The 72,089-nt window shown below is 36.2% G+C and overlaps 6 protein-coding genes and 1 long non-coding RNA gene across 7 annotated transcripts; 2 read left to right on the forward strand and 5 right to left on the reverse strand.

The window, feature by feature from the left end:
* The first annotated feature begins 19,682 nt into the window (after positions 1-19,682).
* On the forward strand, positions 19,683-22,155 carry LOC137713931 (alpha/beta-Hydrolases superfamily protein). Its single transcript, XM_068453292.2, has 6 exons — positions 19,683-19,970; positions 20,071-20,132; positions 20,254-20,389; positions 20,906-20,978; positions 21,269-21,334; positions 21,697-22,155. The coding sequence occupies exons 1-6, from the start codon at positions 19,810-19,812 to the stop codon at positions 21,910-21,912; spliced, it is 714 nt and encodes a 237-aa protein (XP_068309393.2). The 5' UTR covers positions 19,683-19,809; the 3' UTR covers positions 21,913-22,155.
* A 238-nt stretch (positions 22,156-22,393) lies between these two features.
* LOC148691193 (uncharacterized) lies at positions 22,394-22,859 on the reverse strand. The gene is made up of 2 exons (XR_015955423.1): positions 22,719-22,859; positions 22,394-22,564 (listed from the first exon to the last, which is right to left on the reverse strand). It is a non-coding gene; the product is annotated as an uncharacterized LOC148691193 (long non-coding RNA).
* A 4,595-nt stretch (positions 22,860-27,454) lies between these two features.
* On the reverse strand, positions 27,455-28,252 carry LOC137713884 (uncharacterized). Its single transcript, XM_068453236.2, has 2 exons — positions 27,786-28,252; positions 27,455-27,650 (listed from the first exon to the last, which is right to left on the reverse strand). The coding sequence occupies exons 1-2, from the start codon at positions 28,140-28,142 to the stop codon at positions 27,645-27,647; spliced, it is 363 nt and encodes a 120-aa protein (XP_068309337.1). The 5' UTR covers positions 28,143-28,252; the 3' UTR covers positions 27,455-27,644.
* Positions 28,253-41,537: 13,285 nt separating this feature from the next.
* LOC137711955 (putative WRKY transcription factor 53) lies at positions 41,538-44,234 on the forward strand. Its single transcript, XM_068451105.2, has 3 exons — positions 41,538-42,795; positions 43,100-43,231; positions 43,489-44,234. Exons 1-3 carry the CDS (start codon positions 42,479-42,481, stop codon positions 44,105-44,107), a joined length of 1,068 nt encoding a protein of 355 aa, XP_068307206.2. The 5' UTR covers positions 41,538-42,478; the 3' UTR covers positions 44,108-44,234.
* Positions 44,235-44,332: 98 nt separating this feature from the next.
* LOC137711956 (uncharacterized) lies at positions 44,333-45,973 on the reverse strand. The gene is made up of 3 exons (XM_068451106.2): positions 45,501-45,973; positions 44,909-44,926; positions 44,333-44,810 (listed from the first exon to the last, which is right to left on the reverse strand). The coding sequence occupies exons 1-3, from the start codon at positions 45,874-45,876 to the stop codon at positions 44,620-44,622; spliced, it is 585 nt and encodes a 194-aa protein (XP_068307207.2). The 5' UTR covers positions 45,877-45,973; the 3' UTR covers positions 44,333-44,619.
* Positions 45,974-46,732: 759 nt separating this feature from the next.
* LOC137713578 (protein SEH1) lies at positions 46,733-49,474 on the reverse strand. The gene is made up of 8 exons (XM_068452892.2): positions 49,123-49,474; positions 48,866-48,980; positions 48,555-48,655; positions 48,251-48,328; positions 47,670-47,825; positions 47,428-47,540; positions 47,155-47,281; positions 46,733-46,977 (listed from the first exon to the last, which is right to left on the reverse strand). Exons 1-8 carry the CDS (start codon positions 49,279-49,281, stop codon positions 46,846-46,848), a joined length of 981 nt encoding a protein of 326 aa, XP_068308993.2. The 5' UTR covers positions 49,282-49,474; the 3' UTR covers positions 46,733-46,845.
* Positions 49,475-54,846: 5,372 nt separating this feature from the next.
* On the reverse strand, positions 54,847-55,548 carry LOC148691194 (uncharacterized). Its single transcript, XM_088683937.1, has 4 exons — positions 55,486-55,548; positions 55,177-55,353; positions 55,009-55,102; positions 54,847-54,914 (listed from the first exon to the last, which is right to left on the reverse strand). Exons 1-4 carry the CDS (start codon positions 55,546-55,548, stop codon positions 54,847-54,849), a joined length of 402 nt encoding a protein of 133 aa, XP_088540063.1.
* Positions 55,549-72,089: the final 16,541 nt, after the last annotated feature.

Raw genomic sequence — 72,089 nt, forward strand, 5'->3', positions numbered from 1 at the left:
CTTTTCGGCTCGTCTATGGTAAGCCATGTCATTTGCCCGTAGAGTTAGAGCACAAGGCACATTGGGCCGTGAAGATTTTCAACATGGACATAGATGCAGCGGGAGTTCATAGGAAGCTCCAATTGAATGAACTTGAGGAGATTCGGAATGAAGCCTATGAGAATGCCCGGATGTACAAAACCAAGACCAAAGCATTCCATGATAAAATGATTCGAACCAAGACCTTCACAGTTGGGCAGAAAGTGTTACTTTTCAACTCTCGCCTACGGTTGTTTCCTGGTAAGTTGCGTTCTAAATGGATTGGCCCGTTTGTTGTTACTAATGTTTTCCCTCATGGTGCAGTGCAAATCAAAAGTTCAAGGACGCAGCAAGAATTCAAAGTGAATGGGCATCGATTGAAGCCCTATTACGAGATGTTTGAGGAGCATGTCGTGGAGGAGGTACCCCTCCATGCCGTGGAACCTAGTCAAGCTTAAACGGAGGTACCGTCCGGCTGCAAGACGTAAAAGAAAGCGCTACTTGGGAGGCAACCCATGCATCCGAATAGAGAAGAACTTGGAAAACCCCTTTAAGAGACTTATTTTTATTCCTTTCTTTTTCTTTACTGCCTTACTTTGCTTTCTTTCTCGTATTTGTTTATTTGCTTGCTCTGTTGTGACTTTCTGCTTAAAACATTGAGGACAAGGTTTGATTTAAGTGTGGGGGGGTAAACAATTTGTATTTGCATGAATTTCGTGGGATTTATTCACCTATCACTTAGAATGTTGTTTCTTGCTGTTTTAAGCGTTTTTAGAGTGTTTTATAGTGTCTTGGTATAAAACTTCGAAAATTTGATAAAAAATTAAAAAATAAAAAAAAAAAAAAAAAAAAAAAAAAAAAGATCTTTTGAAAAACCCAAAAATATGTGTTTTTAGAGTCATTTGAGTCATTTTGGTGTTTGTTTGTGTCTTAGCGCTACTTAGGTTGTTTAGTTGTTATTGTTTGTTTGTTTATTAATTATGTGAGTCTATGATTGTAACATTGAGAAAATGTTTGATTTATTGATAGGCACTGCTAAACAAAGAAAGATGGTGCTTCACAAAGGGTGTTTGCTTGAGGCCCCACTACGTGGCTTTACTCTTGAAGCGGAAGGCGTAGGAGCAGAAGGCATCGGAGCGGAAGGCGTAGGAACAGAAGGCGTTGGAACAGAAGGCATAGGAGCAGAAGGCATCGAAGATAGAGCATTCCAGGCCTCAATACTTGGCCAAGCGCTGGATGAGCCAGGAAAAAGTTGCCTCTGGAGGAAAGACGAGAACCTTTGACGGTCACTGTGAATCCGACCTTCAGACTCTTGCAGCTCATCAAGCTTCCTCTTCATGCCCGTCGAATAGTTGTTTGCAAGCACGTGCAAACTTCTATTCTCATACTTCAGCTGCTGGATCTCCTGCTTGAGACTTTCCACCTCTGCCATCAATGATTCCACCTGACGGGAGCGGGCAAGCAGGCGTTGGCCCATGTTGGACACAGAACTCGCACACTGAACACTAAGTGCGAGGGACTCTTGAACGGCCAGCTCATCGGACCGTCCTGACAGCAGCCTACTATCTTTCGGAGTGAGGAGGTTCCTAGCTACTATTGTAGCTGTTGTGGCGTCCTGCATCACGGAGTCTTCACCTGTGAGAGGACCGTTAGAAGAAAAGAAAGAAGGGCGCCATACGTTACCTTGACGCGGCGCGCCCGTATCACTGCTAAGGCTCAATTCCAAGCTAAGGTTCGATGAGTTTGCCATTTTTCAAAAGTGTTCAGAAAGAAGGGGTGGTTGGAGTTAATTCTCAAAGGGCCGGAGTCGATTTTTCAAGAATGGGATTTCTTCAGAGTGTATTTGTTGGGGTGATCGAGAGCTCCATAAAAAGCCATGGCGACGCGTCCACCGATTCAGAGATCCGGATTTTCCTCCGCAAATTTCGACGACGCTTTCGCGGTTTTTCAGAAAACGCGTTCAGCTTTGTCAAAAGATATCTGACAAAGCTGATAACACGTGGAGGCCATCATCTCAATTACACGTCTTTAGCCGACAAGCGCAAAGTTCGGCGACACTTTCTCAGCTTTTCAGAAGACGCGTGCAGCTTTGTCAAAAGGAGCCGCATCTGCACTACCACGTGTCGTTCAGCACTCGAAGGGGCGCCTGCTCAGAAATCGAAGAGGCGTGTTCAGAGATCGAAGAGGCGCCATTATTTCAAAAAGCCGGATTTGCGGGATCAAAACGTTTGTCGACGAAGGTAAAAAGTACCACCACTTGATATTATCTCTATATATGTCGACCTTCGTCTTTTATGGCAGGGTAAACCTGAAGAAAAATGCCCAACTCTCTCTCACCTCTGAGGGCGCACTCCCAGCAAAGCCTTTTGAATTACTCAAAATTTTCTTCTTCCCCAAAGATGATACCAGATACCTGGAGTACATATGACCCAGGAGGAAATACATGCGCTGATTCCTTCACCGCTTCTTCAAAAGCAAAGGTATCTCATATCATCAAGGTCAAAAGCAAAAGTATCTCATATCATGCTCTCTCCCTGTCTTTTTCTTTGTCCTTGTTCTTACTCGCATGGCAAAGTGAAAGAAGCAATCAGCCGGCACTTGGAGTCAGTCTTCCGATCTGGAGCCAACTGCCTGGAACCTATTCCTGATTGCTTACCTAGCGTTGCTCTCGAGTAGTCATCTTCAACGGTTGATACACTTCCAGAGAAGGGACCACTCCTGCACAGATTGAACAAAGAAACAGACAAAAGGGATAAGCTCAGACCTTCGGGGAAGACCAAAAGAATCCTCCAGCCCAGTAGCACAAAGGAAAATCAATGATGGGCGGAAACCAGTTCGAGAGTAAGCCTGTGGATCATCAAGATCAAGCCTCATTGCAATCAACAAAGAGAAGATGGAATTTACACTCCATAACCAGATTTGCGTCCCTAAACTCTTCTCTTTGTTAATTACATTTTGCCATGTTTAGTATGTTTAAGTGCTTTTTGTGTATTTACTTATGCTTTGTGTGAATCTATGCTTAAAACATTGAGGACAATGTTTGATTTAAGTGTGGGGGGGTAACTAAGTATATTTGATGCAAATTCGTTGGATTTTATCACCTATCACTTCACATGTTGTTTCTCACTGTTTTAAAACTATTTTAGTGTGTGTTGTTTTATAACTCCGAAAAGCACATAAAAATTTGAAAAATTGTTTTGAAAAGCCTAAAAAGAGTGTTTTGAGTCGTTTTTGTGAGTTTGTGTCTTAGGATACCTTCCAACACAATGTTAAGGATTTGGTTTATAATTGCATGACGGTTAGAAAGAGTTATAAACATAGAGAAAAGTTTGATTTACTCTTGGTTTATGCTTAGTTATGGTTATAATATATGACTTCACATGCAATCATAAAAGAAAAATTCGTTTTTGTAACATGCTTGAAGGAAGGAACTCAAACAAACGCTACAACCCTGTGAGACTCGAGCCATTACCTTCTTTGGAGAGTTATTTTCTGTGATTCTTTGTTTTCTAAAGTTGTTGCATGATCTCATTATTCCTTGCTTGGTTACTACTTAGAATGCAATTGTATCATGATAGAACTAAATGCTAGAACTTATATCCGTTTCATTCAAAGCATGACATTGAATTGCATAACATATATCAAGATGAAGTTGTGTAGTTGCCACCATAACCAAATAGCCTTACTTCCCATATTTCGTATTTATTGTAAGTTTTAACCCCGTTGAGCCTCGTTTAGCCTTTATTCTTTGTTAACCCACATCACCCCTTACCTAGCCTAGAGTAGGACTTTCCTATACCCTTGTTCTTAAAGGATAGTGAGCATGACTTAATTGAATTCCTTTTTATTAATATGTTGCAGAAAATAAGTGTGGGGGAAGGGATTTTTGTGTGTATGTATGTGCCTAAGTCTTAAAGGAGGCACGGGAAAAAGAAAAAAAAAAAAAAAAAAAAAAAAAAAAAAAAAAAAAAAAAGAAAAGAAAAGAAAAGAAAAAGAGTGAAAATAAGTGAGAATGGACTCACAAGTGTGATTGTTGATGAAAGGGCCCAAAAAGTTTGAATATGGCCCTAAGTGTTGTGACTTCCCCTTGGGTGTTCAAAGTTAACTTCTGCGTTCTAAAGGGAATTCTAAGTGCCTAATTCAATACTTTGCTCACTATTGCTTTAAGAACGTTTGTGTACTCTACCTTTCTTTGTTAAACCATTACCCTTAGCCCCGTTACCTCCCTCAACTTCTATCTTGAGTGTTATGTGTTTCAATTTGCGGAGTTTGAAATTGATATGAGCTTATGGAATCACTGGTTCTCATTCTAAGTAGTAGCATTCCATTCATGAGATCATACCTAAACATGCTTATTAACTCCAGAAATTGCTCTCTTTATGATACATATATGTGAGTGTTCGTTTTCATGTTTACATCAATCTTCTCACATATGACTAGATTAGGGTGTGTAGTTAGAAATTCTGAGTGAAAATCGAGTGCATATCTTGTAAGGAATTGAGCAAATTCTCTAAGGCATGTTACTACATTCAAAACATGGTTTTAAATGCTTAATTGTGAACTAGTATATGGTGACTATGATTAAGAATGTACTTAAGTGTGAAGATGACTAAAAATCTGTGAGAATGATGATTTTTAACATGTCATGTGCATTGGAAATCCCTAAGACGGTTGTTGGAAGGTTTAGGTTGTGTTTTACGTGTTTAGTGTCGTTTTGTTTATTTGTTTTTATTCTGTTTTGCTCGAGGACTAGCAAAAGCTAAGTGTGGGGGTATTTGATAGGAGCATATTCATGCGACTTAAATGGCTTGTTCTCGTACATTTACGTTATGTTTCTTTAGTTATTTTAGTTCTTTATGCTTCTTTTGTGTGTTTTCAGGTTCTAAGGGCTTAGGGAGCAAGAAAGTGCATTTTGAGGCCATTTGGAGCATTTTTGGGCATGGATTGGATAGCTTATCCATGGAGCCAAAGTTTGGACGAATTTGAAGGCCTTATTTTCACTTTGGACATAAAACAAAGGGCCTAGCCCATTCTCTCTTATTCTATCCCTTATAGCCATGCAAAGAACCATCCATTCCATCAAAAACAATCCATCAATTCACATGCAAAACCACCATTAACATACATGCACCCAAACAAAGCCAACCTAGCTAACCCTACATGCATTATTTATTAGCATCTTTACAAGACATTATCATTGCATAACATTCCACTTCCACCTCTTTCCAACCTAATTCACATGCATATCAACCCTACATACATTAATTAGTCATTCTTTTCATATTACACTCAAATGCATTCACATGCAGTTCAAGAAGCAAAACAACATTGTGCCGTGAGCTTCCCTTGCATTTTCAGCTTTCCTCCTTGCATTCACATGCATAACCAACCTAGTGTCACTCCCATTCATTCCCTTTAATTATTTAGCCATTATCATACATTTATTCTCCCATAAACAACCCAACAATGCCGTGAGTTCCCACTCCCATTTCCAACTTTCCATAACTTTTCCTAGTTGTTTTATTACATACATTCCCCCTTCATTATTCCAAACACATGCACCCATAATCATTCATCCCCTCCTAGCTGCAATATTCCCTCTTTTGTTCCCCCATTTCACCTATAAATAAGCATCCAACACTCCTCAAAATTCATTCACTCTTCCATACACATTTTCAGTTACAAACACTTCCATTTTCTGTGCAGTTTTTCTCCTTCATTGCAGCCACTATCCAACCACTTCCCATCCCTCCAAAACACTTCACATAATCCCCAAAGCTCACCTTAGACCTTGTGCTACAACAACGAGGAAGAAAAGAGTGCTTAAACGTTCATACAATTCAAGTTTGAGTTGTTGGAATGTTTAGGTGTTTCTTTGATTTCAAAGTTTAAATTTAATTCTCTTTGTTTTGTACGTATGAGAAGGGAAGAGAAGAGTGCCTAAACGTTCATACAATTCACGTTTGAGTTGTTGGAATGTTTAGGTGTTTCTTTGATTTCAAAGTTATGAGGAACTAAACCCCCTTTAGCTAGGGGGTGATTCGAAACTATGTTTATATTTGCATTTTGAATTGATTACGTTTGGTTGGAATTTCATAAGTTGTGGATTCAATTCGTTTAACTGTTTGATTGATAACTTATTTATGTATGTTCATTGAGATTGCAAGCTTAATTTTCATGCATAAATATGACGCTAGAATATAAGTGAATTTCACCTAATCGTTATGAACTTATATTCACAAGTAGTAGAGGTTGCTTATAAACAATCGCGTTAAACGAATTCTTGGCATAAGTTTCATGCGTATTCCATAGTAACGAATGCCTCGTCGATGTTTATGATTTCCGTTGAACTTAATGATCTTGGTTAAATGTCTCTATCATGCGTATTCCATAGTTAGGGACTTTGATTAAGAATAATTTGGTTGTAATGCGTATTCCATTCAATCCAACGAATTTAGGGAAATCTGAAAGTTAATCTAAGCGGATCTAATTAACTTGGAGCATTGAGTTTCACAACTTATCGAAAGACCAACTGAGAATCAATTTTGTTTGCAAGTGTAACATGTGTGGAGAAGAACCCCTTGGCTATTCCATCATCCATATTTTTATCACATTCATATTTACATTTTGCCTTTAATTATATTCTGTCTTTTTAATTTAATATCGTCCAACCACAATTCCCCCCCTATTTTGTTAAGTCTTAATCATTCGTATTTGTTTTATTTTTGTATCTTTAAGCTTTTGGAGTCATAAACAATTGCAAATTCGTCTAAATCAGGTTCTAGCTTCTATTTGAGTCAATTTGATTGTTTTAGACAATTTGAGTTTTTCAAAGCCATTCTGAGTCATAGTAGTCTTGTTAAGAGTATTTTAATTTAGTTTTTATGTTTTTAAGTCAATTTAGAAGGTTTTAGCAAGCCCTCCTAATCCCCGGTCTAGAACGATCCCTCACTTATCCATTCTACTACAATTGTCAAACGAGGGTTTAATTTGAGTGTCAAGTAATTCTCGCATCACTTCAGCAGAGGCCTACCAAACAGACCCCTCCAGCTTTGGCTGAAGCCTACCTAATCCAAGTCTTGGTCCATCTCTCTCGAAATCCAATTTCGAGTTTGCTTTTACAATATATGAAAGAATCAGGGTCTGCCAAGGTATGGCAACATGCCTAAAGCATGATCCTTGGCACCTAAGACCTAAAACTTCAAGAATAGGGGATAATATTCCAAAACCTTAACCCTGCAGAATCTACTTTCGTCTCAATAGAATAGATCATTGGTTATGCACTTGTTCGTGCCTTTACCAATTTCATCGAGGAGTACCATTCTCGTAGTCAATATGTGAGACTAATTTTGCTCCACCAAACATCATTGGAAGAGCAGAATTTTGACATGGATGGCCTTGTTGGCGGAATCCCTTTAGTAAACCATTTACTTTGTGAACATTTCTTTACGTTCTTGGATTCACATTTGGTGTTTGTTTTAGTTATGGATAATCTTATTGATATTGTCCTCGAATATGAATTAATTGAATCATGTTTCTTAAAACATGTGACCAGATTCAATTAAATACGTGATTAGGTGCGAATGTGGGAAAGTTAGTTGTCTGGATAAATGCAATACTACGTATACTAACTTTATACCTAAATCACATCTCTAGCAACGACTTCAAGTCTATCCAACCTGATTAAGAGTATTGGCACGCTTCTCATTGTATGAATGGTACTACATTACCATTTAAGAGACCTTATATTCTCCTCATTTCGAAAAAAAACGTCGTTGAGTCTTAAGGATATTCGAGAGAACAATGATCATGAATGAAACCACTGATGGAAAATAGAGTGAAATATCTTGCACCTCCTCCAAAAATGAGCCTAAAACTTTGTTTTGGGGCCAATAGGTTGTGTCCCAACTGGGAACAGGCCACATGTGGCCAGCCTAGAGCCTGGTGATTGAGTAGTTTACTTGCCTTGGCATAACCATTTGGGACACTTAGGTCGAACAATTATGCCATGACGTATCTCCTTACCCCAAGTAAGGATCATGTGCTTACAAACACACTTTGCCAAGCCCGCTTATTTGAGAAATTGATTTTCTAAATCATCCCTCATAAAGATATGAAATCATGTTTTTTTCATAGTGGATTCAAGGGAATATATTTGGACTAATCCAATCAAAATGTGGACCGTATAAATACTTATGATTTTGGTTGATGAATCGACAAACTAGTCACATGTTTGTCCCTACACATTGCTATTAAACCTCCTGGCCGATTTTAAGGGTTCACCACCCTACTTATCCCATAAAGTCTGGAAGACTGGATAATGCCTAAGCGTTTATATCGACGATTTTCAATAAGTATTGCATGTCTTTTGGGTTTATAATTGAACATCGAATTCCCATATTCACTCCAAATAGCCTCGCAAAGTGATCATAAAGTGCAATTTCAATGATCACTCGGACCTTGGTTAATGTACCAAGCTTTCAATTTCTACCTAAGGCTATACAATCTTGTACGTAGTTATGTTGGTCTACCTTGAAGCCTATTGACACCCAACCTATTCGACATTACAGTTGGTTACTGGGTATGAACCTGACGTTTCATACTTACACATTCAGGTGTGCATTCCATATGCTAAGTTGTGTTGCCGCAACGTACCAATATGGGTCATCAAAAGAAGGATGTGAATCTTTGTCGAACATGATTCTCCTTCATACTAGCTCCCTTAGAACCCATTGCATGCGATCTCTTTACTGCTCATTTTGCGAATTGTCACTTCAATGAGACAGTCTTCCTGCTGTTGAGGGGAGATAAGAATGCCAACGTTCCTGTAGAACAGCGTGAATTTGCGTGGATGTTGCCCACTATGTCTCATCCCAATCCCCATACCGCACAAGCGTGATAAGCAAGTGCGATGAATTCTAGTTTTCAAAATGTTGCTCCAAGTGTATTCCTCTTATCTAACTAAAGTGACGAGATCATATACCAATTGCAAACATGCATGCAAGGATAGATGTACTTAAAGGATGTCAAGTCAACATCCCCGAAAGGTGTGCCGCCCTTGTTGGACATTTTGGCCACTCCTGTTGGACAGTCTGGTACACCGACGGATAGCTAATCAATCTGTCTCAACCCGAAGCATGACAGATCACTCGATTCATGGGATTCACTTCCCTCGAAAAGGAAGGTCACGACACAAAATGAATCCATACTCGATCGTTGTCTTAAGTCATTTCCATCTCATAAGATTAATCTGGATTACTCCCAAAACTTGAAGTTCTTGGTCCAGTATACTAGCTTGGATGAGATAATGGAATTGGAATGAGATTATCATCGATGATGTTTTCATTTATATGGTATATACTGACATAAATGAAAAGTGACAATATCGAACTGTGTTATGTTGATTAGTGACAATTTAGAACTGATTGGACAATCAAAATTACAATCCAAGTTAAATTCCTTACCAATGTGTGTTTAAACCCGTAGTTTCTACACTGCCCAAGGTAACCCTGTTGTATTACTAGTGGGAAAGAAAGTATAATGAGATGAATGAAATAGTGCGATATAATGGACGTTTTATGGTGCAAGGTTTCTCTCAAACGCCCTGTGATTGATTACAACATTATGAAATGTTGTCAATGTTTCTCCATGGGATATTGATACAAAGATTTACATGTAAGTTCCCAAAGAATTACATGGACTGATTCAACTAATTCCAAACCACGGAACACATTCTCAACTCGTTTGAGGCGTTCACTTATGGATTAAAGCAATCTGGCGGATATGGTATACTCATCTAAGTGATTATTTGATCAGTCAGGGATATGAATGAATGCCCTTGCATGTTAAACTATGAAGTCTTATTCCAAATTACTAGAGTTACAGTTTATGTCGATGACATGAATCTCACTGAGACTTTAAAAGAGCTTGAGAAAACTGCCTCGCACTTGAAGACGGAATTTGAGATGATGGATCTTGGGAAAATTCATCTTGACTTGAAGTTTAAGCATTGTTTTAACAGTATTTTGGTCTACCAGTCAAACTATACCCTGAAAGTGTTACATTTTAAGTATACCTATGATTTTTCATACACTATATGCAAAGAAGACCCTTGAAGAGGTTATGGAATCCGAAATTCCATATCTAAGTTCAACTTTGCACTTTGTTGTACTTAGCTTATTGCATTAGATAGGACATCTCCCTCCCTGTTGATCTATTGGTAAAGATGCAGCACTGCGCCTACACGCAACCATTGAATTGGTATTAAAGACGTTTTTCCGCTACCCTGAAAGGTATTATGGATTTGGGCTAATCCCAACGCATCTCAAGTGGATCCGACCCCCCTGATTCTCAGAATGATGTTTTCCTTGTTGTTATGCTGACACTAGTTACTTATCAAACCCACACAAGGCAAATCCCCGAATGGTTATGTCTTTATTTGTTAGGGATATCGCAATATCTTGAAGGTCCATGATATGACCTTAGTTAAGAAATCTTCAAAACATTCCAAGACTCAACTCATTTCACTACGCTACACGTGAGACATGGTTGAGAGCTCTTGTTGAGCATATTCGAAATACTTGTTGTTTTCATCCATCGTTGAGTCCCGATGATGATCCATGAAGACTATGTCACATGTATCAACCCAATTAAGACATGATACATTAGCGAAGTCAACGCCAAGACATATTATGTCTACATCACATCAGCAAAACATCAGGAGATTGAAGTCATGCAAGCCGATCCCAAACAACCTTGCCAACCTTTACATGACGTCACTGCTGAAGTCAACCTTCCAGAAGCTTGTCCGAGGAATTGGTATGTCTAACTATTCATATGCAATGCTTGTAGTTCTCATTTGGAAGTTCTGTCAAATTTAGGGGGAGTATCCAAAAGTATACTCACTTGATCTTAATGTACTTTTTTTCCTTACGATTAGGAGCATTTTTCCCACTGGGTTGGTCATCCTAACTAGGTTTTGCTACCTAACTAGGTTTTGACAAGGTACCCATCCTGGGCTGGTCATACCCTTGAGAGCTTCTACTTGAGTCCAGTAGACGTATAGTTTTGACTTTATGCGACTTCTCACTTTTTTCCTTACTCTATGGGTTTTTATCCCACCTTGGGTTTTACCATAGCAATGTTTTGTGAGTTTTACCTTTTATGCATCCTTCCATTGTTTTGAGACTCGCATTCACTCATTATGCCGATGACTTCATCAATTTTACTTACTTCACAACTGAAGACCTGGTGCGCCATTTGTTTGAGTATTCACACACTCAATGGGGAGTGTTGCAATCCTATTAGATTGAAAATGTGATTGCGTAAATCCTAGTGTATCTAGGGATATCTTGGAATATTCTCTAGGGTTAGATATTATCCTATTAGAGTTATAGTCCTATTAGGGTAAGGAATTAACCTTCCCTACTACTATAAATAAAGGCATAATGGGATGGAATAGAACACACCTCATAATTACACATCTCTCTTTCTCTCGACTATTACCGTACCCCCTCTCTCTCTATCCTTTATATATCCAGTAAATTAGGCCTACAACACCATATATATTAATGGTCAATTTTTATTTTAGATCTGATCAATGAAATAGTTTTGTTAATTAGGCATAGGTCAATGAGGAATGTTACATGGGTTTCAAGCCCATATAAAAAGTTATAAAAAAACAATTTCCCCAAATTAAATCATAAAAAGGTTCATGATTATTTCTCCCACAAATCCCTTCTCTTTTCTGCATGTGAAGATAACCAATTGCCTCTCTCTCTCTCCTTCTCTCTCATTGATTAATCAATACAAGCCATGAATCCATACTTTGAAAGCCCAGCAATAAAAATCTCTTGGGTTGTAGCAGTGGGCACGAAAATCTCATCACTGTTACATCTCAACAATCCACCACTAAATATCAATTATCCATGGCTAATCTCATCGATTCTTGGCTGGACAAGTAGTTGTTAATCAATTTCATAATAGCAATGAGAGATCAAGATGGGAAGGTGTTGTTGATTGAGTTCATACACATAGAAGTGATGAAGGAAGAAGAAAGAATGGAAAATTTGAAATCAGTTTATTTTCCATTTGGGTCTTCTTGTTGGAACGTGCAAGGTGATTTTTGGGTTTTTTTGTTGGGTTAGAGGTTTGGGATGGAGGAGGAAAGACAAATTGGATTTCGACATATTTTAAATCAAGCCCAAATCAGATACTGCATAAAAAAAAATAAAAAAAAAATAAAAACAAAAACAAAACCAGGGAACGGACACTGCATTCATTGTCTGAATAAAAAAAATTAAAAAAAAAAAAAAAAAAAAAAAAAGGACATTGCATTGCAGTGTTTGAATACAAATGTAAAAATAATGTAAAAACAAAACCAGGAAACAACACTACATTCTAGTGCCTCGATTCAAATGTAAAAATCAAGAGTCGCATGATGAGTAATGGAAAAAACAGAACCAGGAAACGGACAGTGCAAGCAATATTTGAATCCAAATGTAAAAAACATAATTCGAAAACAGACACTGCGTTGCAATGTTTGAATCCGTATTGACCTATTCCAAAATATAAAAATATGAGAAAAGATGTGTTGATTAGGGTGGGTGACAGCTATAGTGGCAGATTTTGTAAATTTTGTTTATTTTAAATGCATTTACATATCATAATATATGATTGTCGCATCCCCGCCCGGGCCCGGTAATTTCACCGTAGCACGATATTGTCTTCTTTGGGCCCCTACCACACCCTCACGATTTTTTTTCTGGGAAATCACATAAGAGCTTCCCAGTGGGTCACCCATCATGGGATTGTTCTCGTGCACTACTTGCTTAACTTCAAAGTTCTGATGGAACCCGAAGCCAGTGAGCTCCTAAAATGCCTCATGCTAGGTAGAGATAGGAATATACATATAAGGCTTGCAGGATCCACTCCTCTGGGCAATGTCGGATATAACAATGCACCCCCCTCAGGAGCCCGACGCCCTTGTCGACACACATTCAGCCAGGGATTGACTCTGATACCAAATTGTCACATCTCGGCCCAGGCCCCCACCAGATTCCGGGCTCAACTCCACCGTAACACGATATTGTCCGCTTTGGGCCCCAGCCACGCCCTCATGGGTTTGTTTCTGGGAACTCACAAGAGAACTCCCTAGTGGGTCACCCATCATGGGATTGCTCTTGCGTGAACTCGCTTATCTTCGGAGTTCCATTGGAACCCGAAGCCAATAAGCTCCCAAAAGGCCTCGTACTAGGTAGAGATAGGAATATACATATAAGGCTTACAGGATCCACTCCCTGACTGTCACGCCTTGATTTTAGTCGAGGTGTGTCAATGATTGACCTATTTATAATTAACATAAATATTATTTATATATTGTCAATATTATTTTTCATTGATTTTGTAAAAAATCACCCTTTAATTAAGTAAGCAAATACAAGTATTTTTGGAATTCGTTTTTCGTGTTTGCGTCTATCTTTTCTTAATTGGATATTCATCAAATTTGTTATCTTAATTAGAATTTTTTTCCTCAAAAAATCTTCCTTCTTTTTATTTTATGTATTCCTCACATACACTTACTAGCAATTGTATACATATTATGCATGTGTCAAAAGACAGAAATATTAAGGGTTTTAGTCAATAAAACTTTTTGGTGGCGACTTTCACACGGTTTTGATCACTAAAGAAGTTGTTCATATTAGTGACTGTTTCTGGGTAACTATTTCATTGAAAATTAATTTTATTTGGAAGAAAAAATAACGTGGATGAGGGAGGAAGGTGGAGAAAAAATAATGACAAATGATATGATTACCTGGCTATGAGGGAGAAATAAAAAATAGTAAAACTATTTTGTATGTAATTTAATATATTGCCCATAAGTTTTATTTTGGTTATTTTTGTTTAGTTTTGTTAATAGGGTTAGCATGGTACTTTAACCTTCTTTGGTCGACAAATATGGCCAAAAAGGGTTCTAGTAAATAGTAGAGACAATACATTTTTTTTTTTTTTTTTTTATCTATCTCTACCAATATCATAGATTAAGGATTTAAATGAGCTAGGTCAGAAAAAGGTGTCTGGTCCAACACAATTCTAGATTTAAACATTTTATCTAAAAACAAAAAATTGGTATAAGAACATGTACAAATATTTCATAATAAGTCAACTCAATTATTTCAAACTAATGTGGTTACCCATGCACAAATATTTCATAATAAGTCAACTCAATTATTTATCTTCAGACTATGCATTGCAATTTTTACTACAAATTATGTGAACTCAGACTATTGTAATTTTCATTTTATTAGTTACATATATTATTAGAATTTAGAATGATTATTAGCTTATGAGTCCACTTTATTTTACTTCTTTGTTTTCTCCTTATTTCCAACTCAATCATATAAGGTTAATTGTTTATCACCCTAAACCCAAACAACCGTGAACGCGTTGGTTGAATAGCCAAGTTCCAATTGAAATGGAATACCTAGGATAAAGCAATGCAATTCAGGAGGACTCACAAAAATTATTCTATTTTTTAAATGGGTAAATTACACAGAACTACCTCAACTATTGGTTATGAACAATTTCATACCTCGTCTTTAAAAAGTTTCAATGTCATACCTCATCTACGAATTTATTACAATTTCATACATTCTGTCAGTTGTCTGTTAATTCTTCCGTTAAATACTGACATGGCTTGTGATGTGGCACACTTTCTATTAAAAAACTAATAAAATATTATTAAAACTAAAAAAAAAATCATTTAATACTTTTTAAATATTAAAATAATAATAATAATAATAATAAATTAAAAAAAAAAAAAAAAAAAAAAAACCCACCCATGTTCGTCTTCACCCCCCCTTCCACCCCCTTCTCCCCCACCCCCTACACCCATTCCCCCCATTTTCTCCGTGCCCAATTTCTCCACCCGCGGAATCGAAGGAAGATGGGATCTGGGTTGCAGGAAAAGGGGGATCGGGGAAGATGAAGATGGTTTTTTTTTTTTTTTGGGTTGCAGGTAGTGGGTGCAAGGGTGGGTGTAGAGGAGGAGGGAAGGGGAAGACGGGAGGAGGAAGAAATGGGTGGGTTGTAGGGAAAAGGGGTTCAGGGAAAATGAAGATGGGTTTTTTTTTGTTCTTCTTCTTCTTCTTCTTCTTCTTCTTTCTTTCTGGGTTGTAGGGAAAGGGGTCGGGGAAGATGAAAATGGGTTTTTTTTTTTTTTCCTCTTCTTCTTCTTCTTCTTCTTCTTCTTTCTTTCTTTCTTTCTGGGTTGCAGGGAAGAGGGGGTCAAGGAAAATGAAGATGGGTTTTTTTTTTTTTTTTTTTTTTAATTCTTCTTCTTTTTCTTCTTCTTTCTTTCTTTCTTTCTTTCTTTCTTTCTGGGTTGCAGGGGATAGGAGGGGGGAAAACAAACATGGGGTGGGTTTTTTTTTTTTTTTTTTTTCCTCCTCCTCCTTCTTCTTCTTCTTCTTCTTCTTCTTCTTCTTCTTCTTCTTCTTCTTCTTTCTTTTTGGGTTGCAAGGGGGGGGGGGGGGAGGAATAAATATGACAAGACGAATTCAACGAACATGGGGTGGGTTTTTTTTTTTTTTTTTTTTTTTTGTTTCTTCTTCTTCTTCTTCTTCTTCTTCTTCTTCTTCTTCTTCTTCTTCTTCTTCTTCTTCTTCTTCTTCTTTCTTTCTTTCTTTCTTTCTTTCTGGGTTGCAAGGGGTGGGGGGAAAAGGGGATTGGGCCCACGGGTAAGGCGAGGAAGATGAACATGGGGTGGGTTTTTTTTTTTTTTTTTTTTCTTCTTCTTCTTCTTTCTTTCTTTCTAGGTTGCAGAGGGTGAGGGGAGAAGGGGGTTGGGCGGGGGGCAGGGGGCAGGGGGTAGGGGGAAGACGAACATGGGGTGGGTTTTTAACTTTTTAAAGACGAGGTATGAAACTGTTAATGACTCAATAGTTGAGATAGTTCTGTGTAATTTACCCTTTTTAAATTTGTGGACCAAATTCAAATTAGTGGGATTGTTTATTCACATTCTTTTCCCATGAAGAATGTTTTATAAACCTCTTGGACTCCCGAATTTGGAGTATCCTACATTCACACAATCTCATTTATAGAGTTTAGCTCATTCAAAATCCTCATTTCACATACTAACCTCACAACCTAAAACCATAAACAGTATTAAAATTCCATTCATCTTTCATGTTTAGTGCACCCAGTTTTGAAGTCAATTTATTCCTAAAACCAATATTCTACAACAATCATACATAGATCAAATATTAGATGCAACTGGTTTGACTCTACGGCCATCTCCAACCGAAGGGTCCAAAGGGCTAAAAATAGCCTGAAAACCGTCTTTAATCGAGGGCTTGCCATAGGGCTCGTGGGCCCCACGGGACAAAAACAAACCAAAAGGCCAAAGAGTCAACCGGCTAACCCAACCCAGCCATCCAACTAGCCAGCCTCGAGCCAAGCCACAATTTGAATGCAACAACTAGTTGCTGACGTCAGCTAGTCGTTATATTTGAATTTTTTCTTTTTCTTTTTTTACAATTTTTTTTTTAATTTTAAAATTCTATTTTTTTTCCAATAACTTGCTAAGCCATTAAACAACATTAAATTAAATTAGGTAACATGAAACAACATTAAACAATATTAAACAACATTAAATAACATTAAACAACATAAAAATTATACAACATAAAAAAAACATTTAACAACATGAAACTTAAACAACATAAAACTTAAACGCCTACTCCATGCTTCTTTTGGCCAAAGATGTGCAACGAGATCCTATTGTAAGTACTTGCTTGTGGCATGGGAGCGTATCATCCTATAACGCCTCATGTACTCATTTAAAGAGATATTACCAGTTCTTGGATTCAAAGGCAAATTAGGCCTATCATATATTTTTGCACAAGCCCTTTTTGACTTATTTGGATCCTCTTGGTCGTCATCAGACTCTTCATCAATATATCCATCTCGCTCATTCTCCACAATCATGTTTTGTAATATGATGCAAGACATCATGATGGAGTCCAAATTTTCTCGACTTCACCCTATTGTCGGTTCGTTGATGATATTTCACCATGCTTGCAGAATATCGAAAGCTCTCTCAACATCTTTCTGGTATGCCTCTTATTGTAAGGTAAACCACTTTTCGACGTCATTCACAGGGTTTGGAATTGCTTGGACAAGTGTCATCGACTTTGGGTAGATTTCATCTGCCAAGTAATACCCCATATTGTACTAACACCAGTTGATGTAGTAGTCAAGTTGAGGTGATTTACCTTTCATCAGGTTATTGAAGAGGGGTGAACACCCAAGAACTGTAATGTCATTTTGGGATCCAGGGACTCCAAAGCAAGCATGTCAGATCCATGTGTTTTATGAGGCAACCGCCTCTAACATAACAATTGGCTTTCTCAACCTTCCGCTAAAGCCTCCTTGTTATCTGGTGGGACAGTTCTTCCAATTCCAATGCATGTAGTCTAATGACCCTATCATATTTGAAAACCCATGATCTTCAGCTTTGCAAATAAGCCGGTCTAGATCTTCTTGATTTGGCTTGTGGAGGTACTCCTTTTTGTAAAGCTGAACAAATGTGTTACAGAATTCAAAAAGAGAATCAAGGCATGTAGACTTAGACATACCATATGTTTCATCCATCGAATCAGCTGGGGAGCCATAAGCCATCATTCGTAGTGCAATAGTAACCTTCTGATGAGGTGAGAAACCAAGGCGACCTGTTCTGTCCAGCTTTTGTTGAAAGTATGGATTGACCTACTAGACATCATAAAGTAAATGCTCGAATACATGACTCCTAATCCAGAAGCGACATCTGAAATCATCTTCTATGTACACCGAGTTGGGGTTGAAGTAGTTGTTCATCAGATTGGCATGCGTCATCACTCTGTTTTGTGGTTTGTAAGAGTGACCAGCAACAGAGCCACCCCATTGAGGTTGTTCTTCAGTTGAACGACACACCATGGCTGTAGCCATGGTTGCCACATATTGTGTGTTGCGCCATGCTTCATCTTCTTCACCAGACTCCTCATCTTCTCATCTTATATGCGCCCATTTTTCTTCCAATTTGGAATTGGATAAGATCTAAAGTTGGAATTCATTACAAACTTGAATTGAAAGATATTGAATTCAAAGGTGTGTGAATTATAGCCCATAATCCACCTTATTTATAGGCCAAAAAAATTCAAATCCAACAACTAGCTAACATCAGCGTGGCGCCAACTAGCAATGAATAGCTGATGTCAATTACTGTTGGATTTTTTTTTTTCAACCAAATTTTTTTTAAATTTTATTTTTTAAAATTCTCATTTTTTCATATAAATCAAAGTTGTTGTAGTTTTTAAATATAAGTTGTAGTTTTTAAAATTTAAGTTGTGGTAGTTTTCAAATTTAAATTGTTGTAGTTTTTAATTTAAATAATAAATTATGTTTGGCTCTATGGCCTTTTGACCCTCGATTGGAGATGGTTTTTTTTTCACAGGCCTATATTTGGCCCTATGGCCCTTTGGGTCTCAGTTGGAGATGATAAGAAATATGATCATGCATTGTTCATTAAAATATTAATTTCCTGAATGACCAGAGGACTAAAACGAGCCATCTGACCTTCATTCGGTTGGAGATGGCCTAATAAAATAGAAATTGGAATACGAAGTCCCGCCACAAAACTTTAGAATAGAAACTACAATGCTTTTGATAAAAAGAATTAAAAAAATACACTAGGATGCAGAGTCTGAAACCAAATAAATGGGTTGATCTGTTCTGAAATATTCAAAACTTGAGAATGGGGATGGTTGTACATGTAATGGCACAAGTGTAATTTTGTCGCTCAATTAAAAGATTTGAAAACAATGGACTTGCCTCATTAACCTAAGCTAACAAATAAATAAACCTTATTGACGGGTCCATAATCAAAATTAACCATTAACTATATCCTAATTATTAAAGTTAAAATTGAGTTTAACCATATGGATAGTTTTGAAACCATATTACCATCAAATTCAATACTCTTGTTAGGCTTGTGTTTAAGGGGTTTTCTAAATTCATCAAGGTACAGTTTAGGATTGAATAATACTAGGGAGACTAGAATTTTAAATCAAATGATGTGTCATCAATGCTAAATAAGTACGTTAATCGACACTTCATAATCATTCAATCATTAACAAACACATCATTTTGTTTACAAAATTTAGTTTAAAATTTTGGTCTCCCTATATTACTCTTTGGATAATGCTAGAGAGACCAAATTTGCAAACTAAATGATATAGAATTTTAAATCAAATGATGTGTCATCAATATGAAATAAGCACGTTAATCGACACTTAATAATTATTCAATCATAAACAAACACATCATTTGGTTTACAAAATTTAGTTTAAAATTTTGGTCTTCGTATATTACTCTTTGGATAATGCTATATTACTCGATAATGGTAGAGAGACCAAATTTGCAAACTAAATGATATGTTACCAATAAGAAATAAAGACGTTAATCAACACTTAAATAACAATTAAAAAAAAATAATTCAATTATCAATTACTAGATCATTTGACCAAACAGAAATCCAAATTGGGCTTTCCTTGGACTAACCCTATTTACCGAATGAGAAAAACCCAACCCAATTTTAATCATTACTCACTTGCCAAATGGCGCGCGGCACATTCTTCTAGTTGGGTGTTTCCCACCATTTGGCGCGAAAATCAGTTCAGTGCTGAAATAGATTCTAGGGTTTCAATCAGATTGAAAATTGAGAATCATTTCAAAGTGCTTTCCTTCGATTACGAATGGCTTCACCACCACCGTCAAAACGCAGGCGTAAGAACCAGAGCAAAGACGAAGCAGATGACCCGTCAGCGTCACCTTCATCCACACCAGAGAAATTATCCCCTGTGGTGGTCTTTGCTCATGGTGCTGGTGCTTCTTCTTCTTCCGACTGGATGATCAGGTCCCTTTTCAATTTCTTTGCTTCTTTTGGAAACATTAGAAAAATATTTCGTTGAGTAAAGCTTGAAGCTTTTAGCTTAGTTTTGTGGGTTTTTGTTTAGGTGGAAGGATATGTTGGGAAAAGCACTAAACGCTGTAGAAGTTGTTACCTTCGATTACCCATGTAAGTATATGTGAATTTTGATAAATTTTCAGTTCTTTTGGGTATATAGTGATCTGGGTTATTCATGGAATTGGGTTATCTCTATTGTATTTGTATAATCTAGAAGTTGTGTTCTTGGCAGATATTTCTGGTGGGAAAAAGAGGGCTCCTCCAAAGGCTGAAAAGTTGGTCGGTTTTCATGCCGATGTTGTCAAAAAGGCAGTTGCTAAGTACCCGGGTCATCCGTTGATTTTAGCCGGGAAATCTATGGGTTCAAGGTTATAATTCTCTTCCTTTGTGGTGACGTTTATTTGCTCTAGCCTAAAATTTTACTACTAGAAGGTAGTGTCTGTTAAAGTCAAGTAATGCTGGAGAACCGCTTTGGAAGTTAAAATGTTGGATTAACGATATGAATTTTCAATGCATCTTCTACGGGCAGCAGTGCTCAACTCTAGAAAATTAGAAATGTAGACAATTTATGAAGCTCTGCTTTGTTTCTGTTGTATAAGTTTGAAGTTATATTAAGTCCTTTACCAAGGTAATGATATTAGGGGTGTATTGCTTACATATGAATTTTTTGGATTAGGACTTGTTTTCCTCTGTAGAGGAACTTGTGTACAAATAAACCCATAATTTTACATTCATATACTATTGTTGTTACATGCATTGGATCCCTTAAGTAATGAGCATGTCAATAAGATAGAGAAGTAATGAGTGCATGCCGTATTTGGTATTCCTTTTCTACAACATATTCTGCCTTGTTTTTTATGAAATTGGATTTCATTTGTATGTAGAGTCAGCTGCATGGTAGCTTGCAAGGAAGATATACATGCCTCAACAATAGTTTGCTTAGGATACCCGCTAAAGGTTTGCTGTTCTGATGTTATCCCTGCATCTCATTTCTGCCAAGTGATTGTCTCTTTTTCTTATATGTTTTTCCTTCTTCCTTTCTGTTTATTGGCATAAAATCACTGGGCAGTAAATCTTCTATAACACATATGGATGTTGCAACTAACTGAGATTAGATCATATGATATTTTGAAGAAGAAAATCTGCATTCATTGGACCCTTCAAAGTTGATGTTTTAACCTAATGGACTTCTACCCAACTTTGTAAATATGCGAACTGTGTGCCTGCTATGGGTGCCTTAATTTCAGGGCATGAATGGAGCAGTACGAGATGAAACAATATTGGAACTTTCTATTCCCATAATGTTTGTACAGGTATTTGAAAAGTTTACTTTTTTCTTTCATTTTCTGTGATCATACAAATTTCGAACTGCTGCACCGTATACGTTCAAAATTTCAAATTAGCATTATATATTTTTTCACTTTATGTTATTCCTTTATAAAGTTGTTATACAATTAATCATTATGTTATCGCTTTATAAAGTTGTTATTAGGTCTTTTGTGTCACTTTATTCAGTTGTCTTTTGTCTCTTTTTATGACCAGATTGAGAACTTCCTTTTCTTTCTATATATTATCACTTTATAAATTTGTTATTACCATTATATATATGCTGCTTTCTTATGTTTTGTATCTCATACATTTTCGGGTTTGTATGTTACTATTATGCTTTATGAAGGGTAGTAAAGATGGGCTTTGTCCATTGGGAAAGCTAGAAACTACTCGCAAGAAGATGAAATGCCTTAATGATTTGCATGTCATTGATGGTGGCGACCACTCCTTCAAGATTGGAAAGAAGCATATGCAAAGCACTGGGTTATCCCAAGACAAAGCTGAAGATCTTGCTTTTCAGGCCATTGCAGCTTTTTGGTTGAGGTCTCTTGAAGGAAGGTGACACTTTATATTGCATAGAAAAGTTTCCATGTAATATCAAGGGTTGTATCATGTTGTCCAAACACTGTTATCATGCTGTTTTTGTGCCATCAATTCCTTGCTTCCTCTTGTGATGTAAACTTCTCATGCTCTCTTTGTACTGTCAATCCGTAACTTTATTTAGAGGTGTGTTTTGATAGACGTTGACACTTAAAACATTACTATGGTATTGCTAGCATATGGTGGAGTACTTATTTTTATTGTATCGTACTATTGGTTTGCATGTCTATATTTTGCTGAAAACTTATTAATGCGCTGCTTCTGCACCATCTTTGATTTATGGTTCTCGATGTATACTGTGTATAAAGATTCTCTCTCACAGATGCATTATTTACGTGAGGTTTTGACGGTTTACACTATAACTCATTTCATTTACCCCAATATCTATTGATTGAAGTAAATTATTGTGTATATAGATTAGTTGGTGAACAATTGCACCAATGTGTTGTGGAGGACTTATTCATTAAACACACTGTTACACGCAAACCATTTATTTCTTATATAGGATACAGTACCACACTTGTGAAGCATGTCATGCAGTCTTCATCTTATATATGTATTTAATACACTGTGAGGCAGTTTCTCTAGTTTCTTCTCCATAAATGTTATTGCCTCTGCAAAAGAATTGGCCAAGATAGTTAGAAACTTAGATTAGAGCATATAACATTGAATTTTCTGGGCGTTATAACTTCTTTTTTCATCATGAAACGATATGAATTGTTTGCGTACAGAGTCGTTATAAATGGTGGCGTATATATAACATTTAACCTTATTTTGCATGCATCTTCAGTCACTGTCACAGTCGCTGCCGCTGTCACTACCACTTCGGTAGCCATTCTTGCATTTTGTCTTGCATACATTCGCCTTCTTCTTGTGCTTTTCAGCCCTTCCATGGCAAGCCATACCATGAGATGCTTGGTGGTGACTGCCACTGTGAGCGTGGCCACTGTGATTGCCATGGGTTTGAGCCACAGAGCAAGGATTCTGGCCGTTGGCTAGGCCGTGGTCAAATTGTTGGCCTTGGCCGTATGCTTGACCATACGATTGACCAGGTCTGGCCGGACTGGTATCAAGGTAGTATGACTGCTGCATTTGGCTATAGCACTGAGCCTGTGGCTTAGGCACGGTGTGGTTTGGATTGTATGCATGGGTTTGGGCATACTAATGAGTCTGGCCACCGCTCATTGCATGGCCACCGTATTGGTGACCATGGTGACTCTCTTTGTGCCCAAAACCACGAGTTTTCGGAACACTTTTGCTGGCACAATTCATTAGCAGGTAGTAGCACTGCATTGAAGCCATGGCAAGTGAGATAAAAGGAGGTTTCTTACTTCTTGCTAGCTCTGTGGATTGGATGGTGCTGCAAACCATTGTGATCTTGCTCTTTATATAGCCAACAACCAGGGGGTTTTCGGCTTTGTCTATTGGTAGATAGGATTCCTTTACTTTTTCTCATATCCTTTATCACCCTTTGAATCTGCTGCTTTTTGAAATAAGGGCTGGAATTAGGTCAGGAATGCTTCTTTGCTCCCTTTCCCTTCGCAAGAATTTGTCCTCCACTTACTGAATACGATGTGGAGGGCATCAAACCCACTACAGACAATTTACTCCAGTTGTGTGTAAACACTGGCCATCTCGATGTCTTGTGAGTCTCACATCCGTCCATGATTAGAATTGCCGATGCGTCCGCTTGTAAGTCTTACATCCATTCATGATGAGAACTGTTGACGCATAACATACCATATCTCTAACTCATAATAAGGATGCTTAAATATGAAAATTTTAGGGAGTTAAATTTACGTCATGACAAAATATGAAGAACTTGGATTTATAACTCTCCATTAATTTGCCCATATTACTGCCTCTTTTTTTTTCTTTTTTTTCTTTTTTCTTTCTTTCTTGCTACTATGACAGATGTTATTGTTGATGCATGTCAATCTTTACTTCCCATCATTATTCTATCAACTTTTCTTTGGCTTTTAACTTATATTTTAAAAAATTTCTTGCTTACTCATTACCTCATATTGGGGTTCCTGGATTATGCAATGTTTTTAATTGTCTCTATTTCATATAGGGTCATTCAATTTTTATGCAAATTACTTTAATCTCTCATGTTCTGAGTTCAAATTACCTATATATGTGAGAGGCTCTCCTACATATAAAATTCTGACTCCACCACTGAATTTGCCCTTGGCATATTGGAGAGAATTGATGCATGAACAAAAGAAGAAGGAAACGGAGTTTGGAATCAGATTGACTTCCAATCCTTTTGTTGATGGATCACAAAGGGAATGTAACGCGTAACTAGGGATGGGCAAAATACCCACGGTTATGGGTAACTGCGGTTACTCGCCTATGTAAACTTCACGGTTGAGGTTATGGGTAACCGTTTAGATAAATAAACGGTTATGGGTATAACCATTTACCCGTGAAATTTAAATGGATGGTTATGGGTATTAATCGTGATTATAAACGGGTAACCGTTTACCCATTTATTTTATATATGTAAAATTAACACAAACCGTGTTCTCTATCGGACAAAACTTAGATCAATGCTACTGACTATAGTGCATGCCTTATATAACTAATTATAATATAATGTAGCTCATTATCTCTACTAATTAAAACACTCAATGTCCACCAAAATCCTATGAAATTACCAATTTAACCATCTAATTAAAACAGAACATGAATAAAAAATATGGGGCAGAAATGTAATTTCACACAATCAAATTTTGCTTTCTTTTTTTTTAAAGCCTCACATATAATCCTAACATATCTCTAATTAAAAATAAATAAATAAAATAAAATAAAAAACTTCCCGCTCCCACATTCTCTATTACTCTCTTCCACTCTCCTTCTATTTCAAAAACAAAAATAAAAAAATTTAACACACACTTTGTGTGTGCCCATATGCTAGTATATATTATGTTAATACTTTACATTATGGGTTAAATAACCCAAGAATACTGTCTTCTAAACAGTTTTCATAACCTAAGAATACTCAGCAAATATTTTATTACCTTCATTGGTAACAGTTAAAAATATCGTCCGTAAACTATTATTTCAATTATTGGAATGATATAAAGACTTAAAAAATTAAAATATGGAAATGTATGATGAATGTATCTATAACGGTGTTTAATTGTCAAAAAAAAAAAAAAAAATTATGACAATTGTTTTTTTTTTTTTTTTTTTATAAATTTTAAAATTGTTAAGAAAACATGTATACGGGTGAAAAAGAGGTAATGGTAAAAAAAATGATAAACGGGTTAAAAAGGGTAAATGAGTAAATGGGTATTAAACTATTACGGTTAAATGAGTATGCGGTTATGGGTATGGTTAACCGTTTATAAACAATTATGGGTATGGGTATAACCGTTTAGACAATTACCAAACGGATAAATGATTATGCGAGTATAAGCATAAACGATTATGGGTAAATAACCGCGGTTATATACCCGCCATAACTGTTGCCCATCCCCACGCGTACCAATGGTTCCGCACTCTCTTGTCAATCCAGACAGGCAGCAACCAGATGAAGATTGAAGTCCTTCAATAATTCAATATAATTAAAATGGTATATGACTAGTTGGTGTATAAAGGCATCTCATGTTCGACTTATTTGGATACGAGAATGATATATGATTATAATGAGTTTGATATTAATGTCTTGTTATGGGTGAGTTAATGACTTTTTGTCAAAATAACTTTGTAAATATCATAAATAATTTAACAAAAAATGACACCACAACCTTCACTTGTATTGAACTTTTTTCTTGTTTTCCTTTTTCAACAAAGGAGATCTTTTATTTTTTATACTCATTTATTTTTTTTGTTAATGTTATTAGTACTCTAGAAAAAGGCATCTCACACTTGCAAACTCTCTCTTATAAGAGTATAAGAAGCGCGCAATGATTTTATGTGCGTACCAATAACAACTCCTTCATTCCTTTCTTTTTTTTCTTTTTTTTTTGTCATTTTTTTTTTAGATGATTGTATATGAAAGAGATTTGAGAGGCTTGGTTCAATTTTTTTTTGTTTAGAGATATTTTCACTTCTCGGTGATACATCTTAGGTTTGAATTTCAAAAATAACAAGTTCACAACCAATTTATTTCTCCACCGTCTTAATATAAATATATTGATGTATCAAAAAGAAAGGCCAAAGGAACACGTCTTGAATTCAACATCAGAAAAATTAAGGGCTAAATATATATTACCTCTATCAAATTTGAGGTGATCATCCCTTTTAAACATCAAAATTACAGCAGAAGCAAAACATGCCACACCGGTGAAGCAAATGTATACACTACATTGAGTATTTCACTTATTTTTTTTTTTTTTACATATTTTAACACTGAAAAACAGATATTACTAAATTAAGAGTTAGTTGATAATTCCCTTTCCTCCTAAGAGAATTTTAAGGACCTAATTTTTAATTAAGCATGTCTCATCATGGACATAATTCGTGGGGAAACATTTTGGTCGGATGAGTATTAATTAACTAGTTTTGACCCAACTCATTATCATTATGGATGGTCTAGTCTATGTTTAACCATCTAAATGCTTAGATAAACGAATAAATACTTACCTACAACTGAATTATAAAATAAATGTAACATTTTGAATAAATATTTCATCACTCCAGAGCATGTAAGTTTCTCTCATGATATACATTGTTATTGTTTTTTTCTTCACTTGGCTTGACCCTGATTAGTGCGGAAAGGAATTAATATTAAGAGTTGTTATTGTCATGGTTCTCCATTTTTTAAGTCCAATCTCAAACTTGGTTATCAAGTTGAGATTATGTTGGGGGTATTAAGTGATGTGTCACTATCTAATGCGTTGGTTTTATATGGCAAAGATTAATAAATGGCATCATCTGGTGTAATAAGCTATTCTATTTTCGCTAAGAGTTGTTAATAGTTTGTTACATGTTGTTAAGTGCGATATAACTAGCAGAAGGAAGAACTGTTGTATAAATTAATCATCAATAATCATAATACAAAGATCTTTTATTTTCTTCTTAAATTTCTCTCTTATTTCTCTTTCTAGTTCTTCATTGTTCTTTAATTATTCTCAATGTAGTTAATATTAATACCAATCAACGGCCGCCATGTACCCCCTAACGGTAACTTTTAATTGGTACAACCATGTCCATTTTATGTAATTAATGGCGAAAATTTACCACATGCCATGCATACATAGTTGCAAGGATATAAAAACACGTGGTGTATCACCTATGTTCCGGTTACGATGAAATATTTCTCCTCATGTTACTTTTCATTGAGCAACGTCAAATTCAGTACTGTTTGCATTGTATAAAATATGGTCTTTTGATGGGTAGGGCTATTCACACATGCAATTCTTCTTCTCACACACCCTCTCAATTTTTGACCATCAAATCGAATAAATTGAAGAAGATTAATGACAAAAAATTAATATGAATGTGTAGAAGATAAAAATGGGTGTGTGGCTTTGTTAATTATAGAGTGAAGCAAATGCACCAAACTCACGATGTAACTTTATTTTGAAAGAGGGACATTTATTTCACACAGGACACAAGCCAAGATATCAAGAGGCCATTTATTTTACATTAACTTAGTACTTATTTATCATAACTTAAAGGCCTCTTTCATTCTGCTGATCATAGTGATCGATGGGAATCGATGATCACCCACAACTGCTCAATTTAGTTCTGCAAAATGGTCACACACAAATATTATAAGTAATATGCATCAAGAACATCAACTCTAATTAATTGACGAAAATTAACAGTATGACAAGAGAACTTTCCCTTAGTGTAAGGGTTAGTGTAATTCTAATCACTTGCCTTCTTTCTGCAGCTGCCTTCCTGGTCGCTCTCGCTGTCGCTGCTGCTGCTGCTATGGCCGGAAATACCATCCTTGATCTTCTGAAGAAGATTTCTGCCTCCTCCTGTCTTCTTGTTTCTGTGCTCACCCTTCTTCTTGGTTCTTCCATGGCACGCCGTGCTGTTAGTTGCATGGTGCCCCTGACCGTTAGTTGCGGTGGCTGAGCACTGAGTGTGGCTGCTGCTGTGAGAGCCATGGTGACCTTTCAGAAAGCCAGACACCTTTTGCCCTAATGAGCTCTCACTGGCAGGCTTGTTTTGGCAAGTTTTGGGGCATGCCTCATCAGTGGCAGGCTTGTGGCATTGCATTGAGGCCATGGTACGTAATTAGCGGGGAAAGAAAAAGGCTAGGGTTTCTTAATTTCTAGATAGTATTTTCGAGATCTGTTGGTTCTGGACAGCTCTAGGGTTAGGTCTCTTATATAGGCAATGGAGTGGTGAGTGGGATTCCTTCTTTCCTTTGAGTTACATATCACCTATGGAATCTGCTTTTGCATTATGGGCTGCACAATTCAAAATGCCCAGTCTTTATTCCTTGAGTTAGAAGAAACAAATCAATGCATGTCATGGCTTTTCTTATCACGTCAAGCCACCGAATCAATTCCAAATTTTAATTTAATCGTTAATGTCTGCTATGCGTGTAACTTTCAGAAAGGATCCTGCCGGATCTCTTCCACCTAATCATTCTCATCAAACAATCTGGATCCTTGAAATTTGATCCAACGACTTATATTAAATATACAAAAAATGGTTTAAAGGCCTATATATATATATAGAGAGAGAGAGAGAGAGAAGAGAGAGAGAGAGAGAGAGAGAGAGAGAGAATGGTATAGAAGTAGCAATTGGTATTTTACAAAATTACTTATCATGTATTAATTAAGCAAAAATTCAACTATTAATAGTATCTCATGGATGCAAGTGGGCATTTACCACAGTATTGGAAAGGTGTTCAGCCCTTGCATGACGGTTTGAGTTCAAACCCCGTAGGTGGCTAATTTAATATCTAATATAACAAAATCTATCGTTTGACCAAAAAAAAAAAAAAAGTATCACTAAGATCGTCTAATAATTTTTATATAGTACTATTTAGTTATTAATTACATTGAAGGAATTGAGAATGAATGCGATGAATGTCTCATAGAGTTACAAATGTAAGATAGAGAGAAAATGTGTTGGTGTCAAAATTTGGACAGAATCTGGACTGCGTTCAACACGTAGGTGCCCTAAGTGTTGTTTTCAATCTCAGTGCCACGAAATGGCTTGAGAGATAGAGACAATAGGCGTGTGACTATGGGAGGTTTCCAACAGATAGTGTTTGTGTTTGAGTGTGTGTGAAAGTTGCACATTAGTCTGACTTCTTAACCAAATGATTGTGCACTGAGTTGGAGTTAGTTTGGTTTAATTCTTTTATATGTTTCTCGAGCAAAAGAGGACTTAAAATTCTTTCAGAAAAGTAAAATCTAGGTTGATGGGCTGAGCTACATGACTTGAAATGTAAATTGACTAGAAATTAATGTAAAGAAAGCAGTCAAACTCTGGTAAGATTTAGGCCATGAAGGACATGAAAATGCTAGAGAAGTCCACCAAGATCACTGGTCTCGGATTGGACTTAGTTTAAAACATACGCATCAGAGATGAAAGCAAGGTGGTTGAAATTGCACATCAACCGAATCATACCACAAGGTGGCAGAGCTGTAATAGCTTGAGATCTAGAGATCACATGCACTGTTTGTTTTGAAAGAAGGCTTTGAGATTGTAGGTGAAGAGCTAAAAAAAAGTTTTTATTGAAGAGAAATTGGATTTGTGCTGAAAAAGCAAATGGGTTGATTGAAGAATCACTCAAGGTTTTTGTCTAATTGTAGAGATAAAATTTGACGAAGGTCTTGAGCTTGAAGGCATCTGACTTTATAAGGCAGTGAATGTAATTTAGTTGTGTCTTGAAGCGGTTTGCACGGCCGCGGTAGTGACACCAACAAATCAGATGATGCGTGCGTAGGCATGGGTGATATATTCCAAACTTTGATCGCCTATGTGGCAGCCGCGTCTTGGAGAGGAACCTATCGATTCAGAGCCCTCAGATAGGTTAGAGTGAAATGAGATGAATATCCGAGCCCCAATTTTAGCTTCAAAGTTTATGGGTCGGAGTCGTGCAACTTTTGCATAAATAAAAATGAATAAGCCTTATAGAAGGCTTATTTTTATTTATTTCTGAAACAAAGTGAAAAAAAAAAAAAATCACACTTACATCTCAAATCTTATCAACTGACATGTGACAATATAACAACATTTAGTGAGCTATAACTACTATAATGTGGACTTCATTTTTTGGACTTAATTTTTTGACATATGTACATTAATAATTAAGTACATGGAATATTCTACACTTAGAACATAATATATGTTTAGAATTGTATTTATCTCGTTACTACCATATGTACATGGGATCATTCTACATGCAACGCATCTTGGTCCCATCGAACCATATAGTACTAGTGCATTCTGGAAAAGGCTATCCCTTCAGTCTCATGGAACATTCTTTTTCTTTCTTTTCTTTAAAAATTCGATCAATTGGTAGGTGGAATTTCATGTAGTGACAAATGATAACAGATTGAAAAAAGAAAAGAGAGACAATCAATACAAATTTCCATTTCATTTTCTTACAAGCACTCAGTGAACTCTCATAACATCTTTTACACCAGGTTTGAAATTTTTTTCGTTTTGCAGTTTAATTAAAGAGATACTTCGGATGCGGTCCCTAATCTTTAACATTTTTTTACTAAAGCTTTAATGGTTTTCAAACTTTGATCAAGGTTCCTTGACTTTGTACACCTCATTATATTACTATTAATATTTTTATTTTTATAGTTTTGGCATTAATTGTTTGATATTTTATGAAGTCCCTCATTATAGAAACGGTTGCAATAAAAAAATTCAAACATTTTGATTGAATAAATGGATAACAACTATGTAACAATAAGAAATAATAAATGGCAAAAGAATGTATCCATAGTGTTAAAAAAAATTGGTACATTTTGCAAAAAAAAAAAAAAATGATACATTTCACATATAACAAAGTGGTACATTAATAAAGAAGAATGGGTACATTATAAATAAATTAGGGTACAAATAAAAAATTAAAAAAATATGAATACAAATGAATTTTTTAAAAGAAATTAATATATGGGTACAAATTAAAACTAAAAAGAAAATACTACAAATTTCAAAAAAATGTTGCAAATTAAAAGTGGGTACAAACTAAAAATATAAATATATGATACAAAGTTTAGCCATAAAACATAAATATACCATATGTAATTTTTCTATCATTGACTAAATATACAATATCACGTGATAGTAAACACATGGGTACAAATACAAATAAAACTTAAAAAAAATATGGGCACAAAAAGAAACTAATATATAGGTACAAATTAAAAATGAAAAGAAAATTGGTACAAATATAAAAAGGTTTGCAAATTAAAAATAGGTACAAACTAAAAATAAAAATATATGATAAAAAATTTAGCCATAAATATAGGTATACTAATTGTAACATTTTTAACACTAAAGGAATATATTTTAAAATAAAAATATTTTATTATTCAAATAATTAATGATGTTATTAATACCCAAGGATCTTGATCAAAACTTGAAAATGAATAGGATTTTAATTAATATAGTAGTAAAATGAAGGATGTGAACCTAATTTCTCCATTAATGATGAAATGATAAAACTTGACTGTTTGATGTACTATGACTTCAACTTTTGATACTACTATATATATATATATATGTATGTATGTATGTATGTATGTATGTATGTATATTGTTGGACTTAATATCCCACAAAAGTGCAGGAAACAAGTTTTTCACAAGTATCCCGTTTATGTAACGATGTTGCACACCGCTTAACTGGGCTTGATATTTCGGTTGGTATTCAAATAATTTAGTTCGAGAATCCACCTAATACCATCCTGGACATCCTCCTTCAAAACATGTTCGTGTGATTGAGTTTGATCAATGATATCGTTTCTATTAAAAATAAATAAATCAACAGCACATATAAATCTAATCACTACTTGTTCAATGATATCGTATCAGGGTTCAATAATTTTAAATTTAAGGGGGAGTTTTTAGAAGCAAAAAGACAAAAAAAAAATAAAAATAAAAATAAAAAAAGCAGATGATTTAAAAAGACCAAAAAAGAGAAGGTGCAAAAATGAATTAGTCCGTGCCCTTCTTTACGAAAAAACTTGCATGCTTTTTCGACTGTCAATTTATCCATTTGTATAATCTTTTTTGCCCACAAATTTATTGTCGGCACAAATTCAACAACTATGAGCCAACAAAGCAAAAAATTCGTCTGGTGAAAGCTGCTTTGCCGACAAAATATATTTGTTGGCTCAAAATTCGTCGGAAGAGTGATTTTCTAGTAGTGAATATATTGCATACAAGTAAGAAATGAAATATAAACATTATAAAAATCTCATTCTACACTCTTCGTTATTATATTTTTCTTTCTAATTATAAAAAATTTGGAATGCAAAATTAGATTTTTGGAGTACCAATGGCAATGCCCTCAAAAATGTGTTTTAACAGCATGATTATTGCGCAAATCTACCAGTCTACTTCAAAATGCACTCTGTCATGAATGGTTAACTAATTTTGACAGAAGTTAATGAGAAAAAAAGGTTGGCACTATACGAACTTTGCGGGAGAGAGAATGTTTGAGGAAAATGTATGAGAAAAATCAAAACATAGGTAGCTGTCATTGGTCCAGGTGGAACGTATCCCATGTGGCCACCTGTGGTTGGGACTTGGGAATCAGTCCCTGGGAGGTTGGCCACTTGGGTTATGTATATATCGACTACGAGGAGCAAGAGTATAGTTATGTGTTTAGTTGCGAATTAGGATTATAATATTGAGTGGTCTCAATATTAAAGCTTCAAAATTAAATTAGATGAAAATAATATTAAAATTAAACGATAAACTACCCAATTATTCATTCATAATTTTACAAACAACATTTACAATCTACAAAGACTAAATTGTTCACCATGAAGTTTTATACTCTGAAAATGTGTCGTGGTAGTTTCATTGTCAATATAAGAAAAAACAAATCGAGAATGATATGGGTATCCAATATTGGAGTTCAACTGTCGCAAAAAGGATTGGAACTATCCAAAATTGGCATTGAAATTGCTGGAATAGGACTGTCAGAACTAATTGATGATGATTTTTGCTGGTGCTGGCCGAGGGATCGGTTGGGTGTGGTTAAAGGAAAAAAGGAATTGAATTGGAAATTACCCAATTGGAGAATGTGAATGCAAAATGAGATTGGGTGGAGATCTCTCGTAGGAGGAAAGAGAATAGACTCTCTTTTTTTTTTTTTTTAAATGTCTCCTTCACGTGGTTAATAAGAAGACTTGATTTCGATCATTTGTTTTAAATGGCTTGACTCAAAACAATGTTGTTTCGGTCGAGTCTTTTACAAAACAGAATAGCTTCTCCATCATTAATAATTTGCAAAACCTCACCCACTAGTCTGCCGCTACACTGTTCTCCTCCACCACATGCCTTGGGTAGTCCTCAGGAGTCCTCACAACCCACGTATCAGGGTTGCTGAGTGGTCCTGGAACCCCTAAGTTCCTTAATGTATATGCCATGTATATGCCCTATATATATATATATATATATATATATATATATATATATATATATCGTTGTTTGGACGTCAATTTCAAGTGTTCAACTACTTACTTACACACGATTAACGGTTATTACAAGCATTTCTACACTATTCTATGCTGAGGAGAAAAACCATGATTTGAATTCAAGAAGTAGTGGGCTGAAGATGAAGACATTAACCATCAAATAATTTACCTGATAGCGATTCAGCACACATATGTTCTCAAGAATATGGTTGAAGCAGCCTAACTCGGTGCAAAAGACCCTGAAATTCCCAGTGATTAAGCAACCTTGTCTTCAGTTCCTAGAGCCCTAGGCCGAGAGGTATTCCTTCCTCGGCCGTAGTCCCTCAGGTACAAAAGTTAGCATAACATTCGACACCACTATCACCAAATCTATTCTACTCGCTCGATCGAGCTAGATCGTGAGTTGGCACGACCGCATTCGTCAGAAGAACGTAGTTAGCTCATAGTTACTTAGCTTGTGTGTCACATCATTTTTAGAGTCAACATATTAGCATTCTGAAAACATAAATATTACGTACTCATCGTTAATGATATTCAAAAGAGAAAGAACTACTACAAATAGTACTATATATATATACACAAAAATTAATGCCATCGTTTGTAATCATAAATAGTTTAGCTAGCTAGCTAAACCTTGAACAATGCGGATTGGATTCCAGGTAGAAAAGCAAAACAAAGAGAGAGGTTCTAGATATGGCACATTGTGAGACGGTCACTCAGAAAAGAAATAAGCTTGTAGTTCTAACAAAAGACTAAATCATGACGTCCCGTTTATTTTGATCTCCAAAAGTAAGAATTTAGTGCTTTTTTCTCATTTGTGTTTCTAAATATATATACTAAAATTATAACTTTAGCCTTTGAAATTCAATTTTCTCCACATAAAAATCGAATCCACCCAAAGCCAACACTCCAACCACCATGAAATGCAAAATATCCGATCTCTCTCACCCCCACAACCTCCCGCCTGCCATTGATTTCCACGTCATTCTACTCCCATTCACCAGCGTTGACCCCATACCTCCCCAATCTGAGCTATATCTTCCATTCACCACCTTCGTAGCATCGATCTGCACCCCTTCTCCTCCTTTGTGGATCTCCGTTCTTTACTACACGTTTGTAGTTGGAGATCTTGCCTTGAGTTTTAAATTATCTGAAAGTTAATTTTAATTTTATTTAAATCTTTTTTTTAATTTACATTAAGCTTTTCATATTTCTTAAATATATATATTTAACAGTAAATTAATGGAATTGACCAAATTAGCTAACGGTTTAAAATACAAATACAAAATCAGCCAAACTGAAAACATGGAGACTAAATTGACCGAACATTTAAAACACACGGACAATTTTGACATTTAAGCTCAAATAAAACTCAGTGACTAGACTCCACATCATTAAATTCATTAATTACGTTTGACTTTACATATTTTACATTTTCTGGATGCCTAAAAACCCATATTTGTGTTGTATGTATACCATTAATTTCATACGAATTGTTTTTTTGTTTGATATATACCATTAATGTTATAAATTTGTTATCCACTATATAATAGCAATAAATGACACACCCCGACCCGGAATGTCCACTAGGATCCCAAATCGAGCTGTGTTGGCCGACACCTGGAAGGTGACGAAGCCATAAAGTGCGATAGTGTATAAAAAGTGAATAAATTTGAATCTAAAAGTGTCTAAATACCAGAGTGCGCTACGAGTGGGAGCGAACCCATTTCACACGCGATGTCAGAGTATAAGTAAGGTACAGTAGTGTGGGTAAGAATCATACCCTTAAAAGTAGCCACCAATACTAAGATTAGCTATATATCCTCGTCGATACGAACTCAGCAGTTAAAACCTGAAGGGGTACAAAACAGAAAGTGTGAGTAAGCAGTAAAACCAAGCTTCCCAAAACTATTACCCTTCTAACAGTAATAACCCCTCACTGTAATTCCCTTATTGTTTTCTATAGGACAGTACAACATATATACATATATCCAAACCATACTCAGAAATGACCAAAACCACGGTTTGCCATCAACTCCATCATACATTAATAAGTAGGCCAAATGAACTTAATCAATACAAAATGATATATCAGTCAGAGTCATCTAAAATGACATGTACAACTTATCCATATCTCATCAATCATGGCTAGCATATAAGTCGGAGTCACTTATAGTGACCTGTACGACTTATCCATATCTCATCAATCATGGCTAGCATATAAGTCGGAGTCACCTATAGTGACCTGTACGACTTATCCATATCTCATCAATCATGGCTAGCCAATAGCTCAATAAGTATACCTGCACACAAGTCGAAACCACCTAAAGTGGTCTGTACGACAGGACTGGGTGTAAATAAATACGCTCAAGTGCTACGATCACGTGAAGACTGTGCGAATAATCGTGGATCACCTACGAGTCAGAACCACCTAAAGTGGTCTGTACGACAAGACTGTGCACCTACCTTGGATCCAAGGTGAGCGTAAGGTGCGGGAGGTGAACATCACGTGAAGGACTGTGCCTTGGCCACGGGCGGGAGCACTAACACCGAGATGCAGGTTTATAAGCTCTCAATGCATCTCAATATAACATGTGCAACTCATGGCAACCAGTACGACAGTATCAAAGTTGCCTAACACATAATTGTAGTCATGCTATAACGCAATCGATTCAACTAATACCATAAACTCACCTGAACTTACCTGGGTGTCCTGCGTTCACCTTTACACTTGAAAGCATTCCCAATAATTATATGCAAGTAATATACAAATGGATATACCATGATGCAATCTAATACTCAACCATGTCGTAGCATTTTCAATTATAAACAATACGATGTGAAGTGTACAATCAATAACGCCCAACTCCCGAACTACTTATTTTCAGGGATAATTATCCATGACAACCCAATTAACACTAATTTAACTAACCAATTCACAAAACTAAACCAATTTCCTTCGCATTACTCAATTCCCCAAATAAGGCTTTTGTCGCAAATATATTATGGCTGCATCTAATGTCTCGTTAGACTGCCTACGTACCCTAAACAGGGATCAAGCCATTCATAGTTCATATAGTACTTCAAGTATTCACAATAATTATATATGAAGGTAATATACCTAATCAATTTAAAAGTGTCGATAGAACTCTCAATAATATGTACGATAAAAAGGAAAAGATCCACTCACCTGGAGTCCATGCTATGATTCTCTAGCGCACGCATCGAGGCGTCCTGAATGATTGGTCCCTGTGACCAATTATCAAATCACATCTCAGAACTCTTATCCGTAGAATACGTAATTCACATAAAACACAACCTCAACGGCATTCTAAAATAGTTTGAGACCCATTGACCACAAGTCAACAGTCGATCAAAGATCGACGGTAGCGTCTACAACCCTGTATAACTTGACCTGGAAGATCCGCATATCAGATTTTCAATTCGCAACTCCCAACGATCCACAATATTTTTCTAGAATAATATATTAAAATTTCATTACGATCCAACGGTCAGATCTCCGCCAATTGCCTAAAACAAGTGGTCGTGAACATGTATTTTACTAACTTACAAATCCAATTCAGGAAGATCCGTAAGTCAGATTCCCGATCCATAAATTCCTATAATTTTTAAATATTACGTATTATAATGTATCCAATTTTGGTGACGATCCAACGGTCGGATCGTCCATTCACATTTTTATCAAGTAATGTACCGTAACGAATTTAGGTTCCAACGATCAACCTACGTCATTCAAAAAAAAAAAACTGAATTCAAGACATTCGACATAGCATAAAAATAGCATTGGCGGCCCACTGGCCACGCGCCGCCGCGGGTGGCAGTTGGCCGCCCCGACCCGCCGGAAAATTCAACTATTTCCAAAAATTCTCAAACTTCACAGAAATGAATATCTCAGTGAGTGGAGCAACCTTCATACCTGCCACGAAGTCCAAAAATGGACGGAAGATGGTCAATTTTTCCCACAAAGCCGGCGGGTGCCTAAAACTTCCCGACGTCGATTCGTCGTCTACGGTGGTCCAACGGGGTCAAGGTTGGTTGGGTTTTGCTCCTGGTATGATGGGCTACAAAGCCCAAGTGGTGGCATCGGCCATCGCTTTGCCGATTTGCCGGAAAATAAAAAAGAGTGGCCGAAGCACCGTTGATTTTCGTCGACTTTCGTGGCCTCAAACCGCCACATACCATGGTTAATCAAGGTGGTTCTTGGGTGGGTTTTGTAGAGGGGAATGAGAGGTTTAAGATGGTGGTGGTGGCGTCGAAAAATTCCATTGAAGTTGGCCGGAATCGGCCTTGGAAAATGGGTGGTCACACAAGTCGGGCACGGGTGCGCGGAAAGCTTTCCCCTTTTTTTTTTTTTTTTTTTTTTTTTTTTTTTTTTTTGTTCTTCTTCTTTCTTTCTGATTGGCTGAAGGCTTTCCTCCTCCCTTCTAATTTAATTGGTTGCTTCCTATTTGTGCCTAACATCATATTGGCCACTTTCCCACAAGGTGGGAATTCAAATAATTTATAACTAAACTTTAAATAGCCATTTTCAAACGTCCATAACTATACCGTTATAATCCGGACTCACAAACGGCTTTTGCCTATGCGTTCACATCCACGAGTACTAGGAGAATATGTTAAAAGAATAAGTCATACATCTCTCTAGACGATGTTCAACATAAGTCAAAATCTTTGTCTCTATGGCATTTTCGTAAATTCACTATTTTAAAATAAAATAAAAACGTAAAATTTGGAACGGGTTGTCACAATAAAACATGCCTAATATATATGCAACATAGTTTATCTACAAATTAAAACATTGTTGAAAAAATTACTAGTAATACATGAAGACTTAATGTCACGAAAATTATATTTTACATATAATTATAGGTAAATTATTTTACACACATATATATAATAATAAATGCCCTAAAATACGTAAAAGTGAAAGTAAAATAATTTATCGTAAAAAATGCAGATACAGATTCAAAATTAATTTACCTTTATTCTAAATAAAAATGTAGGTAAATTGATTAGTACAAAAATATGGGTATACTGTTGGATACCCAATTATTATTGAGAGTTTTAACGAAAAACCCGTTGTACTGTTCATTTTAACAAAAAATCACATTTTTACACTAAAAAGTCAAACCTGGTACTATTCACTTTACCATTTATTTTGTCATTATCGTTAAAACTTTAAGTTTTCAAGTCATTTTCATTAATTTTCCTATTATTTTACCTATATTTTACATAAAAATGTAGGTAAATTATATACATACCATAAATTATTGTCTTAGTCAACTTTTGAAAGAAGCTACAATTTTTCACTCCCACAAATAGTTTACCTACCATTTAAATTTTAAAATGTTAGATTATATATGTAAAATATGTGATTTGTCACCAATAGAAAATAAGCACGTTAATTTTTTTTTTAATTTTTTGGACAAACGATATTATTTACACTAAGGGTGGGTGTAACATCCCACATCGCCCAGGGGAGTGGATCATGTAAACCTTATATGTATATTCTCATCTCTACCTAGCACAAGGCCTTTTGGGAGCTCACTGGCTTCGGGTTCTATCAGAACTCCGAAGTTAAGCGAGTTCGGGCGAGAGCATTCCCAGGATGGGTGACCCACTGGGAAGTTCTCGTGTGAGTTCCCAGAAACAAAACCGTGAGGGTGTGGTCGGGGCCCAAAGTTGACAATATCGTGCTACGGTGAAGTCAAGCCCAGAATGTGGTGGAGGCCCAGGCCGGGATGTGACAATTTGGTATCAGAGCCATTCCCTAGCGCAAAGTGTGTCGACGAGGACGTCGGGCCCCTAAAGGGGGTGGATTGTGACATCCCACATCGGCCAGAGGAGTTGATCCTGTAAACCCTATATGTATATTTCCATCTCTACCTAGCACGAGGCCTTTTGGGAGCTCACTGGCTTCAGGTTCCATCAAAACTCCGAAGTTAAGCGAGTTCGGGCGAGAGCATTCCCAAGATGGGTGATCCACTGGGAAGTTCTCATGTGAGTTCCCAGAAACAAAACCGTGAGGGCGTGGTCGGGGCCCAAAGAGGACAATATCATGCTACGGTGGAGTCGAGCCCGAGATGTGGTGGGGGCCCAGGCCAGGATGTGACAGTGAGGGGGTAGGCTTAGCCTCATAATGGGGTAGTAATAATGTGGTTCAAATTCATCTTTGGCAATAATCGAACCTAAGACTTCTCACTTACAAGTGAAGAGGAATACCACTAAACCGTAGTGGGAAGTTCGGGTAAGAGCATTCCCAAGATGGGTGACCCACTGGAAAGTTCTCTTGTGAGTTCCCAGAAACAAAACCGTGAGGGTGTGGTCGGGGCCCAAAGGGACAATATCATGCTACGGTAGAGTCGAGCCCGAGATGTGGTGGGGGCCCGGGCTGAGATGTGACAGTGAGGGGGTAGGCTTAGCCTCACAATGGGGTAGTAATAATGTGGTTCAAATTCGCCTTTGGCAATAATCGAACCTAAGACTTCTCACTTACAAGTGAAGAAGAATACCACTAAACCGTAGTACTAAGTTGCAAGCACGTTAATACTTAAGTAATAATTCATTTATCAACAACCACGTCATATGGTTTACAAAATACGGTTTGAAATTGATGGTATCCCTAGCAATACCCGAAAGATTCATTGACATAACTAGGGTATTGTGGCATAAGCTGTACATAACTTCTAATAATAGGTTATTTCTTTTTCCGTTTGTAAACCATCTAACGTGGTTGTTAATGATTGGATTATTACTTAAGTGTTGATTAACATGTTTTTTTTAGATGAGTTTATGTTTAAGAGCTAAGAGTTACAAGGGTCTGCCACTTAGTGTTACAGTCTAGTGGTATTCCTATTCACTTATAAGTGAGATATCTTAAGTTCGATTCTCACCAAATATAAAGTTGAATCACATTATTATGACAAGCTCATTATAAGGCGAAAAAAAAAAAAAAAAAAGTTAGAAGAGTCTTTCTCTAATGAACCCATAAATATATTACCAAAAGAAGGAGATCCAAATTTTGGGCATATTTTAATATTTGGTAGCGATATGTTACTTGACTAAAAGTTTAGTTGTTTTTTTTTTTTTTTTTTTATCATTTGATATAGAGGTTATTCTTTTGTGTTTGTACAAGCTCTATAAATTTGGGGTCTCTATTTTCCTCTAGTATGAACGCTTTTTCGATTAATTACATCATCTTTTGTTTATGTGAGTCTCTTATCAAATTCCGGGTGGCATTTGATTGCGGGTCAGATTCTTTGTGGCCTAATCTCTTTTATCGAAATTAATCAAAATTGATGTGAGAAATGATATACACACAATTTTTTTTTTTATTGTTTTCGATCACCAAAATACGTTTCAATGGCTTAAATGAAATATTTCCCTTTATACATATGCTAAAAATTGAGATTTCATCCCAAAACTAATTTAAATGGAAAGTTCAATTTAGAATGAGATTTGTAACACACTTAGACAACAAAGTTGTCATCAAGATTTTTTTCATCACAAAAGTAGGATTGACATACGATATCACATAGATATTTTTGCAACTTGAGAGATCACATAACAAATAGAAGATTACATTAGAATTTAAATATGGTCCTAAATCCTGCCTAACTATGTTATTCTTATTCCTTGATAATCAAAATTCAATACCTCAGCTGGCTTTATTTTGGTTACAAAGTTTATGTAATCCTGTCCTTTGGTGGTCGGTACCATCAAGACGAATGGTACGGATTTTATTTTTGTACGGTGGATATTGTGACACGTGACAATTAAGACTTTTCGTTCTATTTCAAATAATTTTCACCTTATTTACTGTTTTTGATTTAGATGCTTATCGATTAAAAACGCGTCATGAGTAATTAAATATTATATTCACAGTCATGAGTAAAACATGCTAATCTTAGGATTAATCTTGTCATTATCAAAATACATTTTTTAAGACAAGAATATATAAATATCATCAACCTTTTGACTAATAAGCAAATACCAGAGAGTTTTTCACTTCTTTTTTTTCCACACAAACGCGGATGCGGCTGCGGCTGCATCTGATGTTCTAGAATCACCAATTAAAACCTAAAAGCTATATCTTGTTCGAAGAAGAAGAAAATAAGAAAACAACAAAAAAAAAATAAAAAAACCTAAAATCTATAAACAAGAAGCAGAATCTACCAGGAAATCGGGAAGTGGGAGCGTACCAAATTAATATTAAATATTTGGGCGTTACGGCATCACAGTCGCATATTGTTACTAATTCTTTTATAACATAAAATAAGTATTTACGTAATATGTCAAGTTTTTAACGTATTCTTGTTATCGCCTATTCATATTATAATCTATAAATAAATAACATCGGTGACAATGCCACAAAGACAAATCACAAAGAGAGGGGGAAGCGACGGAGAGAGAGAAATGGAAGAAGTTGGACTGGTCAGCATAGACCTTACCTTTTCTATATGCGGACCCAAAGATCGGTCAGAGCTGAAAAACTCGGTTTCTCAGTCAAAACTGCAGACTTTCCACTCTCCAAATTTTCACTTGATTATTCCAACAATTACCCGGTGTTATATATACAAACTCTCCACTTTCCTTGTAAATGCAACTCTCCCAGTCTTTGCTTCTGCAGCTCCACTACTCTCATCTTCTTCTTTTTCCCATTTTCTCACTCCAAATTTTCTGGATACCAATTCCATGCGTCAACCTTGTTACTACAAACAACGTTTCGGAGCTTCCGAACTCCTTGGCTTCTACTCTATCTCGGAGTCGGGAAGATTCAGTGTGATGGAGATGTGTAAACACTCTTGTAATGATTAAGAGCGTCTGAGGTCCTGCGTTCAAATCCTCTCTTCCCCAATATCGCTTGTATCATAAACAAACGACGTTGCTCGTAACCCAATCGACATATACAAGTGAAATATGGATTCCAGTAAGAGCTCGGACCATAAGTCACTGGTCAATGAGATCATTGAAGGACTGGAGCTAGCAAAACAGTTGAGGCTAAGTCTGAATGCAAAATCGTCATCAGACAAGAAACAATTTTTAGTGCAGAGGATACTGTCGTCATATGAGAAGGCCCTTCTGATGCTGAAATGTAGCGGTTCGCCACAAAGTCCTATCGGGGCAATAACAAGCGTGCCGGAGTCGCAAATGTCAGCCGGCGCAGTTCCTTGTTGCGATGACAACAACACAAGTCTCCAGGATCGTCATGACCTCACAGAGGTCTCCAAGAAAAGGTGAGACTGGACTAACAATAAAGTAAAAAACTGGCCTCGTTTGGTGTCAAGGATTATACTGGATAACGTACTAAATTCTATACAATGTTGAATGAAGAAACGGATGCCAACTTCCAAGTTGAATGTAGACGATGGATTAGCGACGAAAGAAAACTTACCCTTCCAGTTCCCATGGTACGATTGGGAGGGATAAGTTTCTTCGTCACGAATCCATCTGGTGAGTTATCCAATCCGTTCTAATCCTAACCACCAAACGAGTGTAATCACAAAGAATCAAATGCTGATTTGGATTTACAAATTGCAGAAAGGAAATGGCCAAATGGACAGAACATGTCACGAGAGTTAGCTCTGAGAATGGGATTGAAGGAGCCCATGAAGATGGCCACTGCTGGAGAAAATATGGGCAGAAAGACATCCTAGGAACCAAACATCCGAGGTAAATTAAGGATCTTGTTTTATTTAATCAGTTAATCTTATCCTGCTGCGATCATTTGCAATAACAGCACGAAGCCACGCGTCGAAAAGCGACATAAAATACATTACCTTTTTACACGTCCTCCCACAAAACGGAAGACTTTGATAAAAAATTGAATCATCCTTGATAAGTAAGAAACAAACCAGTCTTCTTCTGCAAAATAGAAAGTTTCACATTGTTATGAACAATTCTGATGATCAATTTGTATAAATCTGCAGAAGCTATTACAGATGCACGTACCGGAACTTGGAAAGTTGTTGGGCTACAAAGCAAGTGCAAAGGTCGGATGAAGACCCCACTGTCTTCGAAATCACGTACAAAGGGAAGCATACATGTTCTCATGGCCGCAGTTCAGTTCCACCGCCACCATCACCAGAAAAGCAAGAGCAAAAACGACACAATCATAACGATACTTATCAACAACAGCAGTCTCAAGGAAATCAAATCAGCTTCCCAACTAATCTGAGGGTCAATACTGAGAACTTGGACGACAGAGAGAACATGGCTTCTCCATTCTCTTTTACTGCAACTTCATTCGGATGTATGAACAACGATGACGCCCTTCATTCATTGATGCTTGATGATAACAGTCTTTTGGACAATTTCAATCAATCATTGCTATCTCCGGCTGCAGGCGGATCAAACAATTACTTTGAGCCGGCAAGTCAGATGAGAAACATTGCAGGAAAAGAGCAACGTTCCGAATCTGATCTTGCAGAGATCATCTCAGCCAAAAAATCGTCAACCAATTCTTCGATTCCGGACATTGATTTTTCACCGGAGCCAGTGGAACTCGACTCTTATTTCCCATTTGACTGCCCAGGATTTTTCTTATAATTCTACTTGGTCTTTGAGAATAAGAATAAGTAGCATCAAGACTGCCACTAGTTTGTTTCACATCTTGAATCAACACATGTATTATAAAAGAGGAAGATTTCTAGTAAAAGATAAGAGCTTTTTGTGATGTTGGCCATGGGATAGGTTAGTCAGCATAGCATCGACAAGTTTTTGAAGTTTTTCCCTTTTTAAATTCCAATTGAGACGTTTTGGTTAAGAATATAGTAGCAGTTCATACATCACATCTTATATTCAAATAGGATAAGTGAAGATCCTATAACATTTAGCTCAAAACATAACAAACTTTCAGAGACTCGGAGGGGCGGGTCATGTGCTTAGTTAAAAAACAACACAACAGAATCAGAAAGATAAGGATATTGTAGGAATATAAGCAAATATATGATTGTAGATTGACAATATTCAAGGCTCCACAAAAAAAAAAAAAAACAGCAGTAAAGACGTTGCAACTCTACATACAGTGAATGAACACAAGGGAAAGCCGTCTGCTGCACCTAAGCAGAAGTTTCGGTCTCGTCCTTCAACCCGGGAATAGGAGTTGATGTTCTTTCTTCTGCATCCCCAGCTTTTCTAAGAGCTCCTCTCAACCCCAACACAATAAAAATGTTGGTCAGAGTGAGAAGTGCCTCAGCCCCGCCATGTAACCAATCGACATTCGCCAATGAAGTGCCATAGTTCACCTTTGCTGTTCAGCCAAATAACCACATTAAGTAAGGCATCGATTCAGGAATTTGATTGTTATGAATGCATAACACTCTCAGTTTCTTAAACATGAAAACTTACCGTAAATTCCAGCAGGAACTGCTCAGTTGATGAGAGGAAAGCAAACAACAAAACGAAGGATGTCAGTAGATCGAAACTGAGCGGTTAACAGTAAAGAAGTTACAATATTAGGCCAAATTCAACATGAAGCAAAACATTCCAACTGGAGTGAGTTTTTGGAGGGGCAATTGAATGTGCTCATAGAAACCCAAGCATTGTCTTCTCGGTTTGAGACAACCTAACATGCAACAGGGACACCAAAGTGGCGGCATCGTATCCTAAACCTATCACGCAAACGTCATGTCTTCTAACTAGTTCAATGGCATCGCTTGAATGGTATAGTTCACATAGTATCGCACGACTGGTTTGAGATATCGCCACCTTGGCGTCTTCATTTGCATGTAAGTTCTTCTCCGTAAACAGACCAATATGCAATATGGAAACCAACACCTTGTTAATATGTTTCTCAAATTATCAGAAATTAACCACATGGACATGGAGAGCTTAACAATGCTAAATTAAGCAACCCGAAAAAGGATTAATTATCAAAAACCCAGGAAGCCATAAAAAATTCAAAAATAAAAAAGGTAATAGGAAGATTGGAAAAACTCACTGGTGGCCCCCACAAAGGCAAGCAAGAAGTAGAACCCGAAGAGGGTGAGCTTAGGGGCAGACTTGGATTTGGTGATGAAGTACAAGAAACCCAGGTAGGGAAACAGAGAAGCTGCAAACAGCTGGGAAGCTATGCTCTGTGAGTCAATGCTGGGCGCCCATGGATCAATTGGGAATAACACCACCCCGCAGACACTCCCACCCCCACCTCTTCTGTTTTGACTGCCGATCCTTCTCTCTGTGTAAAACTTGGATTCTCTGTTTCTGGAAAATGGGTTCGGTTCGGGGCTCCTAGTGAAACAACGGGAACCCGGAAAAGTAGGAGGGAGAACAAAGGCTGGGGATTTACAGAGAGATTGAGTGCAGGTGATAGTCATTGAGGAGAGAGAGACGTGGAGTGAGTGTTTAGAGTGGGTGTGGTAGGAGATGACAGTTAGGATTTTGTTATCATCAAAAGTCAGTGAAAGGGAGGAGGATTCTCTACCTTCCTGTTCCCATCCAATTCCATCTCCTTCTTTTACATAATATTTTTTATCTTATTATTTTTATAAAAAGAAATTAATATAAGATGTTAACATGGTTTAGCCGTGATCACTTTAATAGGAGAGCATAGAAGGATAGAGAGATTAGGATGGTAGATAATCCTCTTCCCAGTGTAAGCGGGTAGGGCTTTGAAATGTGGACTTATAAAATGTCTTGGCATTAACCCGTTGGATTTCCCTTGAAATGTGGAGGACTTACGTAAAGGGCTCACGTCGCATGATGTTCTGATTGAATAATGCATTGGTATGTAGAGGAAAATTTAGACATGCCTATGTATTATTGAATTAAAATGCCACGTGTTAAATCCGTTGTACGTAAATTGTTCTCTCACATGTGTTGTTCAGGTGCTTGATGAAATGCCTCAATGGCGCTGGGCAGTGCTTGTGAGTAGGGAAGAAAATAGACGAGATAACACCGAGGGTTATTTGTGTGCTGTCTTATTATCAGACAACTTCTCGACGCGGTAACCTAATGTAAGATTGTTCAGAAAAAAAATACCGATGTCTCACCGTCGTCCCACAGCGGTCACATATCAAAATTTGACCCAACAACAGTTTTGTTTTGAGACCAAACATGAAAACTAAATTACTGTTTCAATTCAATGATGTTTGGATTTCCCCATTCATTTGTTTCCCTCTTTTACGATTCTAAAGAAACAGGCCGTACGAAAGAGACAGCCGAAAGCGAGAATGATTCCCAATTTCCCACATCAAATTTCAACTGTGAATCATTTGAACCAATATGTAAAGTTACAATCAATACAGTTCAAACAGTGAATTCACTAACATGTAAAAACTGAGGGACTACGACGTGGGTTCAAAAGTAGCCTCTTCGTGCCAAACTCCGTTCAAACTAGACTGCCACAACCGCACTGACCCATCATTCCCGGTGGTCGCCAAAGTCATTCCACTCATGTCCCATTCCATCTGCCAGACCTGACCACAACATGAGGACATCAATCAATTAGGAAGGTTCATAGCCCTTCTCTCCGAGGTAATAAACATTTTGCCCTCTTAAGCATCTACAATCGTATACCCAACACACACATTGTTAATATCAATTTCCGTTCCAAATTAATTGATTGATAACATTTTCGATAGTTTTATTATTACCTCGCCTTTGTGACCCGAAAGTACTGCAATCTTCTCCAATGAGAGTCTTCCATCAGAGTCAGGGTTTAGCCCAAGATGCCATATTGATATTCCCTTGTGAGTGGCAACGGCAATTACCTCATACGGCCTGAACAAAATTTATACAAATCACTCTCTGATATAAAAATAAAACGAAGCCATTTTTTCCAATTTTATGAAGACATAAAACAGAAAAGCTCAAATTCCTAATCATTAGTAAACAGTGCTTGCATGAGCAATGAGACAATTCCCTACCTTCCAATGTTCATTGCCCACGCAACTGCATAAACCTGATCATCGTTGTCACCAGGCGAGGCCAACTCTGCAACTGGGAGCCATCTTTGATGAGCCTGATCAAATTCCCATACCTGTAAAGTACAATCATAAGATTTTGTACAAAACAAAATATATCAAACAAAAGAAGTCATATACGCAACACCTGCAACATTGATGTGGCCTGCGGATGTAAATGAATGATAAAAAAGAATTTATCATACCTTGGCGGAATTAAGTTGTGGTGTGTTTGAACTGAAACCCAAAACAAAACTTGATTCCTGGCTTTCTCCTCTTTGTGGATTCCAAGATATAGATGCAGATAAGCACATGGCAGGGCCAACTGTAGACACCGAATCGATAAAATTCTGAAATTCAGCCTGGACAAAAAGATCATGAAATAAGGTCAGAGAGTAGTTGCAGACTGTAAAATTCTTTAAGGAATCGTTCTCAACCGGAGAAAGAATCTTAAAAACTAAAAGGGTGTAACCATGTCAAGAAAAGCACAGAGGAGAAAGAGCCCCAAAAATAAGAGAGAAAGAGCAACAGAAACAGAAGCTCATGGTCCATTCTCATTCATAAAAACAGGTGAAGGATTGGGGGAAGAAATCTCCTGTCATCCCTTTTATATTCACAAACGCAATGCATCATTCTATACAACTAGAACTTACCTCTAATGGTTGGGGTTTGTGAAAAAATAATCATGAACGGAAAATTCAGCACCAATTCAGCTGCATTGTAACATTATAATAAAATTACATGGTCTAAGTAACATTATCAGACTGAACCAGATAAAATGATCCACCTGAAGTTGCCAATTCTTCAGTTCCAAGGGATCCAGTAGCTCATAAACCTTGACACGGCCATCTGAATATGCAGTGACCTATAAAAACGAAACAAATTAAAGTTTGTCACTTTTCAGTGCCCATTGAGCATGTTGTACAGGGTGCCAATTGAACGTAAACTAGAACCTAAATCATATTAGATGAAATGAAAAGAAAAAAAGTCAGCAATCCGAAGCATAACTTTTCACTTACAAACTTAGATTTTAGAAATTGTAACCGCAATGCCAAAATTAAAGAAAAGCAGTAGCAGCAACAAAAGCTAACCATTTTTAAACCTGCCGCTGAGACTCCAAACTGGGTATCTAGCAGTTGAGCCGAACCGCTGTTAAATCTTGTGCACAGCTTCCATTGAAGAGGTTGTGCATCTAGACAATAAAAAAAAAAAAAAACCATAAACTTCTATCAGATACGATGCGCAGTGAAATTCCTATACCCAGTTCTTGGAAATGGGTGATTCAATATGCATCAGAAACACAATGCGCCTCGAAAACAAATTCAAAAAGCATTGTCCTCACAATTCCCTAACTAAATTAAACTGCTTCAGTTAGAAAAGATTATAATTTCAATGAAAATACCTTCAGCAACTTCCTCCCACAATGACAAAGTCCCATCTGTGCAAACACACGCCACTGCGTCACCGTATTCCGGCGGAACCCAAGCAATTTTCACAATGCCAGCAGCCTCGTGCACCTGAAGCAAAAACAATCACACATTTTAAAAACAAAAACACAATCTTTTAAGTGGAATTGAAAATTTCAACAGAAAAAAATTAAAAACTAATGGGCTAATTCCTGAAATGTGAAATCAATTCAAGAAGGAGGGAATTAGGGACCTTGGATTTTGAGGTGCAGGACAAGGAGGAAGAGCAAGGGTCGCGCGAGTCGAAGACGACGAGAGTTCCGTCGACGGAGCCAGTGGCTAATCTCTGGCCGCAGTAGTTCCAAGAAGAGCAAGTGGTGCCTTTATCGAGCGCCACCAGAGGTTTCTCCATATCCGCAGAGTCACTGGAGCTCCGATCTGTGGCCACGACGGTCAGAGGCGGAAGAGCTAAAAACAGGACGATTAGTTTATACGGTTTTGGCAGAACGTTGGGACAGTTTCTGGGTCGGGTCAATCAGCCGCTCAATATTACAGCATACCTCTTTTACTTATAACTGATTTCAGTCTTATGTTCCATTCTAACCTCGCTTTTTCAAAAAATAAAATAAGGAAGGGCTTAATGGATTTGGACTCGAAACGAGTCCACCCGTTTATGGTATGATTTAATAATTTGATATGAGATGTGTATTCATAGATAATTTAAAAAAAAAATGAAATCGTTGTAGGAAATAACATGGAGAAATTCTGAGATAATTCTTTTTAGAATGTGACTCTTCATGTAATTTCTATCACCTTACAGTTCAACGTCAATTATCGTATTAACATTAGAAAATATTGTGACAAATAGTCCATGGAGAGTCTCACATTCGAGAGTATTTCTCATATTTGAAAGATGGGATAGAGGGGGATGGTGGGGATAGATGGAGAAAAAGGGCTAACTGTCTTAGCATGATTTTTTTTCTTGGCCTTATACCTTTATTTATACTAATCACAGGTTTTTACTTGTCCTACAAATAATATAAGTCACATAAGGAAAGGATTTTCTAGATCTTATAGATTTCTATTTCTAGTTCACTAAAATCACATTCCTATAATAATACTAACTGCAACACTTCCCTTTAAATGTGTAGAACTAAACAAGTAGTCGTATTGTGTTATCAAGCAAATGTGAAAGTAGTTGATGAAGTCTTTCTCATCAGGCATAGACAATGCATACACAAGTCTTACAAGTAGGGTCCATATAAAAGTACAGTCTCACCAAAACCTTGCTCAATGGGAAGCTTAGTCTAAGGAGAAAATGTGAGTTAATGCAATATCGACACTTGAGATAAACAAGCAACAATAAACGCACATGTCAAGGTTATAACTAGTCTAATATATGTGCCTCACTAAAACCTTGTCAAGACAGCAAAAACCCAGTGAGAAAAAATGATCTTGATCTAAAAGAAAAATAGTACATTAAGGCCAAGTGAGTATACTACAAGATATTCACATTGAGATGACAAAACTCCCCCTAAGAACTACCAACAGTGCAAATGAGGTAGTGTAGGTAATCCAACTCCTCGGATAAGCTTCATAAAGGTAGACTTCGACACTGACTGTGTGAAAAGATTGCCAAGGCTGTCTTGGTATCTGATCTGCTTGACTTCAATCTTTTGATGCTTTGCTAATGTAGATAGCAACAATAAGTTTGGCATAGCCACTTGGATCATTTGGTCGACATTGTCTTCATGAATCGTTGTTGGTATTCAACGATAGTCAACAAGTGTTTCGAATATGCTCAACAAGAGCTCTTAATCGTGCCTATTTAGGTGTCAAGTAGTAAGGTGTGGTAAGCTTAGCATGATTCGAAGACATTGTCTTTAAAATATGTTTCTTGTAAGAGTTTGATAAAGAACAATGGATTAGCATAACTAAGAAGGTAGTATTGCTAACTGACGATATAAATATTGCACGGAGAGTCAAAGCGAAAAGGGGATAGTGAAAAGCAAGACATTGCTAAAGAAAAAGGTGAAAGAGCTGCAAGAGGCAGCTAAATCATATAAGAGATTCTATAAATAAATGGAATTACATAATACATATATATATATATAAAGAGATTCTATTCTTTTGAGCATGTATAGCTAGGGGTGGACATGGGTTGGGTCGGGCCGGGCCCAAATTTGGAGGAACCTGACCCTACCCCATTTTAAAATGTAAATGGGCAAAACGGGCCGGGTAAAGACATTTTGAGTTTTGGAACGGGACCTAACCCGACCCGTTTGAAACTGGATGGTTCAAGACGAGTCCACGGGTCCAACTTTTTTTTCTTTCTAGAAATTACATTTTTCAAAGCTGCACTGCAATGCACAACGACAGAGACATTTTTCTGTAAATTACAAAAGTTGTTTCACAGCACAAACAGATTGCAATAGCATTCACGAAAACTTGGGGCTAGAGAGTAACTCCCAATGGATCCCTTAACAAAACTTCGGGAAAAAAAAAAAAAAAATTCTCTTACAAAACTATTAAACTGAACGATGAAGAAAGACTTTTTTGTACATGGGCAAGAAAAACCAGAAAATGGCTTTATCATTTTTTCACTTGTAATATTGCTTCCTCTCGGTTGAATGTTTCCATCAAATTGAAAAATATGTTAGTGGATTATTCAAAACAGCCAATAGTGGAATGAAAACGATACGAAAAACAAATGAAAGGGATATTCAATTTCATTTTCGATCATATTGTACCATCTCTAATAAAATTAAAGAACAGACACACATATATCAAATGAATACAATTCCATCCCCACAACCTTCATTATGACAGCTACAAATTCCCCAACCAGAAATTTAGAACCCATAACAGAATCTATACCATTCCTGATTCAAAAACCCTAAATCCATAAACCAAAAATTCACATAAATAACAAACGCCTAATTCAAAATTACCAAAATTATAGCAGGCGACGGTGGTGATGGGGTGATGATGATCACAACGGCGGTGCTGTCATCTAGGAATCGAGATGGGTGGTGCCGACGAGGAGGAGAGAATTGAGATGGTTGTGTCGTCGTGGTTTTAGGACCTGGGTGCTTTGGGATATCATCAAGGAAGAGAGATGAATGGTGCGGTCGTGCTAGTCGTGACGGCGGTGAGAAGAGTGAATATGGAGTTGCAAAGGGTGATGTCGTTGAGGAGGGGAAGACAAAAGAGTGTGGGTGGTATGGACTTTGGAGAGAAGATGGAGTCCAAAATCTAGATGGACTAGAGTAAGGAGAATTAATGGGCCGGTTCGGGGCCCTGTTATTCTTAATATTAGGACTCGGCCCATCTCTAAAAGGCTAAGGCCCCGCCCCACCCCGCTTATTCTAAAAAAAATTGGACCCACCCTGTACCCGGCTCGAACCTGGTCTACATGCCTCGACCCACGGTTCCTCTACCCGTTTGCCCACCCTTACGTACAACACATAGAAGCTATAGCTGAAATTATATTTTCATGATTTTCTTTTAGTTCCAAATGATTGGATCGAATTAGAAATTAAGGGAGAGCTACTTTTGGTGTGAGTAATATAACCGCACTATTCTTGGACGTTCTTTGAAACTTGATAGTATAGATAAGGACGTCGATGCAATTATGCAAATATTAATTGGTCATTTCGGTCTCATGCGGTTTTGTAAGTTTGTAGTGTAGGAAATTTCCGAAACCCCATGAACAACAAAAAGACGTTAGGATATGGATTTGATAAACCAAAATTATGATAAATCAATCATAATTAACTTAAATGTGGAATACTGAAGACATGACTCTTGAGGATGACAAAGAAGTCTTCTACTTTCAGCAAACGAAAGTGTTCCAACAATAATAGCATTTGTTCATAATAGAACTTGTTTTGTGAAAGTAAGGACTACGTATATATAGTGATAACACTCCCACCAATCCGCCTTATTACTAATAAGTAAGAATTTGCCAAATCATAGGATATCATTAGAATCCTAATTAGTATAGAAATCTTGTCTAACCAAATCTTCTCTTTGTCGCACCCATTCTCTATATCTCTAAATTTGAAGTTGCAAGATACAAGATTAATTTTAGTGAGTTTCTAGACTCTATTTAATACTTTCATGGTGTTCATGAATTATATGTTATGAAAAATATTGTAAATTTTAATACTCATTTGAAATTCAATTGAATTTGCATTTATTTGTTGACATTTTGCATCCACAATTTATGGTAACGACGTCTAGGTACAAATTTTTCGGTGCACTTATGTAATTTGCATATTTTCTTATGTGCTACTAATTCATTACAAAATATTTTGGTGCAGATTTTTAGGTGCACTAGATTAGTATAATATATTAAGGTACCGACGTCTAAGTACAATAGTTCATTACAATTTTGATTAGATACAATACCTTCTAGTTTCGATACACTAATTTACCATAATATGTTGTGTCGCTGTTTATTTTTTCAATGTTTTCTCATTTACATACATTTATAAGAAAATAATTTGAAGAAATTAAATAAAATTAAAGAATTAATTGTGCATAATAATAAACTCAAAATTTAATGGAAAGACATTAAAAGAAACCCATTAAATATATATATTTTTTTTTTAACAAAATATTATCTACATTAAAGGGGTGAGAGAGTGGGGCTAACCTCACAATGGGCTAGCAATAATGTGGTTCAAATTCTCTTTTAGCGAAAATCGAATCTAAGACCTCTCACTTACAAGTAAAGAAGAATACCACTAGACCGTAGTACTAAGTGGCAAAGCCCATTAAATATGAAAACAAAAATATAATATGAATCTAAAAAGTACATATCAAAAGACTAAATCAATATGTAATCTAATAGTAAAAGCGAGTTTGAACCACATTATTGTTAACATTACTAAGAATAATTGATTGGGCAACGAAGGGGAAAACGTCGCGCAAAGACCTATACCGTCGCTGGAAACATTGGGCGGCGAAGAAAGTGTTGCACAAATTCTATCGCGCAAAGCTCATGACGTCATACATTGTGTGACGGAGGAAAGCTCTTCGTCGCGCAAAATGAAGATTGCGCGACAAAATTGGTGGTCGTTATGCGTACCGAGCGACAAAACTAGTTTCGACCCCCAAACTATCACACGATAGAAATAGAGGTTCAACCCACAAACTCTTGTGCAACAGATGTAGAGGCCATTGCGGTAAGATTATAAAATTAGTTTTTTTAAAATAATTTATAATTTTTTTATTATTTATTTAATTTTTTTTTTTCCTTTTAAATGTTGCTAATATTGTTTTATGTAAAAATTAATTTAATGAAATTCAAAATAGAAATGTAAAAAAGAATATTGAATTAAAGAATTATTGAAAATGTATATACAATGGAAAAAAGTATTTTTAAATTTGAAAAAAAAAATTAAAACAAAACTAAAAAAAGTAGTCCTCGATTGCTGGCTGGTGGTGTTGTTGCTGGGTCTGGGGGCTACGAGGTCGTAGCTGCTCCAGCGGGGGGTTAGGAGGTCATTTCTGGAAGTGGTTCAACGTTGAGGAAGTGAATGCCAGAGATTTGAAGTGCGCGACAAATTTGGTTCATCAAATTGTTTTGGGCGGCAATCCGCTCCTTTAGGTTTGCCACTTCAGATGTCAGCATTTCAACCTCTTATGTTCTCTGCCTGGAGGATAAGGCAAACAAGTCCCGAAGGCAGGCTTTCCCAAGCCCTCGGTGAACATTCCCAGGCCAACGACCAAAGGTTTGATCGAGTATGTCTGTCATGATCTAAAAACCAGCATCTTCAGAAGGAAACACCTCCTTGATCAGGGTCTCAAAGGGAAGATGGGAATCCACCTCCTCTAGAATGGTCTAGCCTTTCTCCACCATGGTGGACTAGAAAAATGAAATAAACAAATTGATTTGAATATACATGTAATTAATTTTAATAGTAATTGAATATTAAAATATTGAAATAACTTACATGAAGCTACTCCATCAGCTTATCCTCAGGCCGAACGTACACCTCCTTGAACATGTCAATTTCAGCAAACTTTGAACCCCTCCTGAAAAAATTTAAAAAGTGTTAACATAGATTACCAATTGTGTAATAAAGAGTAAAAATATTGAAAACTTAAAATAAATATATGGTTACCTTACGCCGCTCCTTCAACCTATAAGAGAAGTGTCGTGAGCCGAATCGGTGAAGAAGTTTCTTCTTTGACCGATTGATCGAGTTTTCCTTCACTTTTTTCTGTTGAATTAAAAATGCATATTAGTTTAGATATTTATAACGAATGAATGAAAAAATGAAAATTTTATGCATACGAGGTATTTCTCGTCTTGAAAATGGTCGGAAAGCCACTCCCATTCATCCCGGCGATCCACCAACTCTAATAGGCACCCAACTGCTAGAGCAACCTCCGAGCTGTCATATAGCTCATCATGCTTGTGGAGGTCGCTCTTCCATTGAGTGAACCTACCGGAGCAAAGGTCGTTGATGTACTGCATTTGATTGGCATCGAGGTTGAAGAGCTCATAATGATGCTGCAAAACTCAACAAATAAATAGTAGTTAAAATTTAAAATCTTTGTATACTTTAATAAAAATTTAGTATTTGAGGTTGAAACTACTTACCGATAATTCATGAAGAACGGCTTCCTTGACTTCAGGTAGGATAGCTTTCCATGACTCCCACATGAGGAGGCAATGGTTCTTGATAACCAAGCCAACGTCGGTGGCTAACACATTGTGTTGCTCCTTTGTTGCAGCCGCACAATGTCGAGGATCCCACGTAATGATGATCTACTCGGTCGTGGTGCGAGTGGTCTGTGACTTCTTAAGTTGTTTGCAATGGCCCCCGGTTTTTTCTTTTCTTTTTTTTTTTTTTTTTGAACTACAAAATAAACAAAGTAAACATTAGATGAATTCTATTTTCTACCGAAAATTCGGCAAAACCTTCCTTAAAACTATAACATTTCCTAAAACCTGCAGATAATATAACAACAAAAACAACACATCCATGCAACAATTCAAACAATTTATACCAAATGAGGACGTTAAAACAAAATTTACAACTTGTTGATATGTTGCAGACTTGTAGTGTGAAGCATATAGAGAGCATCTATTTGTGGGATTACATGAACTGACAACAATAGAGGCAAAGCACTCAAAGCGAAGTTCTTAGTAAGTTCATTCTAATTAATGGGAATGTGACCATTTTGAAGGTTCAAGCATGCCTACAGACTAATGTCAATGTTGCTTTGACCGTCATGAAACTAGAAGCAAGCTTATCAATGGACAAAGCAAGCTTACCTATCTAGGACCCCTCTCCATGGACAAAGAAAGCCTCACCAGATTGTTGAGCCTCTTCAAAACTCCAGGGCCATTGATGAGTCCGCCAGGCCAGGAGCCGTAGACACCGTTGGCCCCAAAGGCATGACCGGATGGACACCCGTCGTGCCTATATCAGGTGTGGAGGTGGCAGCAGCTCTACCTCCTGGAGAAGATGTCCGACTGCCCCTACTAGCTGCCCGCCGATTTGATATTAAGTTCGACATCTACAAATAGGAAATAAATAAATAAATAAAATCATAAACAAAGTTCCAAATACATTCCTAAGTTACAAAACTTGTACAAATTATGAATAGAAGGCAATTACAAAACTTGAACAAACTGACAGCAACTGGTACCATGACAGTTACAAAACTTGTTGCATCCCTAACATATGTAATGCAAATGTGAATGAGGCTAGAATGTGTGATATAGTAGCTCAATGTCTTAGCGAATGGGATGATTGTGGTTAAACACGGAGCTCAATTGCCAGCAACCAAATAAAATGAGAACTTAGGGTAAAAGCATTCTTAAATTGACATGATGAAATTAATTCCAACTAAATATCAAATGCATGCCATGACAAAGTTAAAACCAACATATTATCAAATCAATAATCTTCAAACAGTTTTGGGAATACAACATTTTTATCCCTAAAGAAAAAATAGATTGAATAATTCCTTAGACTGATATTACAGTATTTCTGCAGGAATGAATGAAGAACTAAACCTACATTAGATCCAAGTGCTTTATTTCAGGTCCACTCCGAATGGTTAGCTTCACTGAACTTCCTTCAGTGAAACTAAATAAAATTTTATTGGGAAAAAATGAATCATGATTATGAAACATTTGTTACAAGTCACTAGCCCACTCTTCAAAGAGCCCAAGATAAAGAGCTACTCTAGGTTTTTAAATGATATGGCTTCCAACTACAAATTTTGTGAACAATCCCTAGAATATCCTAGCACTAATGGATAGTTACTACTACAGTCATTTAGATATCAGAAGTGACTCAACTAGAAAACTGCAATTTGAACCTCTATATACGGATGTCAGCTTCAGAACTAGGTAGCTCCTAGACTTTATTTTTGTTTCCAATAGTGCATAGAAAAATCACCATATTTTTTGAGATTAAAATGGAATGGGGTTTTGTCTACATTTTATGTTTTCTTTTCGTTTTTCCTCCCCGAAGGGTTCGATAAGCCAGCAGTTAGAATCTGCATGGTGAAAATTAGTGAGGTTTTCCTAGATTTAGGGCCATAATAAAAGGCAGATCTACATGTTCTTCAACCCAAAAATTAAGTTAGAAGCAGCATGGCTAAGTGCAGCTGGTCTTAACATCAAAATTACTGCAACATAAGAGATTGCTCACCAAATCACACACAATTTTTGTTTTAATTTGGGATATTTCAAATCACTTAGTGAAAAAGAGCAAGATCAACAAGAAAAAACTACTAATTCTCATTAGCTCCGCAGTTTTACTCCTTAATCATTCCTATTTGTTTATGAATTGTGAAAACATATACTATTATTGATACAGTCTTTAAAATAGGTGAATTTCAACCAGTTCTCCTATAATTTGTCTTCTGAATTCAGACAACTACAGAAAGCAATGACATTTAAAAGCTTTTGTGGGTTAAAACGAAATGTCGACAGAAAGAATAATGTTTTCCCCACTCTTCTTTGTGTCACATACTCATTGGTAACCTCACTCATCTCAATCTCTCTCAATAGTCTCTAAAGGAGCTCCTAATACACCCAAGAAACTCGCTCACTCTCACAGTTTATCTCTCACTTGGTATACCCCCAATATAAATCTTAATCAATTAGTCACACTAAAAAGACGAAGGCAGCTAAGGCCCACACTAAAAATATGATGCTTACATAAGGGGTAGAACATATTATTCATGCTCATTCGAATGAATATAAAGTAAAAGACAAATATAACTTGAATTTGTTCTATTTAAGTACTTTAACTGATCAGTTGAAATTTTCCAATGCCTACAAGTTGGCTTAATGAAATTTGAGGGGAAAAAAAAGAATGAAATTATAGAAGATATTGTACTATCATAAATTTTCTCAAGTAGAGCTAGAAGTTAAGGTCACCCCAGCTAAAAAACATTTCTAGCTCTTTCCCTATACTCACACTAGATAGTAAACACATTACAAAATAAACAACCCATAACCATGAAGAAATTGAACAGAAATATTATGATATTATTATGAAGGAAGTCGGGATTACACTCTAAACTCAATTACCATTTCCTCACATCTAAGACATTTCCTCACATCTTGAGACATTTCCTCACATCTTCACAATTCTTTGCAAGCCCTTACAAGGTATGGTCAGTTTCAAATTTGAGACATTTCCTCAAATCTTCACAATTCATAAACAAATAGGAATGATCAAATTGATACTTGGAAGAGTTATCGAAAGAATATTAGAAAGGTGTGACTCCATGTTGATAGGATTAAAAGCACACCACAAAGTAGCACACAAATGTCCTATTGATTTTCCGTATTAACACTAATATTTGGCAATTGTAGCATATGAAAATAAGGGTCTTTCCCGCAGAAAATTGTTTTATCTAACTGCTTAAAATGTCACAAAAACTGGGCTACTGTCCCTACTGGCCAGCCACCAAAAAATAATTATTAGACCGACTTACACTTATCTAAGGTCTACGAAATTTTATATGCAAACACTAGTCACACAGAGCTACACTCACACAAATTTTTGGAGTTGATTTGCTATTTAAATTAAATAAATAAAAAAGAACAGAAACAGATTTTAAGTAGTTCACAAATTAAGAAAACCGAGTTAGGGGAATTGCTATCCACCACCAAATAATCATACAAACATGTTAAGTTTCATTCAAATTCCTTTTATTTTTGGATGAAGATGCTCAAGTTGGCTCAATGTTAGAACTCAACCTATTACTCTTTCTTATGTGGTATGTTAAGAGAATGGCGTTTTCAACTTAACTTAGTCCCTAACATGCAATCTAGAATGGCGTGTTCATAGATTTAACAAGTAGAAATCATTAAGAACGAAAAGAGTTTGAGTCATCACAAGGCATCGTAAGTACTGGCGTTGTCTTACTTATCCTAGAAATTGGTTCACATGTTAATCGCAATTAACAAGTACTACTCTAGAACATATGTAGGTCCTCATTTGACAAGGGCAGGCACACACATATTCATAGCATTAGAATCCTAGATATGCTTACTAAGTATGCATCCGTAGAAAACACATAAAGAATTCATCAATGAGACAAGTAGTCAACCAATTTTCATCCATTCATAAAAGTAATTCAAATGAAAAGTCATAACAAACTTACAATCATATTCGGGGCTTCAAAACAGCCCCTAACTACTAAAAATTAGTTACACAATCCTTAAGTTAAAACAAAAGATAGACATGAGTTTGAGAAAATAGAACCGAAAGAAATCGACTAAGGCTCTCTCTTTCCTTCCTTCCCCAACACTACTTTTAAATCAATTCTTGCTGCATCATTTTCTTCTCCTTAACTCACCCACTAATAGCCATTTAGTGATGACAATAATTGAGAGGAAATGGTAAAACAATTGTAACTCCTTGGGTAGCCTTTATGCCAATTACTCCCACTTAATCATCATCTTTAATTCCATTTCCTCTGATATTTGAATAGATGTCAGCTGGTTTGTTCTTAATTGCATTAGTTTTGGCTGCTAGATTTATTGGATTTATTGCTTTCAATGCTTTCTTGTCAGTTACAAACTGCTCAGCCTCTTGGGAACCTTTCAGTGTTAAAACGGTCATAACTTCTTCTAGAAAAATGATATTAACAATCCGCAAAATGCTCCAGAAAATAGACATCCGTAGCTTTCCAACCATATAAGGCCCATTCTCTAATTCATTCAGAGCTGTCCGCAACTTGCTTCCAAAGTCATCTGACCTGCACAGGCAGTTTTGACGAATTTGTTACTTAAAATCCCACTTGTGCTATTTTTCTTTTCTTTGCTTGACAAATCCTACAAAACACAAAAGCAAAGTAAATAACTAAAAAATATAAGGAACTAGCTAAGAAAAGACAAGTGAATTTGATATAAAATATATATAAATATAAGCTTATCAAATACCTCCACACTTAGCTTTTGCTAGTCCTCAAGCAAAACAAAGAAAACATGAAAAAGTAGCAACATGAAAAACATTAGCTTCCCCCTATGTGACCCTCATAAAATTTCATTCAAGGAAACAAATCAAGAGCCTTAGCTAGCACCAAACAAGCTAATTCAAGCTCATCTTCCTGATTTAAATGTTAGCAACGACCTTTTAATCATCCTTGAAGTGTAGTGTGTGTAATAGCCATGCTAATGCAATTTCAAGTTTTGTTTTAAAACACCACATGCAAACTAGTGACCTTCTCACGGGACATACACACAATCATACATATGTTTAGTTTAACGTGTTTCGCTCAAAGAATCAAAATGTGAAAGATCTACCATAAGTTTGCATAAAGATCACATCTCCACAATCATAATTACAAAACTAAAATCAAGAGGACTTTTATTGGATATAATGAGGCTTAGGGAGAGGGTTATAGAAATGAAAGGATAGGTAAACACAAGTTCCAAGCTACATTGCAAGCAATTCTCTTGTTGAGATTTATAAGAGCTCAACCTCTCCAACCACTCTTTGTATACAATTTTTCTTTTTCTTCTTTTTTTTCTTTTCTTTCTTTCTTTCTTCTTCTTCTTCTTCTTCTTCTTCTTCTTCTTCTTTTTTTTTTTTTTTTTTTTTTTGTTTTTTTTTTTTTGAACCAATTTTCACATAACTAAATACAAACATGAAATACCCCCACACTTATTCTTTTGCCAAACTCCTTCAAAGTACTTCACAAACATTTCTCATAAGACAATCTCACATTGCTCACTAGCTAGCTTGGAAAGGGTAAGGAAAAATGTTTAAGGTATAAGGGCAAACATATCTGGTAATAAGAAATAAAAGGCTCAACATATACGGCTCAAATTGGCAATCTAATGATATCATTTTTCTTTAGGAAACATGCTTATTTGGGCCATGGTAATAAACCTAATGCCTCTATCCTTTTCAAGTTCATGCAATCAATGACAAACATTTCGAAAGATCGTTACACAAGTTTTAGAGATATAAGTCACATAAGTTCATCACACATGAAAGAATATGAGTGTATGAAAAATGCACACACTTTCAATAGGCTTAAAAACTCACATAAGTTGTATATGGTCACTATGTTCACATACGAAGCTTTAAATCATGCTTTAGTTTCACATCAATAAGGCTATGTGCATTTGGTTTTTCAAAGATGATTAAACATGTACAAAACTAACAAGAGAATAAGGAATTTCACACAATACATGCTTACTAAGTTCTTGATCACCGTGGTTCAAATTCAATCCAATTATATCATTGGGTCAGGAAACTAACAAAAATCTAATTCAAAACAATAAAGAAAATAAGACTATTTTTGGATTTTCAAATTTTCAAAATTTTCTCTTTTTTTTTTTTGGGTTTTTTTTAGAGTTAACAAAACTAATTAAGAAAACAAAAAGCAACAACAAGGAAACAAATGAAACCAATTCTTAGTCAAAGGGACAAAAATTTTCAATTTGGTCATTTTTTCAATCCTTACCCCCAAACTTAAACTGGATATTGTCCCTAATGTCAGAAAACACAATAATGCATAAAATAAAAATAAAGTAAAATAGTAAGAAACAAAATAGAGCATTTGGATTAAAAACTTCCCCAATTTGTAGTAAAAGCAAATGATGACCCTCAAACTTCAATTCTACAATCAACTCCAAGGGTGGACATAACCAAATGTTCCAACACATCAAGCTCCGCAAAAGACTCGTAATATGGGTTGAGTATATGCCCATTCACTTTTAACACGTTTCCGGTCTTCGTAGGAAGCTAGGTCAATGCTCTTGGACCTTTGAGTATGCATATACTACAAAGACTACCTGAAATAAAAACAAAAACAAAAACACTAATTAGACAAGAAAAGAAAACAATAGAAAAGTGAGTAATTGGAAATAACAATCCCTGGTGACACAGTGCCAAAAATTTGATAGGATTAAAAGCACACCACAAAGTAGCACACAAATATCCTATTGATTTTCCTTATTAATACTAATATTTGTCAATTGTAGCGTATGAAAATAAGGGTATTTTTCGCAGAAGATTGTTTTATCTAACTACTTAAAAAGTCACAAAAATTGGGCTGCTGTCCCTACTGGCCAGCCACCAAAAAATAATTAGACCGACTTACACTTATCTAAAGTCTACGAAATTTTATATGCAAACACTAGACACACAAAACTACACTCACACAAATTTTTGGGATTTTTGGAGTTGATTTTCTATTTAACTTAAATCAAACAGAAACAGATTTTAAGTAGTTCATAAATTAAGAAAAACGAGTTAGGGGAATTGCTATCCACCACCAAATAATCATACAAACATGTTAAGTTTCATTCAAATTCCTTTTATTTTTGGATGAAGATGCTCAAGTTGGCTCAATGTTAGAACTCAACCTATTACTCTTTCTTAAGTGGTATGTTAAGAGACTGGCGTTTTCAACTTAACTTAGTCCCTAACATGCAATCTAGAATGGCATGTTCATAGATTTAACAAGTAGAAATCATTAAGAACAAAAAGAGTTTGAGTCATCACAAGGCATCGTAAGTACTGGCGTTGTCTTACTTATCCTAGAAATTGGTTCACATGTTAATCGCAATTAACAAGTACTACTCTAGAACATATGTAGGTCCTCATTTGACAAGGGCAGACACACATATTCATAGCATTAGAATCCTAGATATGCTTACTAAGTATGCATCCGTAGAAAACACATAAAGAATTCATCAATGAGACAAGTAGTCAACCAATTTTTATCCATTCATAAAAGTAATTCAAACGAAATGTCATAACAAACTTGCAATCATATTCGGGGCTTCAAAACAGCCCCTAACTACTAAAAATTAGTTACACAATCCTTAAGTTAAAACAAAAGATGGATATGAGTTTGAGAAAATAGAACCGAAAGAAATAGGCTAAGGCTCTCTCTTTCCTTCCTTCCCCAACACTACTTTTAAACCAATTCTTGCTGCATCTTTTTCTTCTCCTTAACTCACCCACTAATAGCTATTTAGTGATGACAATAATTGAGAGGAAATGGTAAAACAATTGTAACTCCTTAGGTAGCCTTTATGCCAATTACTCCCACTTAATCCTCATCTTTAATTCCATTTCCTCTGATATTTGAATAGGTGTCAGCTGGTTTGTTCTTAACTGCATTAGTTTTGGCTGCTAGATTTATTGGATTTATTGCTTTCAATGCTTTCTTGTCAGTTACAAACTGCTCAGCCTCTTGGGAACCTTTCAGTGTTAAAATGGTCATAACTTCTTCTAGAAAAATGATATTAATAATCCGCAAAATGCTCCCGAAAATAGACATCCGTAGCTTTTCAACCACATAAGGCTCATTCTCTAATTCATTCTGAGTTGTCCGCAACTTGCTTCCACATTCAGCTGACCTGCACAGGCAGTTTTGACGAATTTGTTACTTAAAATCCCACTTGTGCTATTTTTCTTTTCTTTGCTTGACAAATCCTACAAAACACAAAAACAAAGTAAATAACTAAAAAATATAAGGAACTAGCTAAGAAAAGACAAGTGAATTTGATATAAAATATATATAAATATAAGCTTATCACATGCATGGTCATATGTACGTAATGAAAGCAAAAGGTTTATGTTTTACTTACGCGCCACACAAGTTATCTTTTATCATTAAAAACTATTTTTTAGTAAAACAATTTTCGTAATAATTCGAATCTTGGAGTTAATTTGTATTCAAGATGGTCAAATTTAACCAAGGGAGTTTAGTGGATTTAGATTGTGTGCTTGTTTTCAGAGTAGCGTCTTCACAATTCATAAACCATACTGTTATAATGTTTCATGGAAAAACAATGATAAAGGAATGACAATTAAGTGCTAGCTATATGAACCTAAGAACGTATGATTTCATATGCAAGATGCAATGAATCAAAGGCTCACAAACAAACATGTCAGTCTTAGGTTTGTTTGATTGACTTCACTCAAAACTCCATGTGTTTGTTAACCTTCTTAGGAAAAGGAAATAATTAAGCCACTTAATTATTTTGTCAAAGAAACAAGAACTAGCCAGTCCACTTTTAGTATAGACAAAACTATGTGACATCCTAAGTAACTTCCTAATAGTTTTTTTAATTATGCATACCACAATATAACATACTTTGTGAAAAATATATAACATACTTTGTGAAAAATATAGACAAAACTATGAATTCCGTCAACACATTAAAACAAGCAAGATATGATTGAGTCCAATGCAAAATTCAAAAGCACCAATCCAGTTTCAATAAAGCATGAGAACAGAGAGTAATCCCAGCTACAATCAACTTAGATTTAGTTCATTAGTTGATGCCCATGTACAATAATAAGCCAAGAAAATATTTTTCTTTTAAATGAAAACCGTGAATTACCTAAACCTTCACTTCCTTCTTCCCTTGCGCGGTAGAAAAGTTCCTGGATGACTACAAATACAAATGCGAAACAATTAATCCACATTCTATAAATTCGACTAAACTTCAAATAATGGCCTCGTAAAGATTATTTTCTCAAACCTTTAAGAGAAACACACGCACAGATACACAGTGTGTATACTGCTAAAGATGTGTTTGGTCGAAAACAATGTGAAAAGAACAAATTAATTAAATATTAATCAGAAATTTTCATCCTTTAAAATTTCTAACCATCCTAATCAAAAATTGTGTCCCAGTAAAACACAGTTTTCATTATCTAGAAACACAATACGAATACATATTTATAATCAAAACTAATTAATAAATTAATCAATAACTCAAGATTCCTAATTCAAACCCTAAATCCTTAACCCAGGATTCCCAATTCAAACCCTAAATCCCTAACCCAGGATTCTCAATTCCAACCCTCAATGCCTAAATGTTATGTAGATGTGAGAGGGAGAGTGACAAAGAGATAAAGCAATAGAGAGAGTGCGAAAGAGGGGGATAAGGAGACACTAAGATAGTGAGTCAGAGATAGAGAGAGAGAGAGAGAAACTTGAGTTCGGACAAAATTGAGAAAGAGATTGATTCTAAGATAGAGAGAGATAGAATGAAGGCACCGAAATAAAAACGCACCCAATTTTGGCAAAAAAAAAAAAATCATAGTTTTACATGTTTGTCCGACGAGGGTGTTTAAATTTTCGCGCGCCACCACTTTTTTTTTTTTAAATGAATTTTTAAATATTTGCGCGACAAACATTTTTAAAACATCATCGCGCATATATGTAAATTTAATTTATTTTTTGGTTTAAATAAATAAATAATTTTTTTTAATTAATTTTGTCACAAATTTTAAAGGAAACTTTTGTTTGTATACAAAACAAATACCATTCAATAAACATCATTACATTTACATCACAATTTTTCATTAATCCTCATCTAAACTAGAATAAATATCATCACTATTGTCAGATTCAAACTCTCATTCCCCCTCATCTGTAGGCACCTCAACATCATTGTTCGCACACTTAGCTGCATTGTATCGCGGTAAATCCCTAAGGTCAATCATAACGGAGTCGATCGGTATTTGGATTTCAAGACCTCTGGCTACCTGATACAATTCTTGTACAATAGTCATATCTCGCAATGTATTTGCACCAAATTCCGTTGAAGTCTCCAATAGTTGGTCAGCAATGTCACCATAATTGTTATTTGCAGTAGGATCTCGGTCCGGAATATCATACAGCCCTCTTTGCTTAATCCTTTGAACTATTTTCCATCCCCTCCCGCCTTTAGGGTCATCTATATAGAAAATTTGTTTGGCCGTCGTTGCCAAAATGTAGGGGTCATCGTTATACCAACATATGTTAGTGTTAATCGATAGCAAACCATCGTCTCGCTTAACACCACCAACCCTACGTGTTTGCAATGTTGCCGGCACCTGGGATATGTACCTCGCTATTTTGCGTACAAAGCTTGTCATCGCAATTAGCTACCAAAAACTTGATGCCATTTACATGACAACCGGAGTACAATTCTATGCTTAGGGGCCCAATAGTCAAGTTGTACAATTCTTCAGTGTAAGCGAACGAATTCATTTCCTTCAATTTCTTCACCTAAATAAATGAGAAAAAGTTGTCGTGTTAGTTTAACATTTACAATTATGCAAATAACCCAAAACACAAACAACTTACATTTTCATGAAACCATCGAGGAAACAATTCACGATACTTTTTGGCATATAAATGTGAAGGACGCTCCCGCTTCATCAACTCTTCATGCTCATCTAGGTAGGTAATTTTCTCATCACAATTGTTAAGTACAAACCAATGTGCTACTTCCATATCCATTTTGTCAAACGACTCCCTTCTGATTGGTTCATAAGGGTCATGCAATTTGGGCAAAAAACAGAAAGTTTTTCACTTCTCACACCACCACCATTATTGCATTGTTGTCGGTTGAATGTAGTCTCAATGTCTTGTAGGTACATTGCACAAAATGTAGGCAACTCAAATGTGACCCATGCCTCCGCGATTGATCATTTGGGCTTTGCCCTGTTCCGTACACTCTTTTTTAATTCACACAGTAGTCTGCATCAATAAACAAAATATCGTATAAAATTAGTCAAATCATACATACATCACGAACTAAAGTATTTATGGTGATTATATATCTTTCTATCGGATACATCAATAGATAGTTGACGAGTCTGGCTAGAAGTGTCTTCTCTAGCAAGTGAATCATCACGTGGATCATGCTTGTGAAAAAAGCTGGAGGAAATATTTGTTCAAACCTACATAACATTTCCATGATATCGTTGCACAACTGTTTAATATTGGACTTACGCAAAGATCTTGCAGTTAATTGAGAAAAATATCTCGCCAACAATATAATCGGCTTCACCACGTATTCGAGCAAGAGGTGTTGAATTCCCATTGGGATAAGGCATTGAAGTATGACATGACAATCATGACTCTTAAGGTCAGAAAATTTTCCTCCATCCACGTTTGTGCAATGGCCGATGTTTGAAGTATACCCATATGGAAACTTTACAGAAGATTGAAACAACAAAAACTCTTTCCTCTTATCTGGTTTCACCGAGAACGATGCGAGCTTCTTTTTGGCTATGTCTCCATCTCTCGTCATTCATAAACCTAGCCTAATGCCTATTTTTTTCTAGATCGATCTGAGCTTTTATTGTGTCCTTTGTTTTTTCCTTGATGTCTAGTATAGTTCCGACCAATGTATCAAACACATTTTTCTCAACATGCATTACACCGATGTTGTGTCTCAATTTTAATTTGGACTAGTAAGAGAGCTCGAACAACCTTATCTTGTGTCCAATTGAAATGTGTGTCTGGTTTTGTCATATTTACATATTTGCCCAACAGAGCAAAATCCAACCGATTCATGTGAGCCAAAATTTCATTGCCAAACCATTCTCTGGGCTTGGCCGAAGCTCTGTGCCATTGAAGAAAGCTGTCTTGTTCTAATGCCACTCGTGGTCCCATGGCAACCATCTACGATACCCTAGGTAACAAACTTTTTCCGCGTGCTAACTAGACATTGTGTTCTCTTTGCAAACTAGGCATGCATAATAGCCTTTAGTGCTCCACCCAGACATCATAGCGTACACAGGAAAATCGTTTATAGTCCACATCATGGCTGCTCTCAAAGTGAACATCTTCCCGGTAGATTTATCGTACATGGGAACACCATTTTCCCATAATTCTTTTAGTTCATCAACCAACTATTGTAAATACACATCAATAGAAGTGCCCGGATCTTTGGTTATTAACAACGTCATCATCATATATTATTTTTTCATGCACTTCCAAGGCGACAAATTATACAGAATTACGAAGATTGGCCAATCTAACGTATTAAACCCGTCTGTCGCAAGTCCCAATCTAACGTTCCGGGACTCACTTGAAAAATCGAGGTACAGACGATCAAACTCTTTCCAGGCCTCCCATCTGCAGGATGCCTCTTAACATCGTCATCCACTCGTTTGTCCTTATGCCACCTCATGTTGCTTGCAGTATGCGTCAACATATACAATCGCTGCAATCTGGGCTTTAATGAGAGATAATGCATAACTTTTTGTGGAATCTTCGTTCTTCTATTCTGAGAGGCCATTTTAAACCGTGACTCATTACATATAGGGCATTTATCCAACGCTTTATTCTCTTTGTAAAACAAAATGCAATTATTTTTACACGGGTGAATTTTTTCATATCTCAATCCAAGACCACTCAACACCTTCTTTGCACTTTTATAATCTTTAGGAAGGCAATTGTCCTTTGGAAGCATCCTTTTGAAAACGCCCAAAAAGTAATCAAAACACTGATTTGACAGACAAAACTTTATTTTACCATGCATCAACTCAACAATGGCCATAAGCACCAAAAATCCTTTGCAACCGGGGTATAATTCTTGCTTGGCATTTTAATAGGTTTTCATATTTTTCAAATGCTTCACTGTCCATGGTGGGAGGGACGTCATCTTCTACTTCCTCATTCGTATTCAAACTAGCGATTGGAAAAACATCATTAATAATGTCCACAATTTGATCATTTGGCTCCACAACAGATTCAACTGCATCCACTACTCGAGTAATGTGGGAGGATGAAGCATATTGTATCTGTTCTCCATGATGATTCCATGTAGTATAGGTTTCCATTATCCCATTTTTGACTAAATGGTATCAAACAGTTTCAAAATATTCAATCATTAAGTTGTTACACTTTCTACAAGGAGACAGAATTTGAGTTGAACCACGATTGTTTGCAATTGCGAAATCAATGAACTTATTTATTTCATCCAAATAATCATCAGCACATTTGTTAGGATTATGTATCCACTGTTTGTCTATTTCACTTGCAAACAAAAAAAATTTACAAGGGTTACAACAACTTCAATTATGACATACCACCTTATGCCTCCGGTATGGGCCCTATCTCATTTGAAAATGCACAATTACATGCTGTAATTTATGGTTCCAACACATTAGAGTTTGATCATGGGAAAATTTCGGCAGTATCTCCCTGTAATTCTTCAAGTGCATGACGTATATACAAAAAACTACAATGCACCCGAAGAACGCAAAGAGATGCTACCACATTTCTCACGTTCAAACTCAAATGTGTGAACCGCAAAATACAACATGTAACTATGCATTCTCAAACTGTCCAAAATTTTAGGACAATTCAAGAATTAATTGGACCGCAGTCATGCTTTCGCATCTATTTGCGAAATCTAACTAATTCTCAAACGAGAAACTAAGCTCATATGAATATTGCAAACCTTTTTTTGTACATCCATACAAAAATGTTTGCATACAAATACATAAACTCACAACACCTAGAAACTACATACAACACAATTTAAATGAATGTAAATTAAATAAGGTAGTTAAGAAAACTTACACCTCTAACTGTTTGAAACTCCAGCAAGGGAAGGCAGCTACTGCAATTGTTTTGTAGCTTCTGCCTTCCTAGATTATGGTTAAGTTTAGTAAAGTGAAATACTTTGCACGACGAAAGCATAGTCGCGCAAAACCATGTGCTTCAACTTTTTGCCGCCATCCATCTACACTTTGCCATGTTTTTGTAACACATTGTGCATTTTTATAAATATGTATATTACTTTTTCTTTTTCTTTTTTAACCTTCGTTTTTCGAAAAAAAAATTGATTTTTCCATTCACTCTTCAAATTTTTTCAAACCACATAAATACTTAATAAATCAAGTTTCATTATACCATTTGTGCATAATTAATTAATATACATATTTATTAAAATGCATTAATTTTAGGGAACTTTAATGAAAAGTTCTCTGTACTGTTCACTTTAACAAAAAACCACATTTTTACACTAAAAAGTCAATCTTGGTACTATTCACTTTACCTTTTATTTTGTCTTATCGTTAAAACTCAAAGTTTCAAGTCATTTTCATTAGTTTTCCTTTAATTTTATTCATAATAAACATTCAGCACATATTTAATTAAACTCTTCATACTAAAAATATTTAAAATTCAGAACGAATTATTAAATAAGCAATAAAATTAAAATTAAAAACATATTCTACTCATCTGCCGATAGTTCTGGCTCTTGCGGTACTTCTGCCACGCGTTAATTATCAAGCTTCCACTATTGGAAACGCGACTTGAACATGTTGTCGATAGCCTTCATCAGATTTAGGTCACTTTTGTCAATATCCCAATTGGGTTGTCATGCAAAAATCAATAAATTAAAAGCTCACTATCATATTATATTTAACAAACATTATTATTTAACTAATAAAATTAACACATAAGCTAACTCATCAATCATGCGCATCTTTAGCTCATCGGGGATGGCACTCCAAGATTCCTAATCTGCAGCACATTTGGTACGCACCAATGCTCCAACGTTAGACCAAAAGCTGGCGCGCTACTCTGACTTCACAACCCCTATTACTTCGTCAACAGTGATTTGGTAACGACTGTGATCATAAGTGTGTTGGACACGTACCGCAACAAATTTCTTATTGTCAATTCAAAAAATATATTTTCATAATACTGAAGCTAAATAAAAAATTTATACAAAATGCAAAATTTACAACACAAACCTTATCCGAAACCTTTGCGATCCGTTGTTTTTGACGAATGCGCACCACTATCGGCCATCGTACCAACAATCAAAGAACAAACTGATTATAATCTACAGACTTGGTAACCGTTTCCGAAATGAATTGTGAAGAATAAGGAGAGCAGAAGCGCACATTTATAGGAAGTTTAGGGACTTTGCGCAACAAAGACTTTGTCGCGCAAACATTTGCACTAAATATGGTATTGATTTCTCTAATTTAGATGCACAAAATACGCTGACCTAAAACTGAACGCCATTTGTGCGACGAAGAGTTTGTTGCGCAAGGTTTTGCACAACGACAAGCTTTGTCGTGCAAACATTCTAGCGACGAACGTGATCAATTGTAATTATGAAGTTTACGTAAACATAGATATCCATGTTTACGTAAACTTCATAATTACAAACAAATTTTCAATTATAAAATTTATTCTAAAAATAATTAAAACATTAAATAAATTGATATTATATTCCATTAAATTATTAAAAAAATCAAACGGGAATTAAAGTTTAATTAAGTCCAAATATAAAACTTATAAATAAAAACCTTAACTTTAATTATTGTCCTAAAAACATAAATTTAAAACTACTAGTTCGATAGTCCTTCATTTTGCTCGATGTCATAACACTACCGCTTGTAACCTCCCTTCAACGTTGCCTCCATCAACTTCATCAACTCTTCGTTCGTATCGTCATGAAGAGTATACTTACATTGTTACACATATATGCAAATAATTAATTCCAACATATAACAAAAAATTTCATAAAATTAATTAATGATTCATCAATAGTATACTTACTAATAATTCATCAATCACCGCCTTCTTCACATTCTCGGGCACATATTTCTAAGAACGCCACTCAGCAGTAGGACAATTATTCCACATAGCTACACCAACCGCATGCACGAACTCCAGATGTGACCACAAATCATACAGGTTGGCGGGCACACTGTGATCCTTGTTTTTATCCTTCATCACAGCACCAACAGAATTATGAAGAATAAGGAGAACAATATTGTGAAGAACAAGGGAAGCAGAAGTGCATATTTATAGGAACGTTAGGGCCTTTGAGCGATGAAGGCTTTGTCGCGCAAATACTCGCACTAAATACTGTCTAGATTCCTCTGATTCACATGCAATGAATGGTCTGACTCAAAACTAACTGTAACTTGCACGACGAAGCCTTTA

The sequence above is a fragment of the Pyrus communis genome, chromosome 14 (genome assembly GCF_041283825.1).
Source record: "Pyrus communis isolate YQ-2024b chromosome 14, ASM4128382v1, whole genome shotgun sequence".
Lineage (NCBI taxonomy): Eukaryota > Viridiplantae > Streptophyta > Magnoliopsida > Rosales > Rosaceae > Pyrus > Pyrus communis.

What these genes read in the sequence shown, in the direction of transcription:
- LOC137711956 (XM_068451106.2), bottom strand. Translation starts at nt 45,876, where the DNA reads ATGACTATCACCTGCACTCAATCTCTCTGTAAATCCCCAGCCTTTGTT.
- LOC137713884 (XM_068453236.2), bottom strand. Translation starts at nt 28,142, where the DNA reads ATGGCCTCAATGCAATGCCACAAGCCTGCCACTGATGAGGCATGCCCC.
- LOC137713931 (XM_068453292.2), top strand. Translation starts at nt 19,810, where the DNA reads ATGGCTTCACCACCACCGTCAAAACGCAGGCGTAAGAACCAGAGCAAA. An exon ending in TCTTCCGACTGGATGATCAG is followed by an intron (nt 19,971 to 20,070) that starts GTCCCTTTTCAA and finishes GTTTTTGTTTAG; the next exon opens with GTGGAAGGATATGTTGGGAA. An exon ending in TTCCCATAATGTTTGTACAG is followed by an intron (nt 21,335 to 21,696) that starts GTATTTGAAAAG and finishes TGCTTTATGAAG; the next exon opens with GGTAGTAAAGATGGGCTTTG.
- LOC137711955 (XM_068451105.2), top strand. Translation starts at nt 42,479, where the DNA reads ATGGATTCCAGTAAGAGCTCGGACCATAAGTCACTGGTCAATGAGATC. An exon ending in ACAGAGGTCTCCAAGAAAAG is followed by an intron (nt 42,796 to 43,099) that starts GTGAGACTGGAC and finishes TACAAATTGCAG; the next exon opens with AAAGGAAATGGCCAAATGGA. An exon ending in CTAGGAACCAAACATCCGAG is followed by an intron (nt 43,232 to 43,488) that starts GTAAATTAAGGA and finishes ATAAATCTGCAG; the next exon opens with AAGCTATTACAGATGCACGT.
- LOC137713578 (XM_068452892.2), bottom strand. Translation starts at nt 49,281, where the DNA reads ATGGAGAAACCTCTGGTGGCGCTCGATAAAGGCACCACTTGCTCTTCT. An exon ending in TGAAGAATTGGCAACTTCAG is followed by an intron (nt 47,826 to 48,250) that starts GTGGATCATTTT and finishes CTTTTTGTCCAG; the next exon opens with GCTGAATTTCAGAATTTTAT. An exon ending in CACAACTTAATTCCGCCAAG is followed by an intron (nt 47,541 to 47,669) that starts GTATGATAAATT and finishes TGTACTTTACAG; the next exon opens with GTATGGGAATTTGATCAGGC.
- LOC148691194 (XM_088683937.1), bottom strand. Translation starts at nt 55,548, where the DNA reads ATGTGGGAGTCATGGAAAGCTATCCTACCTGAAGTCAAGGAAGCCGTT. An exon ending in TTCAAGACGAGAAATACCTC is followed by an intron (nt 55,103 to 55,176) that starts GTATGCATAAAA and finishes TTAATTCAACAG; the next exon opens with AAAAAAGTGAAGGAAAACTC. An exon ending in TTATAGGTTGAAGGAGCGGC is followed by an intron (nt 54,915 to 55,008) that starts GTAAGGTAACCA and finishes AAATTTTTTCAG; the next exon opens with GAGGGGTTCAAAGTTTGCTG.